The sequence below is a fragment of the Malania oleifera genome, chromosome 9, assembly GCF_029873635.1.
Source record: "Malania oleifera isolate guangnan ecotype guangnan chromosome 9, ASM2987363v1, whole genome shotgun sequence".
Taxonomy (NCBI): domain Eukaryota; kingdom Viridiplantae; phylum Streptophyta; class Magnoliopsida; order Santalales; family Ximeniaceae; genus Malania; species Malania oleifera.
The window spans coordinates 12,896,913-12,969,001 of record NC_080425.1 but is presented as its reverse complement, the minus strand read 5'-3'; the positions used below and the strand labels follow the sequence as shown (position 1 = coordinate 12,969,001).

Sequence of the window (72,089 nt, the reverse complement as noted above, 5' to 3'; positions counted from 1 at the left end):
CGAGGGTACAAGAGAGTCTCGTCGACAAGGACATGTTTCGTCGACGAGAAGATACCGAGAGACTGTATTTCAAGTTCTGAATTTCGTCGACGAGAAGATGTTGTTCGTTGATGAACCTCCTTCGTGACCTCGTCGACAAGATGACGTGGCTCGTCAACGAAGTCCACAGTATAAATAGCCTTAAACTCAAATTTTAAGTAGAATTTTCAGCAAAAACCTTACTGTCTCTCTCCTCTTCGGTTTCTCTTCCTTCTCTCTTCGATTTCGGCCTCGTCGTTCGCCGAATCGACGACTTGCGGCTACCACGACGCTCCCGGGAAAGTTCTCCCTAAGTCTGCCAGAGCGGATCGTCGGTGGGACGAAGTTGGATTTCATCCCAGATTCAAGGTAAGATATTTTTGTCAAAATTTGGCTTTCCAACAGTTGTAGGAAATGTAGTAGGTGAAAAAATAGTAATATTCTGTTCTAAAAAATATTGTTTTCAGGGTACTGAGTGGGGAACCCTGCGGGTGTAAGGCTTATTACAGTAGGGGATTTTGGTAGAATCAGGTAAGGGAAATATGTTATGTTAGGTAACTTTAGTATAATTTCAGTATAAATTATATGATTTTTACCAGGTTATTATTCAGAGCAAGAATTTTTACATTTTATCAATTATGTTTAAGATGTTTTAAATTATCGTGTGGCATGAGAATATGGATACAGTATAGAATCATGTTTTACAGTATTTTCAGGATTATGTTTTACAGAATATATAGACAGGAAATATGTTTTACAGTATACCATGATTATACAGTTTTATAGTATCATGACATACAGATTTACAGTTAATTTCAGAAACATAGTTAATATAGATATAGTTTATTACAGCGTCATGGTTAATACAGTTATTACAGAATCATGGTAAAACAGATAGTTATATATAGAAACGTATTATATAGTATCAGACCCTAATGGACCATTACAGATACAGTTTACAGAGCACAATACTGTAGCTATATACAGTTTAGAGTGCAACCACATATTCAAATAATACGTGGTAGTCATCGTGCCTATGTTGTGGATAGGCTCCCCATTAGATATGGATTGAGGAGGGCTAATCTGACTGACGGAGTATAGTGGTTTATCCTGATAGGATAGGCCAACTAGTGATAAATCCCGTCTACGAGCCGCACAACCCTGTTATGAGGGGTTAAATCATGACATACAATTATCAATAAGGAAGTTTTTCATTATTTATATGTATATACAGTTTACAGAAATAGAGGATGTACTTATGTATATTAGAAGTATTATGAATAGAAAACTTTTAAAGGCAGTTATGTTAAGTAACGTGAATAAGGTAGTATTATATATTATTTGTAATTGTATTCTCAGATTTTGTTATTGATAATTGTATAGAATCAGATTTTTATAGAAATGTAATTCACTTGCCACATACTAGCAATAGCATATTTTGTCTTACTGAACGTCGTCTCATCCCATTAAATTAATATTTTTCAAGTGATCCAGTTAGGTGAGTAGATCAGGCTCACAGGTATAAAGACTACAGTACCGCCCTATCAAAAGGGTGAGTCTTGTGGGGTAGAAAATATTTTTGTATAGCCTTATTCAGTTATATACGTGTAACTTGAGGATAATCTAGCTATCTAGTATTGTAAGATATTTGTGTATGGTTGTGGATATATGACTACAGCTTCTCGCTGCATAGGTTGATGGTTAGTTGTAGTGGATGGTATCGTGGCAGTAGAATTTCATAGTCTTTATTATTATTAAATATAATTGAATATATAGAATTTTAACAGGTCGTTACAGTTTGGTATCAGAGTTTAGGTTGTCAGGTTCTGTAGACTTTAAAGTGCAGCAGAAGCAATACCAGAGTATAGGAAATGATTTGAGGTTGTTCTATAGTCTGGGTACAGGACTTTCCGTGGTGGTTTCTGTGTTTTTCCTGGGGCTGACGATTTCAGAAAAATCATAGTAAACTATTGTCGGGTCGTGTGTCTGAGTTACAGGACCTGATTTTGAATTTAGAATAGGGAAGATAGTAAAGTGTGAATATGGGATTTTAGTTGAATGGAATAGATAAGGATTGTATAGGCGATAAGGTTTTAAAGTATGGTCTTTGTTTTTAGGATGGACCTAGGAAGCAGTGGTATGAATGCTGGGGAGAATAGGCCAGGACCTTCCAGCATAGGTGGAAAAGATACAGATGTTGTACTGTGTAGCGTCACTCAGCAGGTGATGGCTGAGATGGCCAGGAGCTCTAGGGAGCGTAGCTGCACGATCGAGTAGTTTATGCGGATGAAGCCCCTATCTTTTTCTAAAGGAGATGATCCGATTGTAGCTGAAAATTGGGTCCAGGATATTGAAGTGACATTGGTTGTGCTTCTATGTACAGATGAATAGAAGGTAGTATTTGCAACATTTAAACTGATAGGAGAAGCAAAGCGCTGATGGAGATCAGCGTGACTGATAGAGGAGCAAAGGCCGGTTCTGATGCTAGTGACTTAGGACCGATTCAAAGAGCTGTTCTTCAACAATCTTTTCCCTCGGTTGTTTGGAGTGCGAAGGTAGCAGAGTTTATGCACCTAATACAAGGGTAGATGACCATATCTTAGTACGCGACTCAGTTTATCGAGTTGTCGCGTTTTGCTCCACATCTAGCACCTGATGAAGATAAAAAGGTAAGGAAATTTGAAGAGAGACTGAGACAGAACTTGTTTGAGCAGGTGATTGGTTTCAGGGCTCAGACATTTACGAAGGTTGTAGACAGGGCTGCGATCATTGAGAGTGGTATATAGAGGGGTATAGCGGCTTAGAGTGAGAGGAAAAGGCTTGTACCTCAGGGTTTTCAGGCTCGCTCTAGTAGGGGTTCATGGAGAGGAGGTCATGATAAAGGAGATCAGCGGCAGGCGACAGGACCTCACGAGAATCAAGGTACGTCGACTTTCCCGGTATGTCATACATATGGGAGACGGCATTTGGGGGAGTGCCGGGTTGGGAGAGATGTTTTCTATCATTGTGGGAGACCTGACCACATGGCACGTGCATGCCCAAGACCGCCAGATTAGGTTCCAGCTCCTAGGCCCTATCGGGGAGGATATCAGGCGCCTCGAGAAGGCCAGCAGAGGAATGTAGCCCCGACGAGGGTTTACGCATTGATGTTGGGTGATGCTGAGACTGTTACGGATGTGGTGACAGGTACATATACTGTTTTATCACATCCCGTTATTTTTTTATTTGATTCAGGTGCTACTCATTCCTTTGTATCTGTATCATATGTTAAATTATCTGGAAATGAGACTCAGTTATTAGATAGAGAACTGTCAGTAGCTACACCGTCTGGGTCAGTGATGAGGTGTAAAAGGGTACTCAGAGGCTATCCTATAGAAATTTAGGGGAAAGTGCTATCAGTTGACCTGATCATGTTAGAGATGTGCAGGTTTGATGTAATGCTGGGTATGAATTGGCTGGCAGTTAATTATGCCAGTATTGATTGTCATAAAAAAGAAGTAGTTTTCAGACCCCCTGGTGAGAAAAAATTTAGGTTTACTGGTTCACGTGTACGTGCGCCTTCGTAGTTGGTATCCGCTGTGCAGGCAAGCAGATTGCTCCTGGATGGAAGTCAAGGGTTTGTAGCTTTTGTAAAAGAAGTGATAGAAAATGAATCGAAGTTTGGCAGTACACCAGTCGTATGAGAATTTCCTGACGTATTTCCAGATGAGCTACCAGGGTTGTCTCCAGAACGCAAGGTGGATTTTTCTATAGATTTTCTTCTAAGGATAGCACTGATCCCTAAGGTTCCCTACTATATGGCTTTAGCTGAATTGGGAGAATTAAAGGATCAGTTGCAAGATTTGCTGGATAAGGGATTTATATGACCCAGTGAATCGCCATGGGGAGCTCCAGTGTTGTTCGTAAAGAAGAAGGATGGGACTATAAGGATGTGTATTGATTACAGGGAGATAAACAAGATTACTACTAAGAACAAGTATCCTCTACCCCATATAGACGATCTGTTTGATTTCCGGGATACTCAGGTATATTCCAAGATTGACCTCAGATCAGGGTATCATCAAGTGAGAGTAAAAGCAGAGGATGTCGCAAAGACGGCCTTCAGGACCAGGTATGGGTACTATGAATTTCTCGTTATGCCGTTTGGTCTGACGAATGCCCTAACTATGTTCATGGATTTGAAGAATAGAATTTTTCACCAGTATTTAAATCAATTTGTAGTAGTTTTTTATTGATGATATACTGGTGTACTCGAAGAGGTTTGAGGATTATGAGGTGCATTTGAGACAGGTTTTACAGACACTCAGGGAAAAGAAACTCTATGCCAAATTCAACAAGCACAAGTTCTGTCTTGAGAAAGTTGCATATTTAGGCCACATGATCTCAGGAGATGATATTTCAATGGATCCTAGTAAGATTGATGCAATGGTGAATTGGGCCAAGTCGAAGAATGTGCAAGAATTCAGAAGTTTCTTGGGACTAGTAGGTTATTACCGTCGATTTGTTGAGGAGTTTTTAGCTTTTTCAAGGCCTCTCACATGGTTGACTAGGAAAAATGCCAGATTTGTATGAGATGAAAAATGTGAGTAGAGTTTTCAGGAATTAAAGCAGTGGCTCGTCACTGCACTAGTATTGACGATTCCATCAGGAGGTGATGGTTATATGCTTTACAGTGACGCGTCTTTGAAAGGACTCGGTTGTGTACTGATGCAGCGTGGTAAGGTGGTAGCGTATGCTTCCAGACAGTTGAAAGAATATGAAAAGAACTACCCTACTCACGATCTGGAATTGACTGCGGTTGTACACGCACCGAAAATCTGGAGACATTACTTATATGGTGAGAGATGTGAAATATTTTTCGATCATAAAAGCCTGAAGTATTTCTTTACACAGAAAGAATTGAATATGTGGCAAAGGAGGTGGTTAGAATTCATCAAGGATTACGACTATACCATCAGTTAGCACCTAGGTAAAGAAAATATGGTGGATGATGCTTTTGAGTCGTAAATCAAAAGATGCAATACAGCTATCAGTAGTAGTTTAGCACCAAATTCAGATAGACTTGGAAATGCTCGATGTGGAATTAGTGGAGGATAATCCTCAGGCGCTTATTGCCAGTATGGTTGTACAGCCTACACTATATGAAAGAATTAAATCTGCTTAGGGGGATGATCCAAAATTAGCAGAAGTAATAGCCAGAATATAAGATAGTCAGAGAGAGGAATTCAGCATTTCTGACGATTGGGCTTTGAGATTTCGTACCAGATTGTGTGTGCCTATGGATGACAGCATCAGGAGGATGATTCTAGAAGAAGCACACAGATCTTTGTACATTGTTCATCTTGGTAGTACGAAAATGTATAGGAATCTGCGGTAGTATTTCTAGTGGAGTGGCATGAAGAGGGAAATTACACTGTTCATCTTGGAAGTACGAAAATGTATAGGAATCTGCGGTAGTATTTCTAGTGGAGTAGCATGAAGAGGGAAATAGCAGAATTTGTGCAACAGTGCTTGACATGCTAGCAGGTTAAGGTTGAGCACCAGATGCTGATTGGTTAGTTGCAGCCACTTTTCATTCCTGAGTGGCAGTAGGACCACGTATCCATGGATTTTTTTACTGGGTTATCGCCGGTGCCACATGGTCAGAATGCCATCTGGGTAATTGTTGATAGGCTGACAAAGACAGCTCATTTCCTGCCCATTAGAGTTAGCTACCCTATGACAGGTTAGCAGAGATTTACATACAGGAGATTGTTTGACTCCATGGAATGTCGGTATCCATAGTCTCGGACCGTGATCCACGCTTTACATCGCGGTTCTAGAGGAGCTTGCAGGAGGCATTCAGAACTCAGCTAGCATTGAGCACCGCTTTCCATCCTCAGATCGACGGTCAGACAAAGAGAACGATTCAGGTTCTTGAGGATATGTTGCAAGCATGTGTATTGGATTTTGGGGGTAACTGGGCTCAGTATATGTCATTAGTGGAATTTGCCTACAATAACAGCTACCAAGCTAGCATTGGCATGGCTCCTTATGAAGCACTCTATGGTAGGAGGTATCTATGGTAGGAGGTATCGTTCCCCTTTATATTGGAGTGAGCTGGGTGAGAGATGAGTTCTGGGGCTAGAAATAGTACAACAAGCGTATGATAAAGTTTGACTCATTCGAGATAGAATCAGTGAAGCACAGATTCAGCATAAAAGTTACGCAAATACTCATCGTCGGAAACTGGAATTGAAGTGGGAGACCATGTATTTTTGAAAATAGCTCCGTTAAAATGGGTTATGAGGTTTGGAAAGAAGGGTAAGTTAATCCCTAGGTTTATTGGCCCATTTGAGATACTCGAGAAGATTGGGTCAATTGCTTATCAGTTGGCTTTACCGTCATCTCTATTCAGGGTTCATGACGTATTTCATGTTTTTATGTTAAGAAAATACATTCCAGATCCTTCCTATATCATTAGTTATGCTGAATTGGAGCTCAGTGATGTTCTATCATACGAAGAAGCTCCAGTACAGATTTTGGATAGAAAAGAACAGGAATTGTTCAGTAAGAAGATACCATTAGTAAAAGTCCTATGGAGGAATCATACGATAGAAAAGCTTCTTGGGAGCTTGAAGATAAGATTAGACAGAAATACCCCCACCTGTTTAGTGGGTTATAGCGGTGATGTATAAATTTAGTAGTGATAATTTTGTTTTGCACAATGTAATTGTGATGTAGAGTATAGGATAGGTAATATTTTGGTTTTAAGAGAGTTTTCTTTTATAGTTGTAATCTCCCGAAACTACCCATATAACCACAGTATTCCTTCGCCATAAGTGAGAGTAGGTAATAAAATAAGTAGACCGTTTATTTTAAAGGATGAGAAATCATATGGATAAATAAATTTCGAGGATGAAATTTTTATAAGGAGGGGAGAATGTAATAACTCAAGAAAAATATCAGGTCCTCGTCGACGAACTCAGGGCATTCGTCAACGAGGGTAAAAGAGAGTCTCGTCGACAAGGACATGTTTTGTCGACAAGAAGATACCGAGAGACTGTGTTTCAAGTTCTGAATTTCATCGATGAGAAGATGTTTTTTGTCTATGAACCTCCTTCGTGACCTCGTCAATGAGATGACGTGGCTCGTCGACGAAGTCCAAAGTATAAATAGCCTTAAACTCGGATTTTAAGTAGTTCAGCAAAAACCTTACTTTCTCTCTCCTCTTTGGTTTCTCTTCCTTCTCTCTTCGATTTTGGCCCCGTCATTTGCTAGATCAACGATTTGAGACCACCACGACGCTCCTGGGAAAGTTCTCCCAATGTCTTCCGGAGGAGATCGTTGGTGAGACGAAGTTGGATTTCATCCCAAATTCAAGGTAAGGTCTTTTTGTCAAAATTTGGCTTTCCAGTAGTTGTAAGAAATGTAGTGGGCGAAGAAATAGTAATATTCTGTTTTGACAAATATTGTTTTCAAGGCACTGACTGGGGATCCCTACAGGTGTAAGGCCTGTTACAGTAGGGGATTTTAACAGGAATCAATATGCTATGCTAGGTAACTTTAGTATGATTTCAGTATAAATTATATGTTTTTACTAGGTTATTAATCTGAGTAGGAATTTTTACATTTTATCAGTTATGTTTAAGATGTTTTAAATTACCATATGGTATAAGAATATGGATACAATACAGAATCATATTTTACAGTATTTATACAGAAACATGTTTTACAGTATTTTCAAGATTATGTTTTACAGAATATACAGACAGGGAATATGCTTTATAGTATACCATGATTATACAGTTTTACAGTACCATGACATACAGATTTACAGTTAATTTCAGAAACACAGTTAATATAGATACAGTTTATTACAGCGTCATGGTTAATACAGTTATTATAGAATCATAGTAAAACAAATAGTTGTATATAGAAACGTATTATATAGTATCAAACCCTGATAGACCATTACAGATACAGTTTACAGAGTACGGTACCGTAGCTATATACAATTCAGAGTGCAACCACATATTCAAATAATACGTGGTAGATAAGTCGATCGTGCCTATGTTGTGGATAGGCTCCCCATCAAATATGGGTTGAGGAGGGTCGATCTGACTAAAGGAGTATAGTGGTTTATCCTGGTAAGCCAATCAGTGATAAATCTCGCCTACGGGCCGCACAACCCTGTCATGAGGGGTTAAATCATGACATACAGTTTTCCACAGGGAAGTTTTTCAGTATTTATATGTATATACAGTTTACAAAAACAGGGGATGTACTTATGTATATTAGAAGTATTATGAATAGAAAACTTATAAAGGCAGTTATGTTAAGCAACGTGAATAAGGTAGTATTATATATTATTTGTAACTGTATTCCCAGATTCAGTTATTTATGATTGTATAAAATCAGATTTTTATAGAAATGTAATCCACTTGCCACATACTAGCAATAGCATATTTCGTCTTACTAAACGTCATCTCATCCCATTAAATTAATATTTTTCAAGTGATCCAACTAGGCGAGTAGATCAGGCTCGCAGGTAGAGGGACTACAGTACCGCCCTGTCAGAAGGGTGAGTCTTGTGGGGTAGAAAACATTTTTGTATAGCCCTATTCAGTTATATATGTGTAACTTGAGGATAATCTAACTCTCTAGTATTGTAAGATATTTGTGTGTGGTTGTGGATATATGACTATAGCTTCTCGTTGCATAGGTTGATGGTTAGTTGTAGTGGATGGTATTGTGGCAGTGGTTCATAGTCTTTATTATTATTACAAATAATTGAATATACAGAATTTTAGCAGGTTGTTACTCTAGTTGTATAAGCCATCATTTTAAATCCTTTAAACCAACCAAACTGATAATTTATCAACTATATTCTTATCCATATGGTCGTCCCTATAGGCCACAAATGCATCGGAGAATATATGATAAGGCATTGCAATAGTGCTCATAACCTAGAACAATCTATATCTAATTATAGACCTTTAAGAACTGGATATGATATTCATTGTTTTTCAGAAAAGCCTCAGCATTCAAAAAGCGAAATGATGCATGTGAGTTCTTTACGTTCTTTCTCTAAGAATGGGGCTTATGCTCCCTTGAATATTCTTAGGCATGCATTTTCAACAAAATATGAAGATTAGATTTTCGTTTTACATTCACTCATACTTTCAAAAAATATTTTAGCTTGCTTTTTATCACAATCGTTTAAGCACATGGTTTTTAAATTTTGATAATTTTGGGAAAATTTCTAACAAAATTTCGGCAGCATGCCATCTGTAAATTGAACATTTTCCCATTTTACCATGTAACTGAACCTGGTTGTTTTCATCAAATATTTCATTTCTAAGCATGCAACAACTTAAAATTCACTACCAACATGCAATTCACATCATTGCATCCATCATGCAGGAGGCATTCAATATAAGCATGCATTTCAGTAGACAATCAACTCAGGATATTCAGTATAGCTCAATTGACTGTTCATGCAAAAAAATAAATAAATAAGATATACACTATCCATCGGAGATATTTAATCATATAGTACATTATGGATAGTAATTGGCAATACTGAAGGCATATAATCATAATAGAAATAAAATCATGAGAGCATTTAATTTAAAGAACTATAAATTTGATGTTTCCCCTAAGTTATGCACTTATCTCAATACCAGCTTATGCCTTTTTCATTCTTCAAATTCTTTATCCAAGTGTTTCAAGATTTTCACTGATTTAAGCTTGGCTTTGAATGCCTAGGTTTAGAGGACCAAAAAGTCACAAGCAATGCTTCCTCAGGTCATACGCCTATTTTGCCTCTTTTCTTATGAATTTCAATACATGTAAGGGGCACAAGATCAAATGGCTTTCGATCTTGATTGCTCGTGCATAGGTTTCTCAATCAGTTGCAATCTCATATATATATATATGGAAACCTATTGCAATTCTCCTTAGCCATTTGTTGCCAATCTAAAGAAATGAAACTCTAAATGATTTGATTTTTATTTGAGAGCTTGCAAGAGGAATTTTGAATAAATACTCTTAAAGATTAAATTTCTATTAAATTCAAAAGAGTGTTCAGAAGGGGTCACAAATGAACGATATTCAAAATATTTTCGTGCTAGCAAAAATGTCCACACCTTTTAGGCAAAGAGTAGTTAGGAGTATATGAATGTTTTGGAACAATGCTCTTTGGTTATCTAAGATCTAGCATAGATGGAGGGTATCTGTTAGATATGATCACAAAGTATACCATGAATATGAACCAAGGGATGGATAAAACTTTACCAAATGTAATCGTGACTGGTAAAGAATTTGTATGGAGGAGAAGGTGAATCAAAATTAGAGAGTTTTTACATTTAAAGCTCAAAGGGAATATTTTGATTTAACAATAAAACTTGAATCCCTTAGTGGATGCCTCTAATTTTGATTATGAGGAAGATGCCTTTTAATTAGCACTAGTAGAATAGGCATTTATGTTCCTTAGTGCTTAAGCCTAGAGTGATGACTGAATTTCGATTAAGGCTTTTATGTTCGAATAACGAGTTTTTAGGGGAAAATGGTATATAGTATGAGATGTATCCCTAAAGCTCAATTGAGTGAAATGGACAAATGATGCTTAACTTGATATATTCATATTCAAGCATGAGTTAAGCCTTAAAAATTATTTACCTTGCAAAAATACCTTAACCATTTCGAAGTGTATTTTCTAGAGCGTACTTTAGCCAATATTTTCAATTTTATTCAGTCATTATATTTATATATATATATATATATATGTATATATATATATATATATATATATATGTATATGTATTGAGCTCAGATTGGACATGATACTTAAATTTTCATATTTGCCTTGATTATCTTATATTCTTAGTATAAAAAATAGTAAAAGTATAATGAATGCATATACTAAGATTTTAAATTTAGGCACACGCCACTTCCCAAGCCTGTAGTCATCACTTCCCCTAAATCCATGAACAAATGAAGAATTAAACATTTATGTAATTCCTACTAGAATTCGTTCTTCCTTAGGCCATAAGGGGTTTGCCCTCATGATTACCCACATCATTTCTTTGTCTATTCCTCTTGCACCTTTAAATGAAAAGATATATCTAATGTGCCCTTTTCTTTTACAGAATAAGCAAGATTTATAAGCACGTGAAAGATTATGTTTATTTACTCTAGATGAGGCATGCAGACAATTGGGTTTTAAAAGATGAACCCTTTTTGAAAGATTTATTTTTAATTTCTAAGAGTCTATTTAAATTATTCTTTTTACTTTTGGCTTTGGATGTCATTCTAGAATGATCGTCTATATTTCTCTCCAAGCAAATAATTTTCAAAAATTTCTCAATCTTTTTCTTCTCTAGGATGGCATGATCTAATTGCTTTGTCATCCTGTTATTCTCATTTTTCAGAAAAGTTTTAAGCTTAGACATCTTGACTAGAAACTTATGTACTTTATATGAAGCTTTTTCTAGTTTTCTATACAAGGGCATGCTTTCATCGTAAAACTCATTGCATGATTTATCACAAAATTTAATACAAGAATTATTACATGAATCATTGCATGCATTATCATCAGAATAATACAAGATTCAACTGATGATTCAACACACAATATATCACAGAGTTCAACACAAGAATCATCACATGAGGTAGAGTGAAAATCATATACCTCGTCTTCTATTACCGCTATTTGCCCATTAGTTGCCACTACCTGATCATTTGAGCTTGGAGCTTTTGGAGTGACGGTCTCTTTCTCCTGGGTCTTTCCATATTTCTTATCTAACTCCTCCCAAATTTCCTTTGCACTAGTGTAAGCCATGATCTCATGAAAAACATTAGACTCTAAAGCACAGTATAACATATCCATGGCATTATGATTAATCAGATTAAAATTATTTTCATCAATTTGTGCATAGCTTCCTTTAGCAATCACTTTCCAAGCCCTCCAGTCCTTTGATTTTAAAAAATGTTGATTCTAATTTTCCAGTGAGTGTAATTGACACCATAAAATATAGGAGGCCTAGTAAGTGACTGTCCCCCACCGAATGGGGATACACTAGTTTGAGTCATCACGATCTTTTGCAAAAACGTTAGTCTAGTGCGATGAGGCTTTGATACCAATTGATGTAATTGGTGTAATCCTAAGAGGGCGTGAATTGGAGATTTTAAAATTTCTTCCTAGGTTAAATCAGATAACAACAGTATTGCACAATCTAGGGTTTTTCTAATCAAACACAATTCCTACAATTATTTAAAATATGTATTTAAAGCAATTGATACAAAAATAATTAAACATACATGAGTTGAATTTAAAGTGTAGAAAATAAAATGCGCAAAGAAGAGAAAGACACAAGATATGATATCGGGGTTCAGCCAATACTGCCTACGTCCCCGCCTTAAGCTCATAAGCAAGAGGATTCCATTAGATGCTCACTTAATGGGTGGAGCAACATCGATTACACCCTCTCCTTACGAGGTGAGGAATACCCAAACTCAAATTACAGGGCTGAGGCCAACCAATGACAACACCTTACAGGATGGCGCTCCTAGTTCATTTAACTGGGTCTGAATCAGTCTGGTGCACACTTTACAGGGCGGTGCAAAACCAGGCTTTCCTAACCGGGTCTAAACAAATCTAAGATTTTCTTAACCAAGTCTAAGTCTATCTAGTGCACGTTACAGGCTAGTACAATCCTCTTCCAACCACACGTCGGGAATAAAACAATAATAAAGAATTTGTGTACAAATATAACGCTTCTACAATAAGTTGATGTGTATACAATATAGCTTAATGCACTCACATATGATATGAAATAAAGCTCAAGTATGTGTATTTTTCTCAATATAATCTTTGAGTAAAGTATATATGATGAGTGTTCAAAGATTTAAACTCAAATAATATTTTCTCCAAAAGTATATTTCAATAAAAAGTGAAGGAAAACCTAGGGTTTGCTTTCGAGCGATTTTGCAAAAAAGATATTATCTAGGACAACACAAATTGTGTTGACCTTATAGGTCACGCCCGATTTTGATTATGACAAGTACTCATAATATGTAATGAGTATATGAGATTATGTGCAGGAACCTCAATCGTCAAGATCAAGATGCACGTAAAGTAAATGAAGTTTGAAGACCAATTTATATTTATGATTGTAATATATGTTTTTTCTGCGTAATTAGTCTGTAATAGTAAATTAGGGTCTTTGGCTTGTAATAATCACACACCTCACATGCATGGTTAAATATGTAAGCTCATAATGCAAATGACCTTAGAAAGACCTTAGGGTTTACACTTTGCTCAACCTTCGGTCGACCCACACCGAATTTTTTTGGTGTCTTCAAAAGGACCCAAAAATGATCTTAGGACACTCACTTTTGCACTCATAAATGTTATGCACTTGAATATGGTGAAAATCCCAACTTTCTGGTCGATTGAATCGCCCAATTCAAAATAGCCTGGTCGACCAAACCTTGAAAAAATAGAAAAATTGCCTCGAACATATACGTCCGGTCGACTAAGTCCCCAATTCAAAAATGTCCCGATCGACCGAGTCATATGAACTTCATTCGATCGAAAGGTTTCTAGTCAACCGGGTCTCTCAAGTTGCCCTGCATTTTTACCATGGTTAACTTATTTTTATCAGGGTTAAAATATTTAACACATCATTAATCTTTTCTAAAAATCTTGGCTATGTCCCCAACGGTTATATTTCATGGGGTGTCTATATATACCCCCTTATTTGGGATTATTAGCAGAAGATTAGCAGATTTGATTAGGGAAAATTCTTTGAAAATCCAAAAACCTATAATACTCATTTTCATACTAAAACCACTCTTACTTACCTTCTCTTATTGCCAAAATTCTTTTGTAAGTTGATTGAGTGATTATTCTCAAAGGTTTGCTCTCCTTATTTATTTGATTGAAAAGATTTTCTTGAGAGCTAAATCTAAGTGTTCTTAAGGGGCTTTATTCATAAGCCTATCCTAAGAAGACTTGCTTAAACTTTTGAGTATTGCATTTGTATTGCAATATCTTAGGAAACTTGTATTTGTCTTTGGGTTGCAAAATCATTTTCAAAACATATTCAAATATCTTATGTGATTTATATTGATATATCTTTGAGAAGATATTTGTGTTTGTAATATAGATCTTTGTTGCAATATCTATTTGCATATCATTTTCTGAAGACAAAGACTATACATCATTTGCAAACTAAGCACATACGTCATCTACTATTTACATGATTGATATATCCCTCAGACTGATACATTTGAAACTTACTTGACATCTTTGTGTGAATCTGTTGATTGAATATCTTGTGATACAAAGATTGCTTGTTGATACTCTCACGCACTTATTACAATGATAGAAATACATTTGAAAGTTGAAATAACTAGACCACACTGAGCTTACATATTGAATCATCTTTTGGTGTATGCGACTGAGCGCATCCAGGTACATATCTGCTTTGCACGAAAGCACAATCACTGTATCGATATTGTTTGATTGCAAATACTATTGTATGTCCAAGCACAGGCCTAAAGAGGGAGACTAGCCCTGTGAAATAGTCCTGAATTGGCTTAGACCCGGTTGGGAAAGTTAGGAACATCATCCTGTTAAGGTGTAAGTTGAGGTCAGCCCCACTAATTGACCTGATTGTAAAGGTTGAGGTCAGCCCTGTGCTAATTGATTTGGTTGTAATAGGTGCTGCACCACCCTTAAGTGAGCCTTTAGTGGAATCCTCGGGCTTGCGAGCTAAAGGCGGGGACGTAGGCACAATTGGCCAAACACCGATAACATATCGTGTGTCTGTTTACATTTCCGCACTTTGAATTTACTGCATGTATAAGTTATGGTATGAATGATGTGCAGGATTTAAATTCCACATATTTTATTCATCGGCACATTCGGAATTGTGTAGAAAGATCCTAGGTTACCAAATCATATTGACTTCTAACTTAACCTAGGAGAAAAGTTTAAATTTCCAATTCCACCCCCCCCCCCCCCTCCCTCTTCTCTTGAGAATACACCAATTCTAACAAATTGCAAAAATACTTCTCAAGCACAAGATATATTAGTTAAAATATGTTCTTAAGTCTTCTTAAAAAATAACCTAATAAACTTTCTCAAAAATGATATATGAAAGTATGGTTCATTTGAAGCTTAAGATTCAAGCTCAAAATGATTTTTGCAAATAAAGAATATAAGCATATGAATCTTACAATGAATGTGCAAAGATTCAAAACTTAGAATATGGTTTCTCCCAAAAATATTTATCAAGAAAATATATGGGAGAACCTATAAGCAAACTCTCAAATATGATTTTCAAAAATAAAGATGATGTGAGAGTATATGCCTTGGATGAAAGATGAATGCCCAAACAATAAAATGCTCTCTTTCAAAATGATCTTTCAAAGAAATGATAAAAAGAGTATAATTTTCTTGCTTGAAAATGAGAATAAAAATTTTGAGAGAATTTCCTAAGCTAATCTCATTGCTAATTATGTTTGTGAAGGAGGTATTTATAGAGTCTGGGAAAAATATGACCGTCGGGGACACGCTTGTCATTTTAGAAAATATTAAGTGAAAAAATAATGATGATTAGCGTTTAAAAAATAAGCCAACCCGAGAGCCTCGATCGACTAACCTAAGAGTCGGTCGGCTGACCTCTCATAAGGAATTTTAATTTCAAAATGGTTCGATTGGCCGAGCAAGGAGCCGGTCGGCTAACTCAGGGCGATTTTCCCTTTCTTCGTAGATTCGGTCGGCTGGCCAAATGACCGGTCAGCCGAGCCATCAAGGCCGGTCGGCTGAGGTTATTTTGAACTATAGTGGTTGGTCGGCCGAGGAATGCTAAAAGGCAAAGTTCTGGGTTCGGTCTACCGTGGAAGCTGAGTTCAACAGTTGGTCGGTCGACTAAGCTAAGTCAAACCTTGACTTCTAACCTACTGTGTTTGGTCGATTGAGGTTAAAATAACTTGAATTGGTCGGTCGACCAAGGTCAGTAAATTTCGTAGTTTTTGTATTAATTTTGACCCTAAAGCTATTTCAAAAATCCTTGTTTGATTTAAGCTTTTATGAAAAGGAATTTTGGTGCAAGTGTTGGGTCCCCTAAGGTCAGTCTATGATCATTCTGAACTTAGCAATCATATCATGCATGTCGTGCATTATTACAAACCAAAACTAAAATGCAGTTACAACAAATAAATGTCTTCTTCTTCTTCTTCTTCTTCTTTACTCTTTTGTCTTCAGTGGAATACGTCAGATGATGTAGGCTTTAAGATTTTCAAGCTTCCAATATCCCTTTGTCTAATGTGCATGCCAAAATACAAACCTGTTCAAGCACTTAAAAACACATAAGATCATTGTGCTTTGTCAGCATCAAAATAGGGATTAGACTAAAAAATTCAACACATCTCTTATGGAAACTAGATACATAACCTCTTCAGGAGGTCTATCTCTTCAAAAGATTAAATATATGGACGTAAAATTTAAATATATACCCTCTTCAGAAGGTCTATGTTATCATCTCTTTTGGAGATTGGTATAGTTTAAACTTTAAAAGAAATATTCTCTTCTAGAGAATATTATACTCTTGTGGAGTAAAACTTATAAGAAATAAATTAAATAAGATTTAAAAAAATATCTCAGATAGTCAGAGTCTCGTGCTAATAACGGGTTACTAAAGATGCAGGAAAATAAATAGAGATGAGACATAAATTATACATGGTTTGGCTATGCCTACTCCACCTGCGGATGGGATCAAAAACTTCAATATCTCAAGAAGAATTACAGGATGATTCAGAACCGGTCTGGTACAAAAATTTCTCTTCTCTTTATCTCTCCTCTTCTCTCATCCTTTCTATATGCCTACTCTCTTCAAGTTTTTTTATATGTACATCACAAAATAAGAGAGAGAGAGAGAGAGAGAGAGAGAGAGAGAGAGAGAGAGAGAGAGAGAGAGAGAGAGAGAGAACCCTTTATAGGGCAATATATGTTGGTGGAAGATAAAGGGTCGAAGATGAAGGAGTGGAAGATGAAGGGGTGACAACCATTATATTTTTCATAACACTCCCCCTTAGATGCCACCCATATATTAACTCCTTTTATTAAGATCTTTAAGATGTCTCATTCCAATGAGATGAACCAATTTCTTAAATGTTGTACTAGGCAAAGTTTTGGTGAACAAATTTGTTAGATTATCACTTGATCGGATTTGCTGAACATATATGTCACTATTCTTCTAGAGTTCATGTGTACAGAAGAATTTTGGAGATATATACTTTGCTCTATCACCCTTTATATATCCTCCTCTCAGTTGAGCTATACATGTAGTGTTGTGTTCATATAAAACTGTTGGAATATCCTTGATTGATTAAAAACCACAATTTTCTTGGATATGAAAAATCATTTAGCTGAGTCATACACATTCTCTACTAATTTCATGGATAGCTAGTATTTCAAAATGATTAGAGGATGTTGATATAATCGTATGCTTTACTGATTTCCAAGATATAGTAGTTTTTTCATAAAGAAATACATATCCAGTTTAAGATTTAGCATTATGAGGATCATATAGATATCTAGTATCTGCATATCCTACTAGTTGAGATTTGGAATCAAATGAGTAGAATAGACCCAAATCAAATAGTTAATTAGAGTCTCGTGTTGATAACGTGTTATTAAAGATGTAAGAAAATAATTAGAGATGAGACTGAAATTTTATGTTATTCGACTATGACTACTCCACGTGTGGATGAGATAAAAAATTTCACTATCACGAGAGAAACAAGATGATTTGGAACTAGCCTTACAAAAAATATCTCCTTTCTCTTTATCTCTCATCTTCTTTCATCTTTTCTATTTGTCTACTCTCTTCAAGTATTTTTTTTTATGTATATCACAAAATGAGAGAGAGAGAGAGAGAGAGAGAGAGAGAGAGAGAGAGAGAGAGAGATGACCCTTTTATAGGGCAATACTTGGTGGTGAAAGATGAAGGAGTGGAAGATGAAGGGGAGACAACCATTATATTTTTCATAACAATTTAACTATAATGTCACACTTTCCACTTATATTTTTTATTATTTTATATACACAAAAATATTGCTTTTAAAGTTGTATTACATTGAATGATTGATATTGATGTAATGTAAATAGGATATAAACTACTAGAAGGTATAGGAAAATAGTTGTCCATGATAATTGGGAAATCATATGCAAATTATGTTCATATTAGCTATGATTCAATTCATCGCAAACAAATAACTTATTGTCACAATATAAGAGAAAATTTAGGAAAAAGTAATTTTTTTCAGCAACTAATATCCATCACACAGCAACAAAATTATGTCATCACCAAATGTAAAATAAATTCCACAGCAACAAAAATAGCTTTTATTTGCGACAGCTTCATAATTAATCAAAGACAACTCACTGAAAATAACATAGCGATGCAAACAACAACGAATTTATCGGCAGTTTTAGCAACGAATTTTGCGACAACATTGGTCATTGCCAAGATGTTTGAGATAATACTATCGCCTATTTCTTCATGACAGTGTTTTATATGACAAAATAAGCAATGACAAGTTTTCTATGCAAAAAAGCATTTAGCGACGAAAAATAACCTTTGGTGACGGAATCCTACCATCGCTAAAGGTCAATTTTCTTGTAGTGAATCATACATTCAATATATGTTGCTTAAAGAAGAAAAAATAACACTTTAACTGAAAAAATTAAAAAAAAAAAAAATGAGTCAAAAGATATTTATAAGGTTGCCAATACAGTTAGTATCCAAAAAAATAAAAACACTATAAAAAGTAATTATTGATTATAACAGTAATGGGTGGAGAACAAATAATACATAAGAGTAAGGAAGCTTAAGAGACACCTAGATATTAAAATATTTAACTTAAAAACTAATAAGTAGGGGAAGTAAAGTAGGTAACCCCTAATTAAAGGAGGGCTAATAAAGAGGCATAATCCTTTATTATCATGTAACTCCTTGAAAATTAAAAAGACACATGTTATTGAATATCGAGAGAGGTCTTGTTTATAAACCTGCATTTGGTTTGCGAAATGAAATTGAAATAGGAAAGGAATTGAGGGAGGAATGGAATCAAGGTAAGAATGAAATTGCTTCTGAAATGTAATTATTGCGTTTGATTAATAGCGTAGAACGACTATATGAATTAAGTTTTAAATTTCTTTCCAACATTTGACATTTTTCAATAGTTTCTATAATGAAATGAAAAATAAATCATTTTTTATTAAAAATTCCTAATACTTAATTATTCAATTTTTATGATTATTTTTATTTTTATAATAGTGATTTTATTAGTTTTAATATTATTTTTTTATTGTTGTTATTATTATTTTTTATTTTTATACTAATTATTATCTTTAAAATAATTATTATTATTATTATTCCTATTTATTATTGTTATTTTTGCTATTATTATTTTACAGTAATAATTACTATTGTCATTGTAATTATTATTTATTGCTATTATTATTTTATTTAATAAGTATTATCCTTAAAATAGTAGTAATTATTATTTTTGCACTTTTTATTATTATTTTCCTCGTTGTTAATACTATATTATATTGTTTTTATAATAATAATAATAATAATAATAATAATAATAATAATAATAATAATAATAATAACAATTAGTATTATTATTGTTGTTGTTTTTATTTGATTATTATTTCGTACTATTTTATAATAGTGATTATTATTAGTGTAATTATTATTTTTTTAATTTATTTATTACTATTTCTTATTATTTTTATAAAAATTATTATAATTAAAATAACTATTATTATTTTTTCCTTTAATTTTATTATTGTTCTTGTTGTTATTATTCTGCGATAATAAATATTATTTTTATTATAGTTATTATTAGTTATTATTTTTATTATAATTGTTATCCTTAAAATAATAATTATTTTTATTTTTCCATTTTTTTATTTATAATGTTCTTGTTGTTATTATTATTTTAATTATTGTTTTAATAGTAATTTTAGTTGTTATTATTGTTACTATGATTATTATTAGTTGTTATTGTTTTTATAATAATAATAATAATAATAATAACAATTAATATTATTATTGTTATTTATTGTTTTGATTATTATTTTTTACTATTTCCATAATAGTGGTTATTATTAGTGTAATTATTATTTTTGCCTTTTTTATTGCTATTGCTCTTGTTATTATTGTTTTACAATAATAAACATTATTTTTACTGTAGTTATTATTAGTTGTTATTATTTTTTATTATTTTTATAATTATTATCCTTAAAATAATTATTATTGTTTTGGTGTTTTTATTATTAATATTGTTCTTATTGTTACTATTATTTTATAAAAATAAATACTATTTAATGTTTTGCAATTATCATTAGTTATTATTATTTTTACTATAATAGTAATATAAAAAATATTATTAGCATTTGTTGTTGTTTTGAGAATTTTATTTATTATAAAATGAATCTGATTCTATGGAATGAAGATCAATTTTGACTTGGATTGGAATCATGATTCCCTGATTCTTAGGAATAGTATTCTAATGGAAATATAATTATATTTTTAATTTCGCAAACTACACGCAAGAAAAAGGTGCATTTTTCCTAATGTTTTCAGCCACAATTTTTAATTTTTGGTTATCTTTTTTCATTTTCTAGAATTCCAACTAAAATTTTACTCGGAGAAAGTGACCTCGAAATTTAAGCTTGGTATATGTACTTCTATTTTATGCTCTCCAATTTAATAGTTTGGAAATCTCAATTGGGTTTTCAATGGAACATTCTTTAACCTCGTATCAAGTTCTTGTCCAATATTTGGGACAGTGAATAGCAAGCATTAATTTGCTCATATGAAAGCAATAGTTGCTCCAAAATAATCCACTAAAGGGGGGAGAACCGGAGGAGGAGTTTAGTTCATATCAAAGTCTTTTTCATTGCAATAAAGACATGCACATAAATAAATAATTGATTAATTCTTAAATAAAATATTAATCACCATGCCCTTATAATTGATACTCGTATAAGATATTACACCTGAAATACTTTTGTCATTATGATTTATGTTCATTTTTTTTTTTAACAAAGTTCGAGACTCTTTTGGACACTCGATTAATCCATCAGAGTAATGGACCTACTCCTTTAACTTTTTTATATCGCGTATATATGTATATTGTTTGTGATGAGAGAGTTCATCTCCAACGAATCCAAGGAGGGCATGCGTGTGCAAAATCATGGTAATACATAATTACAAGGACTCCGAAAATACTAAGTAAAGTAAAATATAAAAGAATCTACATTTTCATGTTGGGTTATTAAGAAAAGTGAAAAAATAAAAAATAAAATATATATCAAATTTATGTAGAAAATTCTGATTCTACTCCTCATTAATATCTAACTTTTTCATATTTTCAATCATAGTAAGATAAACCTTCATTTTCAATAGTATTTAAAATAGAAAAAAAAAAAACACACACACAATGAAAAATGAGTTTCTTACTCTTTCCTTTCCTTTCCCCAAATTAAACCTTGATCCAAACGACCCTAAAGCAAAGAAGAGAGAGAGAGAGAGAGAGAGAGAGAGAGAGAGAGAGAGAGAGAGAGAGAGAGAGAGAGAGTGCTTAGTAGCATTGTGCCACTAGGTAGCCTAATGGTTTGGTTCAAAAGCTCAGCAGCACGACCAACCTTGTTGACGAATGAGGCGGCTTAGCTAGCTTTTGGACGAATGAGTGCCTTGTTGGAATGGAGAAATTTCATAATGGTGGAGGAGTGAGGACCAATGAAGCCTAAACTAGCATCCTCATAGATATCTTTTCCCAAGCTAACAGCTATACATAAACCCTCTTGTAAGAATCAGGTAACATAAAGTGAATGAATCAAAGTGAGAAATTCTAATGAGCTTAGGAATGTTCCCGGTAGTCATCAAATCACACGCAATAACTCTTACATTCCTTCCTCCTCCTGCCAACTCTCGTGACTCGACCATTACAACATATATCGAAACAATATGAGAGAGTGAGGGGAGTTTGACACTCCATCTCAACATATTCATGATACATTGATATAGGCGTACACCCATTTTCACAATTAGTTTAAGAACAAATCTAACTTCATAAGTTGTTTATTGACCCCCCCTAATTTTGAATAGCTCATGAGATGCACAAACACAACTTAACTAAAAATTCCACCCACATGCTAAAATACATCTTTACAATGGCCCTCATGTAGGTTGTTCCACAAAAGGCAGATCATTAAAATAATCTTTCAATATAAATATGTTCCTAGAGTATCACATTTTACAACATGTGCAGACATCACCATCTCCCAATCCAAGAACCAGAATGGCCCAACTGTTGTGGATTTATCATCGTGCCACCTTGAGTGCGTGTGCACACAAGACATCAATAATCTCAAAAACCAACCTTGCATGCTCAAATATTCGGACCAACACACAAACAAAAAGTGTTCAAGGCAGGAGTTTGTGACCTTAATTAATTTTTGTTTTCAGAAAATAATGCAATATGAAAAGGTATTAAATTTCATTCACACAAATCCAAGCATTTGATTTCAGCCAAAGAAATTGTCATGAGAAAACAAAAAATCCAGTACGCTAACCAAAAACAGAGTGAAGGTTTATTACCAAAATCAGCACTCGAAACACATTGGAGAAATGAATTATTCTCTAGGAATACTGCATATGCGTGCCCTGCACAGGCTTGTTTGAAACTCCTTTGAAACAAATAACTCGTAGATAACTATATATATAAAATCAATACCAAAACAGATGTTCTTCTCTTATGCTGTGAATGTACATATTAATGACTGATAAAATGGAATGGACTGGGAGATTGCTACCTTTCATTGTGCAGCCTGGGACTAGTGTGAGCCTTTAATGGACAAAAAAAATTATCAGATCAGTTTCAAATCAAAAGCACATGATCAACCAAGACCCACTATAGGAAAGCTGACAGCAATTTCGACATGATCTCAGAATTTTTTACATTCAATTTGATATTAAGATGAAGATACTACAAAATTCTGCCAAGTGATTTTTTTGACTGACTTTGCGTAGGACTCACCGGATTTAAACTGCAATGACACCGGCTAAAACCGTGATTCACACTAGTACTTACGAGTTACGATAGCCTACTAACAGATGTCCTGAAAGCTACTCTCATTTCAAAACTTAAGGATTCATTCAATTGACAACATAAAGGAAATGCACTTAAAGTAAACAAAAGCTGGAGTATAGACCTGCATCACGCCTTCTTCTTTTTGGATTTGAGCATCACGGACCCAATAAAGACGCACAAAAAGCCGAGAAGTGCCACCCCAGCAAATACAGGTATGAGTATGGCGTATTCTTGGGGCAGGAAGTACTTATGGATAAAATGGTCACTGTCCACAAATGGCTGGAAAACCATCATCATATGAGTAAACAACACATACAAGCAAGTTAGAAGTACAGAAATAAAAAGGGGGAGGGGGGTGTTGTAAACTAACCAGGATAATGACCCAAAAAGTATAATAAGTAAATATGGATAAGCTGATTAACGATAACAAAAACCCAACTGCCCTGTCAGCTAATTCCATTATAATGTCTGTGATCTTTGCAGCCTGTAAATCCAAATTCTGCAGAATAGAATTAAAAAACAATTTCAAGAAAGCTAAAAATGTCACATCCAGAAAACAAGCCCCACCTTTTCTTTTAACGAGAAAACCACATCCCCCGAAGAAAGCTCAGCCCCGGAGAAAAAACTACTAAGGAATTACATTACTATATGAACTGTATGCATATTAAACATTCAAAAACATAACCAAAAAAAAAAAACTAAACTAAAAATTTAAAAACAAAAACAAACCACCACAAATAAATGTCATTTGGTAAAACATTTTTTATGGTAAGGCGAGTAAGACTAGGAAGAAAGAGCTAAGAATCCTGTTAAGTCTTCAGCCAACATACCCACGGCCACCACAAAAAAAGGTAAAAGCAGTGTCAAAAGCGGGGTCATAAAGACTAACCCATTTCACACTCATGGACACAGTGTAAATTGCCTTATTAAGCATAGCTAACTTACTAAGATCAACCACTGCCAGCTGCAACCACAAACCATCACCTGAAGGTGCCTCTATGGCACCTTCCACATTTTTAACAAATTTATGGCATAGGTCTGCAGATTGATACTTCTATATTTGAGGATTGAAATTCTTAAAGGCAAATCAGCCTTATTTATTTTTTTAGCCCTAAATCATCAGCAATTTCAAATTTTATGGGCAATCAACCAATTAACCATCTGAATCATTAATAGAGCACTCTCATTCATGATATCAAACCTTATCCCAAGAAGAAAAATTAATGGAGGAATCTGAGATTAGATTATGGTGAAAAGACAAGGAGAGGGAGAGGTAAAAAAAGAAAAGAAAAAAGAGGGGGGCAAAATGTTACTGATCAAGAACTTATAATGATTACAACAGCAATTCTGGTTATCATCGAGTCCTATTTCTTACCCTAGCAGCCTGGCCAGCTATAATTGCTCCTTGAATTCCCCCCTCTTTCTGTGTTGAACCGAAGGAAAGCTCGTGTTTAAGATTGTTGTTCACAATTAAAATCCCTATATTTTAGTATGTCTAATAATGACCTCAATATCCTCCATTATTATATGATTTACATTTCTTACATAAATAACATACCTAGAAGACGTGAATTTGCACTTAGTAATAACAAGGATTTTCATAGAACTATTCCCCCCCTAATTTTAACCCTTCTGCCTTGAAGCAAAACTTAGGCACATCAAATATTTCATTTGTACTCAAAAGATTAAATATATGAGTGCATGTGCCCTCTGAAGGTGCTCCCACTAGTTTTTTGAGATGTCACTTTGATGCCCTCGCTATCTCTCTACAACATCTAGTCAACAACCAACATTCAACCTCTCGGCTGAAATCAAGCTACCAAATTCGAAGACATGAATTTACAAATGCATGAAATAAATGGGGTCCTGATCCTACAACACTTTCAATTTACACACACAATTCAATTCTTCAAGGTTCAATACATGCAACACCTTTTATCAGTAAACTGGAGTACATTTTTTAAAAAAATTTGATCTTTTGAAACAGTACTTCCAGTAAAGTTCAACACCCATATACTTGACTTGACAATAAGACACTGAATCAGTCAATCAGCCTCATCAGATTATGTAAGAAATCAAATATTTTTAAACAATGTAGAAATTGATCTGATGCTACACCTCAGCTAAAAACTTCAGCTAATCACTGAATGGGCAATTCCACATTGCACTCAGTCGTGTAGTTTCCAACACTTCTCTTCCAATGACTATATAGGACTCCATAGCATGTTTGAGACACTCGACACCCTCTTGCTTTCGCAAAAATAGCACAACCAAATACTCCAATATCATGTCTCTTGTCATGTCAAACTCTTTGCTCAACAAAAAAAATAGCACATAATTTCTTCCACTTTCCTAAAATCATGCCTCTATCTTAGTCCAACTGTGAGCATGTCTCTTTGTGCGTGCAGGCACACGTGTGTGTGTGTGTGTGTGTGTTTAAAGCAATTTCTGCCCTTTTGGGGGGAGAGGGGTGGGTTGTGGGCAGCTGCTAGTTGTGCCTTGCTTTTTCCTTAGTTCATATATAACAACAACAACAAAACCAAGTTTTAAGTCCCACTAGGTGGGGTCAGCTATATGAATCCTTTTCTGCCAATTTATGCGATCATGGACCATTTCTTTTAACATATTCAGGACTATTAAATTTTTACTCACTATCCCATTCCAAGTTATTTTACATCTACCCCTACTCCTTTTACTACCCCTCACATAAACTAACTCACTCTTCCTCACTGGCGCACTATGTGGCCTACGTTGCAAGTATTCATACCATCTGAGTCGTCCCTCCCTTATTTTATCTTCTACAGGAGCTACACCTAATTTACCACGAATATATTCATTCCTTAATTTATCTTTTAGTGTTATACCACTCATTCATCTAAGCATTCTCATCTCGACAACTTTTACATATTGGATATTTTGTTTCTTCGTCATCCAGCATTCTGATCCATATAGCATAATTGGTCTTTATAGCCGTCCTATAAAACTTCCTTTTTAATTTTAAGGGTATTTTACAATCACAAAGTACACTTGAAGCATTTCTCCATTTTACCCAACCTGCTTTAACTCTATGCATTACATCATCTTCAATTTCTCCTTCAACTTGCATAATAAATTCAAGATATTGAAATCGACAAGTATTATTTATTTCTTCATCATCAAGTTTAACTTTATCTCCAATATTCCTCCTACCATTACTAAAATTACATTTCATAAATTTTTTCTTATTTCTACTGATCCTAAAGTCTCTAGATTCCAAAGCTTCTCTCCATAATTCTAACTCAGCCTCTACTCCGCCCCTAGTTTCATCAATCAATACAATATCATCTGAAAACAATATACACCATGGAACCTCATTTTAAATACTCTTAATTTGTTGATCTATCACTAAAGTAAAAAGATAAGGGCTCAAAGTAGATCCTTGATGCACACCTATGGTGATTGAAAATTCTCTAGTTTCTCCATCTATAGTCCTTACACTAGTCATTACTCCATCGTACATATCCTTAATAACATCAGTATACTTACTACATACACCCTTTTTTTTCTAAATCCCACCATAGAACTTCTCTAGGTACCCTATTATATGCTTTCTCTAGGTCAATAAATACCATATGCAAGTCCCTCTTTTTTTTTCCTTAAACTTTTCCATTAATCTTCTTAAATGATATATAGCTTCTATGGTAGATCTCCCAGGCATAAAACCAAATTGATTTTCTAAGACCTTCGTTTCTGGCCTTAATCTTTGTTCAACTACCCTTTCCCATTGTTTCATCATATGACTCATAAGTTTAATTCCACCATAGTTATTACAATTTTGAATATCTCATTTATTTTTATATATAGACATTAAAGTATTTTTCCTTCATTCATCTGGCATTTTCTTTATTTTTATAATTGTATTAAATAAATTAGTTAATCATATAATTCCGTTATCACCTAAGCATTTCCAAACTTTAATTGGGATGTTATCCGGTCCTATAGCTTTCCCATTTTTCATTTTTTTTAATGCAAACTTAACTTTATTAACTCTAATTTTGCAAATAAATCTCATATTTTTAGTTTTTCCGCATTTGTCAAATCTAAGTTTAAGCTTTCTATTTGGTTTTCATTAAACAACTTACTAAAGTAAATTCGCCATCTTTCTTTTATGTCTTCGTCCTTAACCAAGATAATATCATCCTTACTTTTTATACATTTTACATTTCCTAAGTCCTTACTTTTCTTTTCTCTAACTTCAACAAGTTTAAATATATCTCTTTCCTCTTATTTTATATCTAATCTATCATACAAACTATTAAATGATCTGTATTTAGCTACACTAACGGCCCTTTTTGCATCTTTTCTCGCCTCTTTATACCTTTCAAAGTTATCTATGTTTCTACATTTTTGTCACATTTTATACCAATTGTTTTTTCTTAGCGGCTTTTTGGGCATCTTTATCCCACCACCAACTTTCTTTGCTATTCGAGAATCTTTCTCTTGATTCACCTAAAATCTCTTTTGCTATCTTTTTAATAGAACTAGCTAATCTACTCCAAAGAGTATTTGTATCTATCCCATCCTCTATAGTCCAATCCGCATCTTTGATTTTTTAATCTTTAAATTTTAATATATTTTCTCCCTTCAGGTTCCACCACCCAGTTCTCTTACACTGATTTATTTTATCATTTTTCTTCCATTTTTTAATACATATATCTAACACTAAGACTCTATGTTGTGTGGTTAGGCTTTCACCTATAATAGCTTCACAATCCTTGCATGATAAACAATCTACCCTCCTAGTTAAAAAGAAATCTATTAGATTTATATTTTGTCCACTTTTAAAGGTTATTAAGTATTCTTCTCTCTTCTTAAAGCAAGTATTTATTATACTAAAATCATATGACATAGCGATGTCTAAGATCATCTCCTTAGACTCATTTTTGTCTCCATATACATATCCTCTATGTATCATTTCATAACTTTTATTATTCCTTCCAATGTGTCCATTCATATCTCCTTCTATAAATTTGTTCTTAGTCCCTAGTATGCCTTGTATAATACTATTCATATCTTCCCAAAATTGTCTCTTAAAATTTTCTACTAAGCCTACTTGAGGAGCATAAGCACTAATGATATTTATTATCTCCTAGCCTAATACTATCTTGATTTTTATAATTCTATCGCTTACTCTGTTTACATCAGCAACTCTATCTTTTAAGTTTTTGTCTACAATAATTCCTACTTCATTCTTCTATTTTTCTTTTTCAGTGTACCAAAGTTTAAATCTTCATTTATCAACTTATCTAGCTTTCTCCCCCGCCCACTTAATTCCTTTAAGGCAAATTATATTAATTTTTCGTCTAATCATTGTGTCCACAATTTTCCATGCTTTTACCGGTAAGTGTTCCTATATTCCAAGTTGCTAATCTAATCCTAGTTTCCTGAACTAACTTTTTTACTTGCTCATGTCCAAAATAATGTAAAAACACTCGCATATTTGACATTGTGCCTAGGCGCCGACATGGCACGTTGCTTCGGGGCGACGACCTAGCCCACCATCACTCACTTTTTGCTACACTCCAATGGTACGAGTGCAACACGTCGCTCGTAGGGGACACCCCAACAAATATTCGGTAAGGATTCACATCATAGGGCTGTGTGTGAAAAAATTGGGACATTAAGTGCATCACAGGTGAAGTTCCTTAATTCATATATATATATTAAAAGACAAACTTTACTCTATGAACTTCTTGTTATGTACTTAAATTTTGAACCAGCTAATGTTGTAGAGAGAGAGAGCTTTCAGTGGATCATAGTAGTAATTTGAGATCCCCAGAAAGAAAGACATCATGAATCCCACTTCTCTCAACTCTCATTACTCATTAGAATAAACTAATATAGTATGATTAAATTCAAAATTATAGAAAATTCAAGAAATAATTTAAAGAAAATTGATCAATTAATTTAGGAGGGGAAAAAACTTACATGTATAAACATATGGTCTAACTCCATATTCTTGGGAGTTGTTTGTGAAAATCTTATGCCATGCATTCAATTGGAAAAGAGGATATGAACTTGTTATTTGGAATTTTGTAGCATTTCATATTTTTTTGGATGAGAGAAATATTTATCAACATAACAAAATGCAATTACAAGGCAATGAGGATGATATCACCTCCAAAAAACAACACGAAATTGCAAAAATCTACAAACAAACTAAGCTAGATCTGCCTTCTAATATCTTCGAAAGTCAAACAAATACAGCCCCTAACACAACCAAAAGAAAGAGCCCAAAGAGATGCCAAAAACACCCCTATATCCCATAATGAGGTAAGAGATCTAGAACTACCCTTGAAAGTTTAGCATTTTTCTCAAGCTAAAGAGTCCAAAGGATTGCAAAAACTAAACAGTGCCATAAAGCTATTCCATTCCTGCTCTTCGCAAACCCCAAAACCCCACAAGTAAAAGATCCCTTACGCTCTTGTGCCCCCACCAAACTTCACCAAAACAAGAAAAAAAAAATGTTACGAAGATAACTTGGCATCCAGAGTGAGGGAAAAAATGAGCATTGGTTTTGTTGGATTAGCAGCGCATACAACATATATCAGGATTGAGAGACTTACAGGATCTCCTGATTTGTAGTATATCATACGTTTTAACTGAGTCACTGTTCAGATGAAATCCTGAATCTTAAAGGGGACATTTGCCTACCAAATCATGTGACCACCTTTGCTAGGTTCCCCTTAATCAAGGAAAAAGGTTGAGGGAGAAAGTTTTCAAGAGGTGAAGGAAAAAGGGTTTGGATGATAAAAGACCTAAGGAATTATCCTCCCACAACATCCCCACTATCAGATGAACCAAAACGATCCAGAGTAGTAAGCAAGGTGGATAGCTCATCAACCTCTTTAATTGAGATTCGTAAAGAAGTGGAATCTCAAGAAAGAGACCGCATCTCCCCCCCCCCCCCCCCCCCCCCTCTTTTTCCAAAATGAAAGGGAAAAGAAACAAAAAAAGCTGATAGGTGCATTGCAAAGGGAAGGAAGCCTTAGACAAATGAGGCACCATCAACTCAAAAGGACTCTCACCTACTCAAGCATCCTCCCAAAACCAAACCCTGCTATCGATACCCACACGGATGCAAGTGAGAGGAAAGAAAGGACAAGCAACAAGGGAGATGAATTCCCAGGGACTTGCATGAGAAACAATGCCGCTTCCTCTAGTATCCTACCCAATCTAATGAAGCCCATACTTTTTATCTCATGGTTCCTGAAAGAGTTTAACTTCTAAGGAAAACTACCATCCATTTACCTATTAGAGATTTTATTGGAAACCAAATTGTCAAGCCTCTTGCCCCCTTCGGGTTTAACTACCTCCTAGCTAACAAGATGATCTCTCTTGTTCTCACCACAACCGAACCAAAGTAAGTCATGCATCAACCTCTCAAAAATCCTAGCAACACTCAAGGGCACTTGAAAAGGGGATAATAAATAAATTGGGATGTTAGAGAGGAGATCACTAAAGAGAGTGATGGGAACCCCCAGAAGAGATAACAGATAAGTACACTCTCTTTCGCCCCTTCAACCTCTAGCTCACCCTCTCAATCACCAAGTCCCAAGAAAGCCACAGACCTAGGCTTCCACCAAGGGAAGAGCAAGATACAAAAGCAGCCAATGTAAGGAAACACACCCTAACAAATCCTTAAAGCCCATTAATGCCTGCTACCACTCTAAACAAGATTTTTAAGCCTGAAATCTCTTCATAGATTTTCAACAAGATAATGGTCTTTCAGAAGATTGCGACATTATCCTTGAGGAAGGTACCACTAGCAAACTAGAGATGAGTCACCTCAACCTCCTCACAACACATTGATGCAGTAGGGACTTGATTGAAGTCCCATTGGGCCGAGCTCTACATAATGACTTGAAAGGCCCTTTGAAGCCAATGAAATTGAAAAAATTGTATTTGAGATGAGTAGATAAAAAGCTCTGAGGTCACGAAATGGATTTACAACAGCATTTTTCTCAAGAGAGTTGGGATGTTGGGAAGGGGATATCTTGAGTTCTTGCAGAGTTCCTAAATGGGGTGGCGGACACTGGGCAATAGTTTGAACTCTGAAGGAGAGATCTGGGAAGGTTAGGGATTTTAGGCCTATAAGTCTAGTGACAAGTCTTTGCAAGATCCTCCCTAGGTTTTATCAAAATGGTTGAGAAAGATTTTGGGTGAGACAGTCACCATTGCTCAATTTGCATTCATTAAAGATGGACAAATCTTAGATGAAGTACATGTAGCTAATGAGGCCCAAGGGGCTTATATTCAAGTTGGGTTTTGGCAAGGCCTTGTCAAAAAGGTTTGTTTCATCCACACAACAAAGACATTGGCATTGGTATTAGCATATAACTTGTCTAACATGATGACTTCAAAACATACAAACATAAAGAACTACACCAAAAATGTTGGTGTCTGAATGGCTGTTCAATACCACTGAGTCAACTTTAAGATGCCACAAGAAAAAATATATGGTAGCTCAAAAAAACTGACCTGCACACGCAAATGAAGGATAAACCAAAAATATATCCAAATTAACCTATGTAGCCTAGAAGTGAAATGAAGCCACTTTGCAGCCACAAACTCCACAGTTTTAAAGTTTCTTATTTGTAGATGGCAAGGATTAGAAGACCCCTTGTAGGGTGACACTATCATAACTTCTCTTCTGTTAGTGTCGTAGAGGATAAACCCTCCAATAGAAACTCCAATTAGTTCAATCATGCTATGAAAATTTAAGGTACTTTATTTATCTCAATCCCTTAAAAAATTATACTTGGGTTGCGCAAATAATCTTTTTGAAGTATTTTTAGAAGGGTTCTACTTTGTCCCCTTGGAAATAAATTCCTAGCTCTACCATCCAGAGGGATAATATTAAATGGGTAGAGTTTGTTGATTAGCGTTTCAGGGAGAGAGAGAGAGTACCTCACAGTTATCATATTCCATGTATTTGAAACTACAATTAGTTTTGGTATTTCAAGTAAGCTAAAACTACATTGAATCTACATGAGCCCAAACTCAAATCTACTCAATTCACCAATCATGATCTCACCTCCTAAAATTTAACTTTTTTTGCGCACGGGCAGGAGTGGGGGTGGTGGAAGGTATGTCTCTGTTGATGTTACTTGAAATACCAAAAAACATTATTATTAATAATTTTTTTAATAGCAACAGAGAATCTATTAATGACAAGAATAATTACAAAGAATGGAGGATAAGAAATCCTCCAACAAAACTGAAAACTAACAAAGAAGGACAGTTACATTAAAGCTGTCTTCCAATCTCTTTGGATATCAGACAGCGACAAACCCTTACAAATCCCAAAAGAATGAGCCCAAAAGAGGCGTTAAAAATGACTTTCTCCCAAAGTAGAGGAGTAGTTTCTTACGTCTGAAAATTCTGTCATTCCTTTCATTCCACGTCATCCACAGCACTGAAAAAACTGCAGACCAAAAAATTCCTCTCTGTTTTTTTCTTTCCAAAACCCCAAAACTTTACCATTAAAAAATCAAAAGTAGATTCGGAGCCACCCACTCTTCTCCGAAAAACGAAAACAGATTATTCCATATGTATCTCGCCACCTTACAATGAAGAAATAGATCGCTAGAACTCTCATTTGAACCACTGTACGGCATACAGATATCTGTACTAAGAGTTTTGTAGGGTCTCCTGATCTATAACACATCATTCATATTATTGTTAAGTAAGAGAGTCCAAACAAAAGCCTGCAGTTTAAATGGAACCTTTGCTTCCCAGACAACTTTATTTAACAAGAAAGGCCTATGATTTGTGGATTTAGTAAGATTTTCCAAAAAAGACTTTGAAGAAAGGACCCTGAAGTATCCCCAATCAAAAAGCCTTCTGTCCTCCCACAAATTAATCCGACACACTCAACAAACAAGTTAACTCGTCAACCTATCTCTCATTTAGACTTCTAAAAAAATGGAAATACCAAGAAAAAGAGCCCCTCACATTGAAATAAAAAACTGAAATTGGTGCCTTATCGACAGAGGAAAGTCTAAACAAGCATTTTGTCCCCATTCCTTACTTTGAATAAAAAAAAAAAAAGGAAAACAGAAGCTATCTGTGAAATAAACTTTCAAGAAGTTGCATGAGTAGCATAGCCACTTCCTTTTAAATCCCATCCATTCCTGTGCAACCCATATTTACTCTTTATTACCTTATGCCGTAAGGAAGTAGGTTCTAAAGGAAACCTCCATAACCATTTTCCAATTAAAGAAATGTTTTTAGAAACCTCATTATCAAGACCTAGGCCCCCATTCAGACTTAGGCTTCCAAACAGCATCCCAACTAACCAAGTGATCCCCCTTTTATTCTCTCCACTACCAGACCATAAAAAATCCCTCATAATTTTTCCAATTTCCTAGCCACCCTAGGAGGTAATTTAAAAAGATTAAGGAAATAATGAGAATGTTAGCAAGGAAAGCACTAATAAGCGTAATCCTACCTCCTAATGAAAGACAAGCCTTCTTCCAACCTTCCAATCTATTGCCCACTCTTTCTATCACAGGATCCCGAAAAGCATAAGACACAGGATTTCCCCCAAGGAAGACCAAGATAAGAAAACACACAAGAAAGGGATACACAGCCGGCTAAAGATCTAAGATTATCAAAATCCCTACTACACAGATTAATACCTGCTAAGCTAGGCCACTCTTAAACAAGTTGAATTTTAAGCCTGAAATTCTCTCAAAAATTCTAAGCAGCATAAGAATCCTACGAAATTTTGCTGCATCATTCTCAAGAAAAAAGATGGTATCATCTGCTAACTGAAGATGAGACACCTCCATTTCCTCTCTACCTACAGACAGACCACTAATAATTCCCAAATCCTGAGCATGGGAAACCAAGCTACTCAAGACATCCACGACCAAAGTGAACAAGAAAGGATATAATGGATCCCCTTGTCTCAATCCCCTCAAGATGTAGGAGCCAATCCCTAGGCTGACCATTAACAATCACAAACATATTAGCAGAATTGAGGCACCCTCCTATCCACTTACACCACAAACTCCCAAAACCTTTTCTCTTGAGCACATTCATTAGAAAACCCCAATTAACCATATCATAAGCTTTTTCAAAATCCAATTTAAAAATCAATCCTTTTTTGTCCCTCTTCTTCACATCCTCGACCACCTCATTGGCTACCAAAACAGCATCTAAAATCTGTCTGTCTTTAACAAAAGTAAATTGCACCAAAGACATCGTGTCCTCCAATACTTCTCTAATCCTTTTCAAAAACCTTTGCAATCAGCTTATAACTACTAGTCACCGAGCTGATTGGCCTAAAATCCTTTATTTTTCTGACCTATCTTAGGAATCAGGGCAATGAAAGTAGAATTCATGCTTTTGCACACCTCACCATTCCTATGAAACTCCATAAAAAATTTCAAGACATCCTCTGTGACCGCTTCCCAATTATCTTAAAAAAAGCCATAGTGAAACCATCTAGACCTGGTGCGCTCAAGTCAAATAGTCTCTCCAACCACTTGGCCACCTTTTCCCAACAGGTTTCCAATCCAACACCTCCACCATTAATCAACCTGCAACTCATCTCGGTTCAAACCTTAATAGAACATTGTACCCTCCTTCCAAATATAATTATGATCTGTCACCACCTCTCCTGAATCAACCTCCAACTCCTAAATGAAACTCTTCCTTCTCTCCCCCCCCCCCCCCTCCCCCCCAAAAAAAATAAAAATTAGCCACCCTATGAAATAGTCTAGTATTACAATCCCCTTCTCAAACCCAATCAATTCTAGACTCTTGTCACCAACTCCTTTCCTCCCTGATAAGTAGCACCTCGAGATTATTACTAAGAAGAACCCTTCTAGCTCTATCTTCCTCCCCTAATAAACCACACTCCTCCAGTCTATCAATACCACTAATCTCCATCAAAATATCATTTTTCTTTCCCATAATATCCCTAAAAACTTCTTTGTTCCAAACTTTCAATTTTTCTTAAATAAATTTCAACTTTCTCATCGACTTAAAGCCCTCCAAACCCTGAACATGGCACTCTCTCCACCAAACTTTAGTAGAATCTCAAAAAGAAGGGTGTGTAAGACAAATACTCTCAAAACTAAAAGGAATTGGGCCCACAACATAGATTGGACTCCAAAAGAATCAGGCAGTGCTCAGAAGTGGGGCTAACCAGAGTCTCTTGAACAATATTAGGGAAAAAATCCTCCCACGCATCAGAATACATCATTCTATCCATGTGAATCCAGACCACAAAAGCCACCCAAGTGAAATGGCCATTGTTCAAAGGAATATCCCTAAGACCACAATCCCTAATAAAAAAGTCAAAGAGTCTCATGCTACTAGTCACCCTAGAGCCCCTGAACTTCTCCATTAAGGTTCTGATAACAGCAAAGCCACCCCCGACCACAGATTGCAAAGCCCATATAGACTAGCCAACTCTATGATAAAATCATTCCACTGGGAGTGTTGAGTACGGCCATTAATGGAGGTAAACCACCATTCCCCTACACCCTTAATCTCAAGTAAGAAAGAGAGGAAAACGAGCCTAAAATATTATCTTTTCAAGTTGCTAACCTGGTGTCCCACGCCACTAATTGACCTCACGAGGTTCCTAAGGATGGGAGAAAAAAACCCACTCCTTGAATTTATTATCCCAAATACTTCTAAAGAAAAGGGAATCAATCTCACCAATTTTTTTCTTGAAGAAACAAATTATCAAGGTTCATTTTATTCATCAAATCCTTGACCCTCCTTTGATTAAATCCCCCAAAACCTCTAACATTACAAGACAAAATCTTCATTTGGAGACACTACCAGTCCCTGAAAACCTACTCCCTTTCTCATACTTCAGCGAGGAAGCTAATCTAACACGGTCCTTGCTCAATTTTTTAGCCTTTTTCCTCTCCCACAAATCATCTTTCTTAAGCCTAATCAAATCACCCGAAGGAGCTGTCAAGCTAAGATCCATACCGTCAAGTAGTTCCTAAGCCTATAGGTTTTCTCTCTCATCCCCTAAAAGGTCAACGTTGGTAAATTTCTTTCACCCCTTGATTCCTTATGGCAATTTAATAGTTCAGAAATAATACAAGAAAAGACATAATTAAATGGCATACCTTCGGAAATAGCATCTCTATCCAATTTTGTTTCCTTAGTTGTTTGCCAAATTGCTTGTCTTCTCTTCAGAATTGATTGCAGAGGGTAAGTGATTGGGCTCATCGAAGGATTGGGGACTTTGAAGTTGTTGTGGGAAGAGAAGTACCATCTAAAATCCTAACCTCATTTGTACTCTAATTACTCATACATAGACCAATACAATTCTATGTAGTTACGACATTCTTTTCTTCACCCTTCCTTAGATTTTCTATTAACAAATCCTCATCCTTGGACTCAAATGATGACAAGGACTCTTTGCTATCTTCTGTATATTCAAAATTATCTTCGTCCTGACTCCCAGATTCCACAACTTCTTTACCCTTCCTCTTATCCAGACGGCTTGCTTCTAAAATATTATTTTTTGTGCGTTGATAGACTTCATCAAATCTTTTCAACACTTGAGAGGAAGTTCTCTGCATTTCCATCGCAGCCCCTGCCTTTCCTTCTTGGAGGTCAATATTTTTTGTTTCATTAAAATTGTCTCCCCTTCAACTAAATGTAATTCCTCCAATTGCACTGTACATGTCCTTGTGTTCTCTTTCTTCCTATCCCAGAAAAAACATTCTCTAGAAGAGGAGGGCTCCTGCCCACTGTTTTGGGATAAAGCCCAGATGCCACCTATTCTAACTGTTCCTGAGCCATTTTGCAATTACAAATGGGCCTCCTCTATACCCAAATTCTTTAGCCCAGTCTTCAAAGCCTAGCTGTAAGTAGTTCTTCCATAAAAGGGCTTAGGAAACTCAATTTTAGGCCTAGAAAAATTAAACCCATATGATTTATACTTTATGGCCCAATTTTTCACTCTTGTCTTTTCTAGCCCAATGGAACTCCAGCTATTTTCTGATGTCCATTTGGATATTGTCTCCAGTATCCCTCCTCAATCCCCCCCCGCCCCTATTCAAAGGGGGAACAAACTTACCTTGTGTGGGTTCTTTTTCTTTATTTCCAACTCCTAAACACCTTCCTCTTTGCGGATCTTTGTCGGAATTCCTTCCTGCCCTATAGTCTAAAATATCTGCACAGCTCCAAACTGATTATGTTCTTGCTGAAATTCTTATCAATATACACTGCCCTTGCACATTTGTTGATCCATAGTCCAGACAGCACATTCTCGGCACCTCCCTGGAGTTGGAGCTTGTATTTTTCTTGTGTTCTTTAAAAACCTTAACAATATCAAAAAACCTAAACCGTCCCCCTGCCCCCTTCCCTTCTAGTATGCAAATCAGATGTTTTACACCTTTGTTTGTAATATTTTCCAAAGATAAGAATCAACCAAAGTTGTTGGCTCTCCACCAAAGCATGATAAAGTAGTTTGATGTTCCAAAAGACTTAATCCAGGGATCCTCCGTCATTTTAGATAGGAAAATTTGTAACTGCTTAAGTGGCCAACTCCTATCCTCCCTTGTGGAAGAGTGAGAACACAAGCTTCAATTGCTTCACGGATAGAGTGACAATCGACTTCAATATGCTTCATGCGCTCATGATAGACAAGATTGGCCGTGATCTGGATAGCACTCATATTATCGGTATGTAGAGGTGTAGGATCGGTCACAGAAAAATCTAGCTCAGCAAGCAAGCGTTGAAGCCAAATATTTTCATAACAAGCAAGAGACATCGCCTGGTATTCAGATTCCGTCGATGACTTAGAAACTCTGTATTGCTTCTTACTCTTCCAAGAGATCAATGCATCAACTAAGAACACACACCAACCAGTGATGAAGCGACGTGTATCCGCACAACAATCAGCATCGCTATAAGCAGCAAGGCGAGTAGAATTGCATGCAGGAAGAATAAACCACGGGCAGAAATGCCCTGAACATAGCATATGATCCGACAGACAGTAGCCAAATGAAGATGACAAGGAGTCTGAAGAAATTGGCTAACTTGTTATATAGCAAAAGAAATGTCTGGTCTAGTAATAGTGAGATAGACAAGACTACCCACCAACTTCCAGTATAAACTGGGATCAGCAAGTAAGTCACCCTCCTCTTTGCAAAGCTTGACATTTAATTCGATGCGAGTATCAACAGAAGTACCCTTCTGAAGGCCAACTATGGCCACCAAATCACCAACATACTTATGTTGATTGAGTGAAATACCTGAGAGACTATGATTCACCTCAAGACCAAGAAACTATGTGAGAGACCCAAGATCTTTCATATGAAAGGACTTTGAGAGATGAGTCTTGAGATGAGCAAGTAAAGCAGAATCGGAACCAGTAATCACAATATCATCAACATAAACCAAAAAAACAACAATACCCATGTCTGATTTCCGAAGAAACAGTGAAGTGTCATACTCGTTCTGTTTGAATGAAAATTGTAATAAAGTGGTGCGGAATTTATCAAACTAGGCCCTCGGAGCTTGTTTGAGACCATAAAGAGAACGACGAAGCTTACACACATGTGAAGTCGAAGAGGGAAATAAGCCCAGGGGTGGCTTCATATAAATACACTCTTTAAGATCCCCGTGAAGAAAAGCATTCTTGACATCCATCTGATGTAGTGGCCACTCACTAGAAGCAGCAATAGCCAGAATCGTACAAACAGTAGTCATCTTAGCCACAAGGTCTCTTCATAATTGACACCATATTCCTAATTATTCCCAACTGCAACTAGGCGAGCTTTGTAGCGATCTAGACTTCCATCAAATCGGACCTTGACTGAGTAAACCCATTTACAACCCAGAGGAACAATGGTGGGAGGACAATGCTCAATGTCCCAGGTGTGATTGGCCTCTGGAGCAGCAATTTCTTCCTGCATATCTTGTCGCCAACAATCATGCTTGGCAGCATGTGAGAAGGAAGTGGAAATATCTAAATTGGACAATGCAGCAATAAGAGCTCAAACAGAGTTACCAGAACTTGAAGAGGGAAACCCATACCTGTCCGGGGGTATAGACACTCGAAAAGAGCGACGTACCAAAGGCTTTGGAGGTGCTGGAACTAAATGAATCTAGAGCATGGTAGGATCAGATATCGGATGAGCTACCGAAAGAGACTGTAGGCGAGGGTGCCGCGTATACACAATATTTGGTTTAACATGAGACCTTACTGGATGAGGATCTGAGAGCTGCTCCTCAAAGGAGGGGAGAATCACAGTAGGAGAGGAGGGTACAGAGGACATAGGAAAGAAACGTTGATTTTCAAAGAAAATAACATTCCTAGAAATGCTGTACGATGTAATGTTGGATCATAGCAAACAAATCCCTTTTGACATACATTGTATCCCAAGAATGCACATCGAACAAATTGAGCAGATAATTTATGTCGCTTATGAGGAGCTAAATGAACAAAACATATACAACCAAAGGAACAGAGGTTATCATAACTAGGTTGCTTAACAAATAAACAAAAATAGGGAGACTCCATGAGTAGGACTTGAGAAGGTAAACAATTAATCAAGTAGCAATTTTCAGAACCTCAACCCACAACAAGGATGGAACAGAGGATTCCATCAAGAGAGTACAAACCACATGTAGGAGATGACGATTTTTCCGTTCGGCTACTCCATTCTGTTGGGGAGTAGGAGGACATGAACGTTGATAAATAATGCCTTTAGAAGCCAAAAAATGCTTGAAACTCAGTAGACACATATTCACCACCAGAATCTATGCATAATGTCTTAATAGAAGCAGAAAATTGATTGTTAACATATGCTAAAAACTCAATGAAAGTACGAAAAACCTTAGATTTAGAGCGAAGAAAGTAAACCCAAGTAAATCTGCAATGATCATCAATGAAAGTCATATCGTATTTAAATTTTTCATGTGAACTAACCAAGGAAGGTCCCCAAACATCACTATGGATAAGCTCAAAACACTGAGAAGCTCTACTAGCATGCAAAGGGAAGGGAAGAGTTTTGCTTTTACCAAGTTTGCAAGAGGCACACTCAGGAGATAAAGAAGAACGTTCTTTATTACTAAGTAAACCAAAGTTCAATACATGAGATAAGATCTAAGTATTGGGATGGCCTAAACGACGATGTCACACCATACTACGATCTGAAACATTATTACAAGCAAAAGACTTAATAGAAGAAATTGGAGAACGTGCTGGAACAGGAAAAAGTAGTAGAAACAAGCGCCTCACTTTAGGTCCCTTCGCGATTAACTCCCCCATTACTTGGTCTTGCACAACACAACTATTACCAGAAAAATTAACAGCACAATTGTTATCAACTAATTGACTAACAGAAATAAGATTCGTGGAAAGCTGAGGAGCAAGAAACACATTAGTGAACTTAGAAGAGGCATCTCCAACAGCAGCTATTGGCAAAGAACTGTCATTGGCAGTCTGAATAGTAGATTGACTAGCGTAGGGCCGAACATGACACAAGGTAGTGGGATTATTAGTCATGTGACTAGAGGCACCAGAGTTCACATACCAGATATTAGTAGAATTGTTACCTTGGAGCCCCATTGCTGATAATGTCGAAATTAGCATCTGTTGCACCATTTCGGGTGTGCAGTAAATCACAGAAGCCACCTGAAGAAGAGCCAGGGACTGCAAGAGCCATTGTGGGGGTACACTAAACAAAAGTCTGCAATGCCTAGGCCTGACGATTCTGCAAGCAAATACGACATTCTTTGATAATGTAACCCTTTTTCTTGCAATAAGAGCAGAATTTCTTAGAACAATTAGCAGCGATATGTCCAATTTCATTGCAGCAAAAACACAGCAAAGTGCTAGAATGCGCAAGCGGCCCTCGACATTGAGCAACATAAGCCACAAGGACAAACCCGGAATTACCATGAGATTGTGCCAAAGTAACTTGAGTACTAAGTCGTTGTTCTTCACAAAGTAACTCACCAAAACAAACATCCAGAGAAGGAACAGGAGAGCGATTTAGCAGAGACGAGCGAACAGATTCATACTCGAGGGAGAATTTCATAAGAAACTGATCACGAGGACTAGTCTCGTTAAGACGTTGAATAATGGGAAGAAAAGCCACAGGAACATCCACAGTAACCATATCAGAATATTCATTCCAAAGAGTCAAAATCCCCAAATAATAGTCTTGGATGGAACGATTGTCATGTTGAAACATGGGAATCGTATGCTCTAACTAAAAACGACGGGCACCGTTATCTTGATGATATACTGTTTTTAAATAAGTCCACATGGATTGAGCAATGTGATAAGATTGCAAGTTGGGGACAATATGTGGCTCAACCGAGCCAAGAAGCCAAGACATAATCCGAGCATCAAACATAGCCCATGAAGGACAAGTTGGGGACTCCTTGGATTTATTAGGATGGGGTGCACAATCCGTGCCATCAATATGACCCCAAAGATCTTTCTCCTTCAGGAAAAGTTTAAACTAAAAAGCCCATGTAGAATAATTGTTGCCCATAAACTTGGCGCACACAAGTGCGGAGTCCATGCTGAATAATGGAGAAAATCGAGAAGCCCCAAAAAAACAGATTGTGCCAAAAGAAACAGACCACCAGAAAATCTAGAAGCCCAAAATAAACAACGCAGGTACAAAGAAGAACCAAGAACAACTTCCGTGCACTAAAAAATTAAATATTGAACCAAAAAACTGCACTAAAAATTAAATCTTGAACCAAAAACCTGTTCTACCAAGAAGATAAGTGCCAAAAACAGCAACAGAAAGCTGTTGCCTGCTTGCCGAGAGCCACAAACAGTAACAGAAACTGGAGAAATAAGTGGCAAACCAGAAACCTGCTGTGCCTGCTTGCCGAAAGTCACAAGCCTGCTTGCTGAGAGTCACAAACAGCAATAGAAACTGGAGAAATAAGTGGCAAACCAGAAACCTGTTGTGCCTACTTGCCGAAAGTCACAAACAGCAGAAGAAAACTATTTCCTGCTTGCCGAGAATTACAAGGACATAAACTGGAGGAATAAATGGCAACCCAAAAGCCTGCTGTGCCGACAGCCACGCAGCCACATAAGTACCGAAAGAACAGAGAAAATTTCCAGAAGAGAAAACAAAACCACAACAGCCACGAAACCGAGAAGACAAAAAATCAAAAAAAAAAAAAAAACCTAGCAGTCAGCTAGCTCTAATACCATGTCAAATATTTTGTGAATGGCAGAATGAATTGGCCTTGAGTTCTGTATATTATATATAGACTTTACAAGGATGCTATACATGGAAAGTACATAAGGTCTAGCATGATTCTAGCCCTATACAAGTAAACTATAATCTGTCAAGCCCTATACATGTTAACTAAATATATGCTAACTTTACAAAATAATGAATTGAAATATAAGGAAATTAATGGGGGCAGTAAGGAAAGAAATCTTTTGCTTTGTTGTTTGTTGTTCCGTTGACAGGTATTCTGGTGCTCAAAGAGGATTTTTGGTGGATAGGGAAAAAACAGTGTTTGGTTGCTAAGAATAGGAGAGAAATAGAGTTCGGTTTCAGGCTTAGGGCTTTGATGGATTAGAGTTTCAGGTGATGAGGTTTAGGGGAAGGTGAGAGGAAAGGTGCACCATGCTTGCCATCTTGAAGATGGAAGACGTAGGGAGGAAGACATCACAACTTCATCATTCGAGTTTAGAAGGGCTCCATGTCATGTACGACGATGTTCTCCCTTGTCAGTCGTGTGTGTTCAAACTGAAAAAGCAAGGACCTTCATCAGACCAATTGATGACTCCATCGGTTGTTGCTTCGACAAAGCAGAAGAATCCTAAAAACCTAACATTATTATCAATATGAAATGAAAACATTTATCTAAAAAACTATAATTAGAGAAGGATGCCAGTAAAACTTCCATTTGTTAGTCTTGGAGGACGGTCCTTATAGAAACTACAGTTAGTTCAATCATGCTATCAAAAGCATGCCACAGCTTCTTCATAGCCCTACACATCAATTATGTGAGAAAAAATACCAGCACAATTTGCTAAAGAACAATATAGGCTCCCTTCTGCATTATTCAACCATGAGCCACAACAGCAAAGAACATGTATTGTTTGTATGTATCAAAGCCTGGGAGGCAGTGGCAGAGAAGACAATTGATCCCCCTGACTTAAAAATATCATATTTAGTCCTCTCAAATTTTTGGCTATTTATGATATAAAATTATAACACATTCCCCATTCCTTCAAAAAAAAAATGGGGCATTTTACCATGTACCTTTAAAAATTTGTACTCATGTTGTTTTTCTTCTTCTTTTTTTTTTTGAATTTTTTTGTAATGGCGCTACTTTGTCCCCTCAAAGATAAATTCCTAGCCCCACACAGGTATGGATAATGTTTTAAAAAATAGAATTTGTTGAGGTATTTTACTTTGCCCATTTAAAAATTGCATTTGTGTTTTTCTTTTTCTTTAGTATTTTTTTGTAAAAGCTCTGCTTTGTCCCCTCAGATAAATCCCTTGCTCCACCACAGGTCTGGATAATGTTAAACAAAGTTAGCATTTATTGGGAGAAAAGATTAAAGACAAATATTAATATCTTCAACTTATCAAACACAGTAGTATGGAAGTGTACTTGAAACTCATACAGCAATCAAAAGATATGAATAGGGTATCATACAAATTAAACATGGCATCAAACAAAGAATTTTCAGAATCAAAAATTTTATGAAAAAAACAACAGTGAGAATAACAACAAAACCTTCAAGTTTCACTCATTATGGCCGGGTGACAGCTAGATGTATCATGTTTTCCCATTTTTGCAGTTTAGGCACATCCTATGAAATTTGGAATGCCATTAAATCCCTTTCTGACTACCTCCATCCAAGCTATTCAAGGTCTAATCTCTAGTGCCAATTTTCTCAACAGTCTATATTGCAAGTGCCAAAAGCATTTGATCACCCTTCTTATGCACTGATTTTCATTGGAATGGAGTTGAGGTCGAAATTCAATTACTATGTTTGGATAAACATGTGAAATTCTAGAATGGAATAAAAAAATAAATTATTTTCTAGAAAATGCCCATAAATAAAGAACTTCAATTAACCCCCATTTTTTGTACAGTTTAAACATGTTTAAAATAAAATTTAGTCAGAGAGAGAAAGAGAGAGAGAGAAGAACATACTTGGTTCATGATCGCTGATCGATCGTGATCAGCAATCATGAACACCAAGGATCCCATGGTTGTCAGCAATGAACACGGTTGAATTCTTCTTTAAAAGAGCTAGCCGATCCCCTATCAGAGATAACAATGAGAAAGCGTCTACGAGAAATTGCAACAAAAGAGAAAAAGGAGGCTAGCAGCCATCACCAAGATTCGCTCATATGGTCGTCATCAATTGAGAAGAAGAAAATGTCATCTAGGCCACCATCATAATCATCAATTGAGATTGTTAGAAATGAGAGAGGTTCATCATCCATTGCTAGCAAAGAAGAGGGAGCGTCAAAGATCGAGAGAGGAGAGTTGCAATCACACGTTGACAGAATGATGGAGGAAAAGGTTAGGCCTGGTTGTAAATATGAAGTAGAAGGGAGATGTGTGCCTGCAGGTTATCATGGCTGCCAACTCCCAACGACCCTATGCTCACAAGGCATGGCAAGGGAGGGGTCTGAAGGAGATTAGACCAATGTGAAGTGAGTTAGAAACAATGGGACTGGAAATGAAGGGGAAATTCATAAGTTTGTTATTGTGATTTAACATATTTAAGGAAATTTTAGGGGAAAAAAAAAAAGATTTAAGGAACAATTGCAAAGGAATGAATAGCAATTCCAGCCCATCTGGCTGGAATTGCAATTCCATCACTGGCAAGAGTCATTATTCCATTTGGAATTCCATTCCATATTATTTGTTGAAACCAAACAGAGGAATGGCACCGGGGCATGAACTTAGATTACATTTTGGCTCTAATTCTGCAAATCAAATGCAACAATAGTTCATCTTTTACAAGTGCTAGTCCTAACCCAGTATGGATATGTTCTTCTATTATCCCTTAAGTTATAAACCACTCATCCATTTAAAGATCTTCATTTCAATCAAACTCTACAATATAAAAAATAAATGAAAAAAATGAAAGAAAAGAAAAACAGCCTAAATCCAAGCTGCAGTCACAGCAATTAATAGAAGTAGATCATCGACGGTGAATTTATCTTTCAGATAGCAAGAAGAACGGAACCAACAGACTAACATGCAATCCACCAAAAATAGACATCAGGTGATTAATTGATTAAACAGTTCAAGGAGTTGGACGCTTTTTTTTTTCTTTTTTTGGAGTGCAGAGGATACTCCATAATCAGATTGAAATACAGAACACAAACATTGCAAACACTCACACATACACACACACACACACACACACACATATATATATATATTAAAATTAACCACATTTTCCTTAGAAAATCCAAATGATAGAAAGAATAAAGAGGATGAATTAGACAGAAATTGGACACAGGTAAAGTAACAGAAAGAGGAGTAGAAGGCATACCTTGCCAGTGAGTACTCACTCTGAACAACGACTCAAACAAGAGATAGAACAAAGGAGTGAATGTGTCAAAAGAGAAAGCCCTCTATGAAACTCCCTGTTAGAGTAGTAGTTTTAAGTTGAGATAAACTACTAAGAAAGTATTGCACTTAAATATGACCAAAAATAGCATCTAATATTTTTAATGAATGTTTAAAAATTTAGTTTTCATTTACCAAAATTAATTACGTCGGTGTTCGCATTTGCATAAATCCACCCACACTTTCTCGGATTGAACTACTCCTAAAAGACTAAAGACAAAATGGGCGCTTGACAAAATTAAGCATTAAACATTGATTGCTGAATCCAGTTCTGAATCTGAGACTCAGAATTAGAACTAAAGTGAACCCCTGAATACTGAATAGTTTAAGGGGGCTTTCGATAAAATTTAGCATTTAGCGCTAAATGCTGAATACAATTCTAAATCTGTAAGTCAGGTTCCGAATATAACTGGAACTAGTCTTTGAATCTAAATGTTGAATTATTTCAGCCATTTGGTAACTACTAACTAACCTCTGAATAATTATCTTTTTTCAGTTTTAACCCTCTGAACTATCAAAAACAGAGCTGTTTGTTAAAATAATAGGCATTTCCAAAAATAAAATAAAAAAATTTATTATAGCAAAAATAATCATGTGCCCACTTTAATAGATTATTATCAAGAAAAATATATTATGAAGTTTCAAAGAAGAAAATATTAAAGGGAACTTTGACCAACAACTGCTTGTGGAGAATGCAATGTCAAAAATGAATAGACCCATTTGGAATAATCTTATAATATTGAATGGGTTTGAAGATCTTTGGGTGGTACAGATTCAAATGTTCCCGGAAAATGGGAATGCTTGAATTGAATTAATTCAAATACAATGCAAAAGAATACATTTATTGTTGAACATATGGCCTCAATATTTTCCAAAACTATGATATGCCATATGAATACATGGTTTGCATACCAATATGATATGAATCTGTTTGGAGTTAGAAACTGTAGTTATTTTGTAGGTGGTCTTGACTCTTGGCAAATAGCAGTGTGATCAAGCTGGGTAACATGATATGTTGATTTGGCCCTTTATGTATTTCACTGTGCTTTTCAATATAATTATAATACTTCAAAAATGATCGGTCCTTGCCTTCATTGCGTAATGAACTAATAATAATAATAATAATAATAATAAAAGAAATCTGGAATTTTTCCCCTTCCAAAATGGAGAGAATGGCAGGGAGAGGCAAGGAAGCATTTGTTTCCCGAGTGAAGGGTTGAGATTAAACCTAAAAAGACTACAGCGCATGTTTGTCAATGGAAATGTTGTCATTCATTGATTCCCATTCTTTAATCAAATTTCGGCAAAATACAATCACCTTTGGGCAAAATTACAACATTTACATTCAGAAATTTTTCCATTGTCTCAAAAGTTCACAGAACCTTAAAGGGACATGGCATTCTATTATTTGGGAATCAAAAGAACCAATACCTAAACTAAAAAATAGACCAAATTAACAAATGAAAACAAAAAAAAAAAAATTACCAAATCAATATGCACATCAAAATTGAAATCGATTTTACAATACGAGAGGACACGATCAGGCAGCACAAGCCAAGGATTTTTTTTTTTTTTTTAAATTCCTGGAAAGACAACGCAGACCACTTAGAGAAGAAGAAGAAGAAGTAGCACTAGCTTACCGCAGAAGAGGGGAGAGGAGAGGAGAGGCGGCTGCGCGTGGGACTGGCTCTGGGCTGTGCGTGGAGGTTGGCACAGCTGTGCGCAGAGTCGTGGAGAAGACAGAGGGAGGGGTTGCGTTTGAGGAATTAGTGTGTAATTTGGTTTGCTTTACGAGGACAAATGTTTGTCTCCACAATTTATTTTTTCATATTGATATACTTACTAAAGAAGAGTTTGTGTTGATCATAAATGAAAAAATTGGTTATGGAGAAAATTTAGGATAAATTTGTACTACATAAAAATTACTTTGGAACAAAAATAATATTCTATTCTTTTTTTAAAAAGGAGACGCAAGTCCATTAAAGTAAACTCAAAAGCTCGTTAAGAGGTTAACTAGGCAATATTCTCATGCATAACAATTATATATGAACAAGACCAATCTTTGACTTTCTCTGAAAGAACTCAAAAGCTCATTAAGAGGTTAACTAAATAATACTAGTTCACTAAATATTGAACCATTTAGAATTCAATCTCTATTTAGAGAATATTAAGTGTAAACAAACACCCTCAAGTCGTTTAGTAAAGATTTGAATATGAATATTGATGGTGCATGAAACATCTATCTGGAATGTAACTTAAGGTACACGATTAAGAACTTATAATCTCTAAGGAAAGGAGAAGAGTTAAGGGGTGTATTTCCTATAACTCCATAGACATTAAGAACCCTTGGTGTTGAATATCAAAAAGGGTTCATACTATGGCGCTTCAAGAGAGAGGTAAGGCAACACATAGCACCGCAATTTTTTTACTATTGTCCTTCTTTTCCTTACTCCTTCTATTCCTGACTTAACTATTGGAGATATTCCCCGAATTACACCCCGAGTCCTCCAAGTTCTTACTCTCTTTTTAGGAAATCTATGTCGTGATCAAGCTCAAAAAACTTTAATGGCGACAGTTTGGTGTTGTCTATGAGAAAGGAGTATTGTTGACATAGTATCATGACAACTTCACATAACTCTGGCTCTAGCCATCTAGATGGGATTCATTCTCCTTTCTTAGTTTAGTCACTACAACCTACTAGTGCATCACAAGAAGTAATGGTTCCCATGGAGTAGTTTTTGTTTTTTTTAGAAAAGAATGGAGGAAATTCTTAGTGAAATTTTGCAACAAAATAAGGATCATTTTTATACAAAAACAAGCAACACCTCCGTTGGATATGCCACCAAAGGAAAAAGATGTTGAAGCTTGAATCAACAAGAACTAACCCCAAAAACTTCAATGTTGGCGACAAAAGCATTAGGTCTAAGGACGCTGATAGTGTAGATATTGATGAGCACCACTCATTAGTGTTTAAGGAAAAGTTTAACATGATTGATCAATTAAAGAAATTAATGAAGGAGGTTTGTAAGAAGTCTATACTAAGAGAGCAATCTATTAAGCTCTCAGATCCTCCTTTTACCCAAGAGGTGATGGAGGTTCCATAACTCGTAAAATTCAAAATGTCAAGTTTTGACGAATACGATAGTGCTTTGGACCTAGTAGATCATTTGGGATACTTCTAGAATGTTGATGCAGCTTCAAGTGCACCATATGTTATTATGTGTCGAGTATTTGCTACAACATTGAAAGGGCATGCAAGATCTTGGTATTGATCATTAAACCACAATCGATTAGAGCTTTTTCATATATGGGGCAGCTCTCCATTAGACATTTCATCAACAGTTGAAAGATTGCCAAGGCATTTGCTCATCTAATGAATTTCGTTCAAGGCTAAAAAGAGTCACGGAAGGAGTTTATGCATTGATTTACTAACGTAACCCTAGAGGTAAGGATTTTAGATTATGGAGTAACTATAGCAACCTTAACAACAACACTTCATCTTGAAGAATTCCTAATACCACTAAGGAAGAAGCCTACAATTGACATGGGAGAATTAACGGCTTAAGCACAGAAGTATATCAACTTGGATGAGATGATGACTAGGTTTTTGGTGGTTGATCATATATTATTGTATAATGTGATCATTGGATGCCCTACCTTGAATGCAATGTGGTAGTTATATCAACGTTTCATCTAAAAGTCAAGTTCTTGACTTCAAATGGGGTAGAAAGAGATATGAGGGAGATCGTATGGTGATAGGAAGCTATTATGTGATGGCACTCAAGGGAAAATCCATGATACAGGAGGCTTTGATGGTGAAAGACCTTGATTCAAGATATGACGATAGTTTATAGACTAAGATTTCCTATTGGCAAATTGGTTCATTAATAAAAATAATGTGTGATTCAAAATAATCTTTAATATGTATTATTACATGCAAGATATTACCACAACCATTATAGTATATGTCAGGTACCATTACAACCAAGGTAAATACTCCCTAGTTACTGTTTCCTGATTCAATAGAGAAATAGAGCTTCTATTAGCAAATAAGTAATGCCTATAAAATTAATAGATAAGTAGAGCTCATATTGACAGATAAGGGATGCCCATAGGACAGATGAATATAGCTCATATTGATAGATGGGCAATGCTCATTGGATAGATGAGTGGAACTCATATTGACATATAGGCAATGCTCATAGGCTTGACAGATGAGCAGTGCTCATATTGATAGATGGGCAATGCCCATATCCTCAAGGAGAAAAACAAGTTCAACTCGGCTCAAGGCTTGGCCTAACACAAAGAAAACAAGGAAGTCTAGTTAGCTCAAATTTGTGAGCAAGCTCAACCAATTTTAACAAATTAGCTTTATTTATGAGAAAAATATTGCTTCAACATAATCCCTTTAAGGGGGGGTCCATGGTATAGTATTTTCCAATAAAATAAAGAAATGAATTAGAAAAAATAATCAATAATTTTTAAACAAAAAATAATTATTACCTGTAATATTTTTATCTAAGCTTTGCATTCACATTTGTTTCATATCATTATTATTGGCATAAAAATATGAATTAAGTATGCTCACAATTAACTTTGAATAGTTTGTGTACACTTTGCCTTTGAAAAGAGGACAGTCCTATAGATAGAGTCAAAACTCTTGTTACATGGACAAAATCATGGAATGCAATGCATGTCATGCACGTGGGCTAGAACTAAAGTGAAAGGAGGACGCTGGAGGCTTGGCTTCATGATCAAATATTTGAAAGTTGTGTGGTTCTTCATACAATGCATGCATGGTAGCCTCTACCTTTGTGACTAGAAATTTTATTATACATTCCTGATGAAGAATAAATATGCATGATTTGCTCAAATTTTCTGGTTAGCTCTAGCAAAAGTGGAGCAATGGGTTGGTTTGCTTAGATTCTCTCATCAACTTAGCAAGGGGGAAAAATTCCAGCTCAGATTTTAAAAAAAGAAAAAATAAAAGGGAAGAAAGTGTTGCTCAACTATGAGGAAGAAAAAGAGAAAAGCAAACAACTCGGCCGCTTAGGCACATGATTTGGCAGGTCGTTAGCTCTTCGACTCGAACATGTGACTCAGTGGCTCTGATACATGGCTCATCAACTCAATGGCCTAGACAAAGGGTTTGATGGCTTGGCAAATGTGACTCGGATTGATCAATACGTCTTAACTCAATCAATGCGGCTTAACTCGATCAGTACAACTCAGCTTAGTCAATGCAGCTTGGCTCAATTAATACGGCTTGTAACTCCTGTAATTCCTTGCACACGAAGAACACATAATATTGAATGTCAAAAAGGGGTTCCTGCTATAAAAGGGTGCTTCAAGAAAGAGTTAAGGCAACACACAACAATGCAACTTTTCTACTAATGTCAATCTTCTTCTTACTCCTATTTTTGACTTAAACATCAGAGATTTCCCCTAGAGTAAACCATGGGTCCTTCAAGATCTTGCTCCCAGTTTAAGAAATCAAGGTTGTGATCAAGCTTAACAAATTTTAACAGCAACAAATATCTTTTTTACTATTTTAACCCTTAAATATTTTCATGAGAACTTAAAAAATAAAAATCTTAAAAATAAAAAATTATTTAATTATAAAAAAAACAAGGCATATAACTTTTCATATATAAATAAACAAAATAAATACATATTAAATATTTTATACAAAGAAACAAAATTGAAACATTAAAAAGTTGCTTATCACTTCTTCTTCATTTTCTTCTTCTCCTCCTCACGATCATATTCTAGACATAGAAAAAAATGTATAGTGTTGAAGAAGAAGAAAAAAGGTCTTAAAGAGAGACAAGAAAGATGTTTGTTTCCCGTAAAAATTAACTTTGCTTACCTAACCCAAATGGGTGGAGGGAAGAAGAAGAAGTTATGTGTTCATGAAATTTGTAATTCCACATATATCCCCAAAGCCAAAACTAAATGCACCCGCTCGCATCTCTTCCTACCATCCATACAATTTCAGATTGTTCAACTTCCCACATTGATTCTCACAGTCAATTGTGTAAGCTAAATGGATAATGCTATTTTTTGTCTCATTGTTTGACTTTGGTTGATTTTATTTGTATCTTATACCTATAAATTGACATCTTTGTTGAGAACTCGATAAATAGAGCAGTAAACTGAAAGAATTTGATGAACAAGAAGAAAGAAAACTAGAAAATAGAGAAGGAAATTGGAAAATTTACTTATCTGTGTAATCTGAATAGAACAAGGATCAATCTCTTCAAGTACAAATACAAGATGAGCTTTAGATATATATACTACATGGAAACAATAACATAAATAACAGTATATAACAGAAAATGATGGCTAAGTCTTCTCTGGTTTCTTCTCTTTCTTTTGCTTTTCTACCTTAGACTTCAATTTCATGCTGTCAATTTGAGATGCTATGCTCCAACAACCCCCCCCCCCCCCTCAAGATGAGCATGTATATTTTTAATGTTCATTTTGTGTAAATTGTGATGGAAAGGTAGTGATCCAAGAGGTTTGGTAAAGATATCAGCTATTTGTAATCTTGATAGAATATAAAAAAGCTTTATAACATTCAGCTGGAGTTTTTCCCTAACAAGATAACAATCGATTTGAATGTGTTTAGTCCTCTCATGTTAAACTGGATTGGTTGTAATGGACAAAGTTGATTTGCTGTCAGTGTAGATCATTGTTGGATGAGAATGATCAACACTGAGATCTTGAAGAGCATAAAGTAACCACTACACCTCGCATGTTGTGGCTGCAAGAGCCCTATATTTAGCTTCTACAGATGAGCGGCTAACTATTGTTTGTTTCTTTGATTTCCATGAGATTAATGAGTCTTTTAGGAAAATTGCATAACCTGTAACACTTCTCCTAGTATCTAAGCAACCTGCCCAATCACTATTAGAAAAAACTTTCAACTTTATATCTAAAGATGAAAAGAAGAATAAATAGTGGTCTGGTGTTACTTTTAAGTATCTAAGCACACGAATAGCAGCTTGATAATGAGACACTGCTGGTTTAGCAAGAAATTGGCTAAGAACCTGAATAGAATAAACTAGGTTAGGCCTTGTAATTGTCAAATATAGTAGTCTACCAATTAATCTTTTGTAACTCGAGACATCCTCATAAAAATTAGGATCACTTGCACTAAGTTTAAGAGTAGATTCCATTGGAAATGCGGCTGGCTTGGAACCTATGAAACCTGTATCATGAAGTATGTCCAAAGCATATTTTCTTTGGCAAAGAGAAATTTTGGAATTTGATCTAGCTACTTCCAAAACCAGGAAGTACTTTAGCTACCCCAAAGTTCGTGATTGTGAATTTATCATGGAGAAATATCTTAAGTTACTGAATCTCAATTAAACTACCACCAACGAGGAGAACATCGTCTATATATACGAGTAGTGCTATAAAAGAAGTATCAGTTTTCTTAATGAAAATTGAACAATCAGAAGTTCCTTGAATAAAGCCATAATCAAGAAGATCTTGAGAGAGTTTTGCAAACCATTTTCGAGAGGCCTGCTTCAGGCTATAGATACTCTTTAACAATTTACAAACTACATTAGGCTTATTTACAACCAAACCAGGGGGTACTTCCTTGTAAACCTCTTCATGTAATTCACCATGTAAAAAAGCATTATTGACATTTAATTGGTGAATATGCCAACCCCTAATAGCAACAACAACAACTAACAATAATCGAATTGAAGTAATTTTTTCCAATGGAGAAAAAAGTAACAAAGAAGTATAATCCTTCTTGTTGAGTATAGTCTTTGGCTACTAGCCTTCCTTTATGTCTTTCTATAGCTCCATCAGCCTAGTATTTCACTCAAATACCCATTTACAACCTATGGTCTGTTTATTTTTTAGGGAGAGTAACAAGTTCTCAAGTTTCGTTTAACTCTAAAGCATGGAGTTCATTTCTCATAGCAACTTGCCATCCATGTAACTTTGCAGCTTGTTTGTATGTTTTTGGTTCATTGGTAACAGAAATAGAAGTTAAAAAGGCTTTTATGGGGTGCCAAAAGTCTACTGATAGAAATTAAAGATGATATAGGATAGAGATTACTTGTGTTAGAGGAGCAACCAATAGAAGCAAATGAGTTGTTTGCATAAGGAAACAATAAGACACTACCACAATAATAATCCTGCAAATATTTTGGTGGGTTTTTAATTCTGGATGATTTTGTGATAAGTGAACCAGAAGAAATAGAATCTGCTAAGTCAGTGTGCTAGTTGTTGTCAAGAAAAATGAAATCTGCTAAGTTGTGTTGGTTGTTGTCAGGAGAAATGGAATCTTCTAATTCAGTGTGCTAGTTGCTGTCAATTTGAGAGGAATTCTGATTTACTAGAATTCATTGAGGAATTATTTTGATCATAAGGAATAAGAATATTTATATGAGAGGAATCATGTTAGAATTTTGAAAAAGGAAACAAAAAAGTAGGTATGTGTTGGTTTTTTGAGTCCAATCCCAGTTTTGATTCTGACAAACTACAGTATCTCATGATTGTGCTTAGTGAATGAACAAGTGGAACCTTCGATAGCACAGGTGATAATGAAGTATGGAAACCAAGACAGAGTATAAAAGATCACATTTCATTAGGTATCCCATGGACTTACAGCGAGCAAAAACTAAAGACTTTACCATGCTTTTGAACTATAATAGTATTCAATTGATTGATCTGTAATAACTGCATTCATGCATGATAGGAATCAAAACTCAAAATGACCGTAGACGGACCGTAGGGAAATCAAAAGACCATAGAAAATACTTCGGTCAACCAACATTGGATTTTTAGGCTTAATTAAAACCCTTAGCTGACCAACCACATCTATACTAATTATTTCAGTCGACCGACCTTGCCACGTAAGGCATGCTTTGTGAGGCCTCAGTCGACCGACCAAAAATGAACTTACCTTCCTCAGTCGCCCGAACATTGAATTAGGGACTTTTCACTGCCCACGATCGACCGACCAAATGAACTAAAACTATCTCGGTCGACCGAACCTATGAAGGTTTGAAAATTGCCCTTGGGTCAACCAATCGGCGTTGTGCTCAACAACCCAAACCTTAAATGTTGTTTAAATGTTTGTGAGAGCTTAGCCGACAGACGTTTTTGCTCGGTCAACCAAACCCATATAATCGGTCCACCGTCCCTTAATTCGATCGACCAAAACTCTCTATTTGGCTAAATTATTAAGCATTAAAAAGTAATTAATTTCATCATTAATTTTTTTCAAAATACCGATCGTGTCCCTAACGGTTAAATTTTTGGGGAACTCTATATATACCCCATCATTTGTCCTAATTAGCAACCTGATTAGCAAACATTTTTCTCTCAAATTTTTATGCTAATCTTGGAAGTATTTACTCACATTCAAAACTTAAATTTCTTACTCCCTTTACCATACACATTTGATCATACTTTTTAGAAAGAGAGCATATTTCCTCACCTTCTTCACTTACATATTGATTGCATTTCGAAGCTAGGTTGAATGTTATTTTTGTGAGAATATTTCATACTACTCAGAAGCTTAAACTCTCGCCCATACTTGCATTTGTTGTATACTGATTTTTAAGAGTTAGCTTAAATGTTTTTCCCATAGTATTTTACTTATAAATATTTGATTAGGAAAAACTTTTCATAGCTTGAGATCTTGCATCCTTGTTGCAAGATTCATAAGCTTGCTTAGTGATTTTGACAAAATATTTTTAGCAAGCTTAAACCCTAAATATCTATTGTGATTGATATTTGAAAATTCTTATTGAGATATTTGCTTAGGGTTGTAGAGTATCTTTGAGTATTTAAATTGTGATTATACCATCTTGAATCAAAGTTCTCACTCACTCACACATATACATAGTGAAACACATACTATTGTGAGTTGATATATAGTATTAATGAAATCTCACTTGAGCTTAATCTCCTATCATCTGTGAGTGTATTGTGTTTATTAGTGTACTTATCTGCTTAGTTGAGAAGCATCTGTATTGTACACAAACTTTGATATTATTGTTGTATTCTAGGCGTGACTTGAAAAGGGTATTCTCCGCCCTGTGAATGAGGGTTTGTAATAGGTTGGGGTCAGCCCTATGAATATGACTTGAGGTAATTCCTTTCTCAGTAAGGAGAGGAGGTTTGTATTTGGTGCCACTTCACCTGTAAGTGGGTAAGATTTATTAGTGGAAATCCTCTAAGCAGGTTGTACTTGAGGCGAGGACGTAGGCATTGTTGCCGAACCTAGATAACATATTGTGTGTTGCTTTCTCTTCCCTTTATCTCTTTACTTTCAGTATATGCATGCTTGCACTTAAATTATTGTGAATGTTATATGCTTTGAATTGATGCATACATATCTACTAGGGAAATACTGAGTTTGCTATAACTGTTATATTTTCTACTTAGTTTTAAATTGTTGGGTGATTGGTATTTGCATAGATAGACCCTAGGTTGCGAAAGACTGTTGATTTCTATTTAACCTAGGAGCGAATTTTTTAAATACCCAATTCACCCCCCCCCCTTTTGGGAATACATCAATTCCAATAGTATGTCAGAATTAGGTGGGAGAATTTTGAATGGAAAGACGGTTTCATGAAACACAACATTTCTAGAAATAAAGATTTTGTTTGTGTTTAAGTCCATGAGTTTATAACCTTTGACATTAGAAGGATATCCTAAAAATAGACATTTGGTTGCTCTTTGATCGAACTAATGTCTGTGATTAGTAATTGTAGATGCAAAGCATAAGCATCCAAAAACCTTTAAATGAGAAAGATTTGGTGATTTGTGAAATAGCATTTCAAATTTATTTTGGAGAAGAGGAGTTGGAATTCGATTAATGATATGTGCTGCAGTCAAAACACAATCACTCCAAAAAATTAAAGGTAAGTTTGCTTGAAACATTAAAGTTCTAGTTGTGTTTAATAAGTGTTGATGTTTCCTTTCAACAACTCCATTTTGTTGTAAGGATTCTACACAGCTTCTTTGATGTAAAATTCCAATTTCATTACAAAATTTTGTAAGGATAAATTCTGAACCATTGTTTGTTCTTATGGTTTTGACAAAAGAGTTAAACTGAGTTTGGACCATTTTACAGAAATCTAGCAACAAAGATGAAACCTTATATTTATGTTTAAGCAAATACACCCAAGTACATCTTGTAAAATCATCTACTATAGTTAGAAAAAATTGAAAACCAGAATATGGTATAGTAGCAAATGGACCCCAAATATCACAATAAATCAAATCAAACTCTTTACTAGAAATATTATGTGATACAAAAAATGAAATATTTTTCTACTTTGCTAGTGGACATATTTTACAGACATTTGTACAATCAAATGTTATTGAATTGTCTATTTTTCTAAGAAAAGGCATTCTAGAATTCGAAATATGGCCTAATCTATAGTGCCAAAGATTTGACTGGTTATGAGTGGTAGCTGATGCAAAAATTGGTGTAGAATTAAACTGAAAATGTTGACAGGGATTTGCTTGCAAGGAAGCTTGAGGAAAGTGATAAAGTCTTTGTTTCTCAAAGGCAATCCCAATCATCTTCTTCTTTGATTGGTCCTATAAAAGGCAATAAGGACCAAAGAAGGATAGAAAAATATTAGATTCTTTGGTTAGTTTAGAAATAGATAATAGAGTGACTGAAAAACTAGGAACACACAAGACATTATTTAAAAGTAATGCGCCAGAAAGATTTACAGTTCCAGTATATAATGCTAGAACAGTTTGTCCATTAGGAAGAGTAATGGAAGTTGTGACTAGTTTAGGAGTAGAAGAACATAATAGAGGTGAACAAATCACATGATCAGTAGCACCAGTATCTACGATCGAAGAAAATTCAGAAGTTAACTTGGTAGAGGCAGAATTACATTAAATAAAAGGGTTACCAGAAAACTAAGGAATGGTGGCTAGATTTACTACTGCTATTGATGTAGCAGTGTTTTGAGTTGATGAATTTGAATTGGCAAGTGCTAGGAGATTATTAAATTCTTCAGCAGTTAAACTAATCCTTTGGTTCTCATTACTAGTTTGATTGGAGACCTCTTTAGTTGAAATGGCAGCATGTGGAAAGGGAGGGTTTCTTTTTCCCTTAGGTCCAGTTCATCTAGGAGGATAACCATGCGATTGAAAGCATTTATCAATCGTATGACCATTGTAGCCACAATGAGTACAATGTAATGAGGATTTCTTCGACTTGTCTTTGGAGAACTTGTACTTAGTAGTCTGATTAGGCTGAGTGTATTGCTTGGCTAACAAAGTATGTGTTTTAGTGCTTGAAAAATTAGTCAATTGTCTTTTATTTTCTTCTTGAAGCAACAAAGAGAATACCTTAGCCATGTTGGGCAATGGAATAGCAAGTAACAACTGACTTCTTATTGAAGCATAAGAATCGTTCAGGCCTACAAGAAACTTCAATACGTAATCTGATTGCTGTTGAAGAATCAAGAAGTTGAACAAATCGTAGGTACAAGAAGCCATCTTGCCACATGTACAAGTTGGGAATGGCCTATAACTGATATACTCATCCCAAAGAGTCTTAACTAAAATACTTAGTAATCGAAGATGAGCCCTGGTTTATACCGTTTAAATATTTTTCGAGATGGAAAACTCTTGGGCCATCACTTCTCAAATATCTTGTTTTCAGCTCATGCCAAAGATCTACAACAGATGTAACATAAAGTAGACTATTTATAATATCTTTAGAAATAGAATTTATGAACAAAGAAAGTACCAAATTATTGGCATGGAGCCAAGCAGTATGAACAACATGTTGATTAGTAGGAGGAGCAGTAATTAAGTCATCATTGAATGCTACCTTGTTCTTGACAATTAGAGTGATTGTAATTGAACGACTCCAGGCAAAGTAGTTGTCACCTACAAAAATTTCTGAGACCAATAGAGAACCTGGATTATCACTGGGATGAAGATAATATGAGCTAGAAGAATCATTTGAAGGATTTATAGGTGAATCAACTGATAAACGAGAAGAATATGAACAATTGGGAAGATTTAATTCTACCATTTTTCAAGAAAATGCAAGAAACGTAAGATTCTTGTTGAGTAGAATGCAAGAATCAGAAAATTCTTGAATTCCAAAATTCAAGAGTAGAATTGCAAAGCAAACACAAATTCCAAAAAATTCAAATTGGGAAAATTCAGATCATAATGTATGCAAGAAATGTAAAAGCAGAATTGAAGAAAATTCGAGAGCAAAATTCTAGAGTAGGATATGCAGCATTGCAGAGTAGAAAATTCTATAGGAGAAAATTCCAGATTAGAATATAGAAAAAAAAATGTATGCGGAAGCAAGAATCAGAAAATTTGCTCTGATACCATGTTGAAAACTTGATGAACAAAGTAGTAAACTGAAAGAATTTGATGAACAAGAAGAAGAAAACAGAAAATAGAGAAGGAAATTGGAGAATTTACTTATCTGTGTAATCTGAATAGAACAAGGATCAATCTCTTCAAGTACAAATACAAGAGGAGCTTTAAATATATATACTACATGGAAATAATAACAGAAATAACAGTATAACAGAAAATGATAGCTAAGTCTTCTTCGGTTTCTTCTCTTTCTTTTGCTTTTCTTCCTTAGACTTCAATTCCATGCTGTCAATTTGAGATGTTATGCTCCAACAATCGTCAAATTAATAATGCATACTTAGCTTGAGCTACCTATCCATATTAATTGTTTTGTGCTTTTTGGAGAGATCAACAAACTACAAAGTGTGAGGAAAAGATATAATCATCTACAAATTCATTAGATGTTTCTTGATTTAAGGATTATTAAAATTTCCACTTAAGTATCTTATTTATTTTCGTGGACAATTGAACAAAAAAAATACAGATTCATTGGTAATTTAGGCTTAACATTTTGACAAGCTGATCGCTTTTCTTTTAGTAGTATACATTTTTTCTTTCTTGGTCATCAATATACCAATCACTATGGTTTTTTTTTTAAAAGGAAATCTTTCCAATGAAACAAGAAGTTCCAGTTTAAAAAATATGCTTCTTCTTTACAGTGAGATAATTGTGGATAATTATTGCTTTTTTGTTTGTATTCTAGCATGACCTTAGTTTGCAGCAATAGCAGCTATTGCATTTGCACAATCCAAATTTGTAGTGAAGTACCCCAGGTTAGCAATGTACCTTCACCAAGTAGTTCCTCGACAATAGCAACAATTACGACTACAACGATGAGTTTCAGCTACCCAAACATACTTGTAAATAAAACCCAATACTTGGAAACATTACAAAACAATATGTACCCCTGCATACTCCCTTTGATTCCTACCCATGTGAGTTTTGATGCAAAACTTTAGTTAGTGTTGCCTTCTTTAACTATCTCAGGTTCGATTTAAAAAAATTTTATGATTTGTTTTAGAAATTATTATTATTATTATTATTATTATTATTATTATTATTATTATTATTATTATTATATTTTTGCAGTGTCGGGATTTATGTATTGTCCATTTTCTCGTATATTTAAACATACAAGGGTGTCACGAGCTAAGCTTGTTCAGGGCATTATGCTTGCCTGTGACCACTTACCTCGTGTGTTTGGGATGAGTTTCCATCATGTAAATACTAGTGTAGGGTTATTTTCCAGTATTTATTTCATTGTAAGCCAAATAAGGTAGTATGACTCCTCAGACACTTTGATGTTTCCTAGTACCAGAGTGTGAATAGCCCAGAAAGCTCTTTAGGGGAGGGTGAGTGTTCATCAGTCATTGTAAAACTCACTAGCTATTGTCAACATGTTTAGCCTACTTGCCTCCCTCGCTAAGCACACACTGTCAACGGAGGTGTTGTTAATGAATTACATTTGCTTCAATGTTTACTGCTTACTTGCCACGACTTTCATGAATTGATTACTGTTTCCGCTGCTATTTGAATGAATGTTAATGAAAGTGGCTTCGTGGATGAATGTTGGTAAAAGATAGGCTAGCTAGTTAAGCAAGAGTGTTTTAGCTAGAGCCACCCGGCCCTTCACAAGAGTGTGAAAATAGTCGGACCGTGACACTTGGTATCAGAGCCAAGGCTCAGTTGCTACGAGAATTCAGTTACCTTCATTGTGGGATTTGGAAAGCTTTGGTAAGTGACCATGACACAAAACAATGCTGAAAGAATCAGTGTACTAAAAACACAGGTTGAAGAAACAACCAACAATATGGCCAACGAGATGGCCCAACTGAGGGGACTTGTTGATGAAGTGATGGGATCACACCAGCATCAAGCAAGTTTGACAAGTGAAATGTCAGAGGACTTTCACCACACTGTGGAAACTTTGTAGGCACAGATGGTTGATCTGGATGCAAAGGTGAATCTGATGGTTCTTGCTATGGGGAACTCCAACACTCCAGGAGTTAGTAAGACTAAGGTACCAGAACCCAGGACATATGAGGGTGCTCGTGATGCTAAGGAGTTAGAGAACTTCTTGTTTAATATGGAACTGTATTTCTGCACTGTGAGGATGGCCTCAGAATAGGTGAAAGTGGATACTGCAACCACGTACTTGATTGGTGACGCCAAACTGTGGTGTCGTGCTAAGTATAATGTGTAAAGACCCAAAAAATTAAAATGATTAAAATAATTAGGGAAAAATTATAAATAAAATAATAAATAAAATTAATTAGTTAATTAAAATTACTAATCAATTAATTAGTTAAATATTATTAATTTGATGAATTAAATTAATAAATAAAGAGAAATAGTAGGAAGAAAAAAAAAGAAAAAAAATTAATTGAAATAAGATATATATATATAGGTAAGTTATAATATATATATAATTTCTATAAGTTAAAGTTATATATATATATATATATATATATATATATATATATAAAGTAACTGAAGAAGAAGAAAAAGAAGTTAATTTTTTTTAAGAACAGAAGGTTCACCCCCCCCCCTCTCTACTCTCCTGCTGTGCTCGTTGCGCCTTTCTATCTCCGTCTCTCTCTCTCTCTCTCTCTCTCTCTCTCTCTCTCTCTCTCTCTCTCTCTCTCTCTCTCTCTCTCAATTTCTCGACTGATTTGCGACGGATCGGGAAACGGAAGGTGCTATTGGATTCCTGGTTCCGTTGCCGACATTTCTATTAGAGCAGATTTGTCATGGGAACGACTTAGGCACTGCTCCTAGGGAAAGATAATTTTTCTCCATTTTTTTAATTTCTCTTTAAATATACTGTTAAATCGACGATCGAATACCACCACGTGGTCCTAGTAGCGATTGTCGTCATTTTGACGTAGGTAAACTTCCAATTGGGGTTTTCTAGACCCCACTCCAAAGCGAGAGTGAGATTTGGGAAAATTGGCAAATTGATTATATTTGCGGGTATAACTGTTAATTTGAAAATTATGACCCTAAAAAATATTTAAATAGTATTTTATTTAGGGTTAACTTAATAGAACTAGGAATTTAATTTCAGGGTCCGGGTGAGCGCCGCAGGCATCTTTTTGGGGTCCCTGTTGACGTAGTGTAAGAAATCAGGTAAGGGGAAAAATATATATTAAATTAAAATTTTTATAAATTTAATAAAAAAGAAATTGTATTATATGTACGTGTATATGTTTCGGTATAAGTTTAAAATATCAACTGTTTAAATTATGTTTTTTCAAGTTTAGGGCTGTTTATTAGATACATATATGTGAAAATGAACTGATGAAAGTTGAAAAATATTTTCAGGATAATTATGTAAGAAATGAAAGGTATATTTTCAGAATATAAATGTTAAATGTAGATTGGCTTATTTTATAAGAAATATATGTGCATGAATTTTACTACTAAATTGTGTGGCATGAGTAAAATAGAATTTTGTGTGGAATTATGTTATATATACGAGATTCAAGAGATACAGAAAATGAAATGAGTATGAAAATGATATATGAAATATGCTGCATGTGAGTGTTAATACAATCATGGAAACAACCACAGCTGAAAAGATGCCGACCATGGCTGAAAGGATGCCGAAGCTAACCAATCACAACTGAAAAGATGTCGACCACGGCTGAAAGGATGTCGAAGCTAACCAATCATGGTTGAAAAGATGCCGACCACGATTGAAAGAATGCCGAAGCTAATCAATCAAGGCTGAAAGGATGCCGAAGCTAACCAACCACGACTGAAAAGATGTCGAGTATTTATGAATTAAAATAAAAATGAGTATGAAACGAAAATGAAATGGAAAATGAACGAAATGGAAATGAAATGTGATGTGTGAACAATGCAAAATGGGAAAAAGTCATATAAAGTGAGACGCTATGAAATGTTAAAGTTGAGAACATGAACAGATGTATATGAATGAATAATGACAGAAAGAATAATGTATTATGGTATTAAAAGTTTCTATGTATATAGAACACGTTACGTTTGGGCGAGGCAAACTCTTCGCTTGAGGGCTTGCTAAGAAAGGCGAGTGCACTAGTGGCTTTAGATGTGGCAGTAGCTGCATAACATACTAGGGCAGAGAGAACCTACTTGTATGGGCGGGTGAATTTTCCTATCCTTAGGGCCTTTGCTGGTAAGCTATTGTTTGAACTGTGTGAGTATGAGATCAATTTATCTTGAGGGCTTACTGAGTAAGGTGAGTGCCCTGGTATGCTTTAGCTGTGACCTTTGGATTGCCTAGATATCAGAGCAGAGGGGTGCTACTTGTATGGGTGGGTAATTACTCCTATCCTTAGGTAATCTCGTGGGTGAAATATCTTGCGTGTGTTTGAATAGGATTAGAAAAATGATTTCAAAAATTATGTCAACGATTTTCAAATGTTAAATATTATGTGTTGTATAATCTCATGTTGGCCACACACTGTTTTAATATATTGTTTCTTCCCTTACTGAGATGTGTCTCACCCGAATATGAACTAATCTTTTTCAGGACCTCCACGAGATCGAGCTTAGAGAGCTCGAGTTGTTATAGCACATTTGAGGAAAAGGGTATAATTTTGATGTTTTTGGGAATGTAAATATTTTATGTATTATGTTTAAGTCTTCTGAGTGATAGATGGTTGTGAAACATACTAAAATTTGGGGATTATGTTTTGGAGATATGTATTTATGTATGATGTATGTTAGAACGTAGATGGATGTAGAAAACTCTGGTGTTGTATTTGTTGAAAGATTTTAGTTATGTTTTCTATTGCATAAATGATATTAGAATGTGTATTATTAGGTAAATGAATTGATTAGTAGCACTCCGGATCCACTTAGGGGGTCGGGGCATTACAGATGGTATCAAAGCAATGTCCAGTCGGAAGTGTGATTAATTTCACATCGTTTGGATATGGAAATGTTAGAGTATTAGATTAAAGATGATTTATACTAGAGTATAGGAATAAGTTAGGATAAGAATAAGAGATTAGTAGGTTAGGTGTTGAGAGGTAGGTATGGTGTAGGGAAATATAGGATTTTGTCTTATAGCTAGGAGACAGAAATCCATTGGCAGACTTTTGTGATTTTCTGATTCAGTCGACGGTTTCAAAAAACCACGACAAATCCATCGACGGTGATGTTTCCTAGCTATGAGATTGGTCCTTATATGGAGATTTTGAATTTTTATTGGATTTAATTTAATTAGTACGTTGTTTGAAGTTATGATTCTTATCTTTTCTCTGCCCTATTTTCAGGATGGATTCTGGAGATGAGAATGTAGAGGCTGAAGGAAGAGAGGATTCAGTGACTTCTAGTGAAGAAGAGGACATTGATACCTCCAAGGTGTTGCAGGGTATAGTTCGCTAGGTTAGGGCAGAGAAGAAAAAAGAACCTAAAGAACATAATTGTCCACCTGTAGATAAGGGCGGAAGCATCAAGGAATTTATGAGGTTGAACCCTCCTACTTTTGAGGGGGGACCTTATTCGGTGATTGCAGAGAACTGAGTTCAACAGATAGAAGAGATATTAGAGGTACTTGACTGCACGGACGAACAAAAGGTCCGATATGCCGCTTTCAAGATGACTGGAGAGGCGAAGTGCTGGTGGCTTTCTGCAAAGCTGTTAGAGGATCAGAGGGTGGTAAGGATAGCTCTTACCTGGGAGAGATTCAAGAAGCTATTCTTTGACAGGTATTTTCCTTTGTTTTTTAGAGAGGAAAAGATTAAGAATTTACTAATCTGACATAGGGGAATATGACAGTTGGCGAATATGTGGCCAAGTTTGTTGAATTGTCGCATTTTGCTCCGTTTCTGATCCTGAATGAAGTAAGGAAGGCCATAAAATTTGAAAAAGGCCTGAGGCGCAGAATTTATGAGCTAGTGGTGGGGTTTTAGGTTCAAGATTTTTTAGATTTAGTTGATAAGGTTTCGGTGCTGGAAAAGAGCATCCAAGGTAGTACAGAGCCTGCAGAGCAGAGGAAGAGGCCTGCACCACCTAGTTTCCATGTTGAGGTCAGTCAGGGGTCAGCAAAGAAAGGAAAAGATGCAGTGGGTCCCGGTTATCAGGGTAATTAGTCTTACCCTGTATGTCAGACATGTAATAAGAGGCATAAGGGAGAATGCTGGTTTCAACTGAAGAAGAAGAAGAAGAAGAAGAAGTTAATTTTTTTTAAGAATAGAAGGTTATGCCCCCCCCCCTCTCTGCTCTCTTACTGTGCGCGTCGTGCTTCTTTGTCTCCATCTCTCTTTCTCTCTCAATTTCTTGATGGATTTGCGACGGATTAGGAAACAAAAGGTGCCGTTGGATTCCTGGTTCCGCTGCCAACATTTCTACTGGAGCAGATTTGTCGTGTGAACGACTTAGACACTGCTCCTCAGGAAAGGTAATTTTTTTCCATTTTTCCAATTTCTCTTTAAATATGTTGTTAAATCGACAATTAGATACCACCACGTGATCCTAGTTGCAATTGTTGTCATTTTGACGTAGGTAAACTTCCAATTGGGATTTTCTAGGCCCCACTCCAAAGCGAGAGTGAGATTTGGAAAAATTGGCAAATTGATTATATTTGCGGGTATAACCGTTAATTTGAAAATTATGGTCCTAGAAAATGTTTAAATAGTATTTTATTTAGGGTTAATTTAATGGAACTAGGAATTTAATTTCAAGGTTCGGGTGAGTGCCACAGGCATCTTTTCAGGGTCCCTGTTGGCGTAGTGCAAGAAATCAGGTAAGAGGAAAAATATATATTAAATTAGAATTTTTATAAATTTAATGAAAAATAAATTGTGTTATATGTACGTATATATGTTTCGGTATGGATTTAAAATGCCAACTGTTTAAATTATGTTTTTTCAAGTTTAGGGCTGTTTATTAGATACGTATATGTGAAAATGAACTGATAAAAGTGGAAAAATATTTTCAGGATAATTATATAAGAAATGAAAGGTATATTTTTAGAATATAAATGTTAAATGTAGGTTGGCTTATTTTATAAGAAATATATGTGTATGAATTTTACTGCTAAATTGTGTGGCATGAGTAAAATAAAGTTTTGTGTGGAATTATGTTATATATACGAGATGCAAGAGATACAGAAAATGAAATGAGTATGAAAATGATATATGAAATATGCTGCATGTGAGTGTTAATACAATCATGGAAACAACCACTACTGAAAAGATGCTGACCACGACAGAAAGGATGCCGAAGCTAACCAATCACGGCTGAAAAGATGCCAACCACGGCTGAAAAGATGTCGAAGCTAACCAATCACGGCTGAAAGGATGCCAAAGCTAACCAACCACGGCTAAAAAGATGCCAACCACGACTGAAAGGATGCCGAAGCTAACCAACCACGATTGAAAGATGCCGACCACGGCTGAAAGGATGCCGAAGCTAACCAACCACGACTGAAAAATGTCGAGTATTTATGAATTAAAATAAAAATGAGTATGAAATGAAAATGAAATGGAAAATGAACGAAATGGAAATGAAATGTGATGTGTGAACAATGCAAAATGGGAAAAAGTCATATAAAGTGAGACGCTATGAAATGTCAAAGCTGAGAACATGAACAAATGGGTAATGTATTATGATATTAGAAGTATCTATGTATATAAAACACTTTACGTTTGGGCGAGGCAAACTCTTCGCCTGAGGGCTTGCTGAGAAAGGCGAGTACACTAGTGACTTTAGATGTGGTAGTAGTTGCATAACGTACTAGGGCAGAGGGAAACTACTTGTATGGGCGAGTGGATTTCCCTATCCTTAGGGACTTTGCCGGTAAGCTATTGTTTGAGTGTGTGAGTACAAGATCAATTTATCTTGAGGGCTTACTGAGTAAGGTGAGTGCCCTGGTATGCTTTAACTGTGACCTTTGGGTTGCCTAGATATCAGAGCAGAGGGGTGCTACTTGTATGGGCGGGTAATCACCCCTATCCTTAGGTAATCTCGTGGGTGAAATATCTTGCGTGTGTTTGAATAGGATTAGAAAAATGATTTCAAAAATTATGTCAAAGATTTTCAAATGTTAAATATTATGTGTTGTATAATCTCATGTTGGTCACACACTGTTTTAATATATTGTTTCTTCCCTTACTGAGATGTGTCTCACCCGAATATGAACTAATCTTTTTCAAGACCTCCACGAGATCAAGCTTAGAGAGCTCGAGCTGTTATAACACCTTTGAGAAAAAGGGTATAATTTTGATGTTTTTGTGAATGTAAATATTTTATGTATTATGTTTAAGTCTTTTGAGTGATAGATGGTTGTGAAACATACTGAAATTTGGGGATTATGTTTTGGAGATATGTATTTATGTGAATACAGGTGGATGTATGATGTATGTTAGAACGTAATGATGTAGAAAACTCTGGTGTGTAGTTTTGAAAGTTTATTATGTTTTCTGCTGCATAATGATATTAGAAGTGTATTATTAGGTAAATGAATTGATTAGTAACACACCGGGCCCACTTAGGGGTCGGGGCGTTCACAATGACATTGAAAATTGAGCTGTTAATTGATAGTTAGGCGACTTTATGAAGAGCTTCAAGTGCTCAATTCTTCCTGAAATGTTAGTAAATGTAAGGAAAAAGCTAAGAGACCTCCACTTCTTGGGTCATCATGGAATGCGTGAAACAATTTTCTACTTTGATGGTTGATATCAGGGATATGTCCTGGTAAGGACGAGTTTGTTTTTCTATTTTCTAGAGGGGATGAAACCGTGGGCAAGAACTGAACTTCGTCGACAAAGAGTTTCAATACTTGTTTACTACACAAGCTGGCTTCAGAACGCTGACGGACTATGGCTGGGGAGAATACGCTTCTCCAAAGGGTCTGGCATAGAGGGAAACAATGGAAAGTATACCGCTTCGTCAAAGGGGTCTGGTGGAGAGGGAAACAATTGAAAGTCTTTCATAAGGCAAACCCAAGAATGGGCTACTATAAAGCATCAACCTCAAGAAGCCTTTCGTCGTCTCGAGGGTTCACACACCAAAGGGAAAGGTTAAACTTGATACTTGTGTTGAGGTCCTCATAGAGTTTTGAGTGCCCGCACAAGCATCACTTAATGCGTTACAGCTTCCATTGCAGAACAGGCAGTTGGAAGCGATGGGGAAGAGATGATACCCCGAGGATGGGTGCAATGCGACGTAGCGCATTGGAAAGCAAGCTAAAGCCCCAAATGTTACACGACCAGATGGCTAATGTTTTGTTGGCTTGAGGATCAATGGGAGAGCACCCGCGCTATAGGATACCAGGACTACCCATAACTTTGTTTCATACTGTAAGCTTGGAGACTCAACTGTATCCTTAGAGAAGGATACAAACGCATTAAAGTAGTTCATTCTGTAGCCCAGCCTCTCTAGGAGTAGCCAAGCAAGTTTACTGTGAAGCTTGGGCATGGGAAGGTCATGTGAATTTCACATCCCCCCCGCGCCCCGTGGCATTGGATGACTTTCTAGTCATTTTTGCGACAAGGACTTCCCTCGTCTCCTTTCACCCATCAACTTAGAAAAGGGTTGAGAAAGGGAGATCATACATATTCTAGCCATGGGGTGGTAAATGAAGAAGTAGCCAAGAGCTGGTGTCTACGACCATCCAAGTGGTGTTGCATGAGTACAAGAGGTGATGCCGGCTAAGTTTGCCTCACGAATGCCTCCACTAAGGTTGTGGATCCTGAGATCGATCTGTTTCCAGGAGTGACACCACCTCAAAAGGGTCATTCTATGCGCCTCCAAATTTTAGGCATAATTGAGGAACAACTTGATGAGTTATTGAAAGTGGGATATGGTTCGCCCTTCCAAAGCCCATTTGGAGCACCGTGCTGTTTCAAAAGAAACATTATGGGAGCCTGCGGATGTGTGTAGACTACCGCCGCTCAACAAGGTGACAGTGCGCAACAAGAATGTTATTCCATTGATTGCTGATTTTTTGGATCATTTAGTCATTGCCAGGACTTCACTAAACTTTGACTTAAGGTCAGGCTACTATCAGGTGAGAATTGCTGATGGGATGAGCCGAAGACTACTTATGTGACACGGTATGGGGCATATGATTCTTTGGTGATGCCATTCCGGGTTGACGAATGTGCTGCAACATTCTGACCTTGATGAAACCGATTTTCGCGAGTACCTTGCCAGTTTGTTGTGGTGTACTTGTATGATAGTGTGTCTACGTTCCACTCGGAGGAACAATAAAGAGCATCTGCGAAGGTGTTCGACAAGTTGAAGTAACAGTTTATATATTAGAAAGAGAAGTGTCTTTGCTCAGCAGAGCATCAAATTCCTGTTATTTTATTGAACAAGGTCCATATCAGGATGGATTATAGAGAAGGTAAGGGCAATTCAGAATGGAAGATCCCCAACGACATGAGGGATTGCATTCCTTTCTTGGCCTTGCCAACTACTACAGGAAGTTCATAGAGGGGTATTCCTAGAGAACATCCTATGAATAGAACACTGAGAAGGGCATGGTGGAACTGGATAGAGGAAGTGCCAGGGAGCCTTTGATGACTTGAAGGATGCCATGATGAGAGGTCCGGTCTTGACTCTTCCGGATGTCCTGAAAACCCTTTGAGGTACAGATAGATGCATCATACTTCACCCTTGAGGCGTCTTTACAGGAGGGGCACCTTTTTGCATACGAATCCGTAAGCTTAGTGAAGCAAGCGGAAGTCACAGCTCAAGAGAAGGATATGCTAGCGGTGATCATTGTCTCTGTGTGTGGAGGCATACCTACTTTGGTTAAGGTTTGTGTGAAAATAATACTCAGGTGTTAGCCATTTCTTCACACCCAAAGCTGACACCCAGTAGGGCCGATGGGAGAATTCTTGGCAAAATTGAGTTTTTCCTTAGAGCACAAGGCGGGGCAACTGAACCAAGTCGCGATTTTGACACTGAGTAAAAAGGCCGAGCTGGTATCCTTACAAAATGTAACACATTTGAATTTGAGTCTGTTACCAAATGATCGGGAGGCCTCCAGGAGAACTTAGCAAAAATCTAGTGGCACAGAACTTAATGAAGCTTACCGAAGAAGGAAGCATGACGTTTAGGATGGAAGATGGATTTGCTGAGACCATGGTAACTGGCTCTTTGTGCCATGAGCTGGTGATCTAAGGAGACATATTGCAGGAATATCATATACCATGTGGGCCGGACATCCAAGATGTAGCGCACTTTGGCGTACTAAAGCGGGGGTACTATTTGCCACACATACGTTATGATGTGGTTGATTATACCCGACTTGTCTCACTTGCCAACAAACAGGTGGAACCGGGAAATTGCATGCTATTGAGCCCCTACCAGTACCGTCCGCAAACCGGGGAAGTGTCTCATTGGAATTCATCACAACCTACCTAGAGTGTGAGATGCAGGGTCTAAACTTGTTATTATGACGGTTTTCGGAAGTATGGTACATTCAATAGCTGCACCAAAGCTATTCCAGAGGAGACAACAAGTTGTTTTTCGAAGAAGATTATGAAATATTAGGGTGTTCCTACAAGACATTGTTAGTGACCAGACTCAGATTCACTGGCAACTTTTGGAAAGAATTTTTTAAAAATCCTTGGTTCACAACTTCAATCTTCTTCGGAGTTATCACCACAGACAAATGGACAAATGGAGATATTCAATGGGCTACTTGAAGAGGTACTGCGCTACTATATGCAACCCAACCAGAAGAATTGTGCGCAACTACTTGATGTGGCTCAATTCTGTTTCAATGTCCCAAAAGAGCTCAACAACCAACAAGAGTCCTTTTAAGCTTGTTATAGCCACAGCTGCTGTTACCTCCACATGGATGAAGCCGTACCAAGGAAAGAGTCCTAGGGCGTCATCTTTACCAAAGAATGGAGACAGAATGCTGAGATTTCCGTGAGCATGAAAGATAGAAAAGGTAGAGGCGAGAAAGGTGGGGGGGGGAAAGACAGTGAAAGTCGCGGAAAAGAAAGTAAGAACGCAAAAATATAGGGAGGGAAGGGAGGAAGGGCGTCAAGGAGGGAAGAACGAGGGGGGGGGAAGAAATGCAACCTGGGAGGAAGAGGAGGCAAAAAGGAGTGAGGACAGGGAATGGGAGGTGATGAGGAGAGAAGAAGGAGGGACGGAACAGAATAGGAGAGGCCTAGGAGAGATGAGGGGGAAGAAAAGGGAAAAGGGAGAAAAGAACAACGTAGGACGCACGATGTGAGAAGGGAGGCAAAGGGGCAATAGAGGACAGTAGAGATGAATGGGGACAGAGAGGAAAGGAGCGAGAGAGAGGAAGCATAAAAGGCGGGATAGCGGGGGGGGTGAGGACGGGGACAAACGGGGAGGAGAGCGGGCGAGGGAAGTGAAATGGGGTGAAAGAAAAGAGGAATAAGAGTAGGGGGGTAGGGAAAAAGGAAAAAGGAGAAGGTCAGAGGACAAAACGGGGAGCGGGAAGCGACCAGACCAATAAGAGAGGAGCATGAAGGAGGGGAAAGCTGAAGGAAGATGGAGAGGAAAAGAGGGACGAAGAAAGGTGTAAAAGTAAAAAAGCAAGGATAGAGGAAGCGGAGAAATGGGAGGGACGGAGGGGAGAGAAGGACAGGAGGAGGGGAGCCACGGTGAAAGGTAAGGAGATGAGAAAGCGTAGAAAGGGGGGAGGAGGAAGAAGGAGAACATAAAAAGAAACAGAGACAGGAAACGGGAAAAAAAGGAATAAGAAATAACAAGGGACGGAGATAGAGAGAAGACCGTGGTATGTGGAACAAAGGGAAAAAAGAAGGGGCGCGAGAGGGATGAACAACATGACAGAAGATTGCGGGGGAGGCCGAAAGGTATACAGGGAGACAAAGGGAAATATGTCGAAGGGAGTGCGGGCGGGGGAACAAAGGGGGGAGCAAGATAGAGGTAAAGAGAAAAAG

At 36.2% G+C, this 72,089-nt stretch overlaps 2 protein-coding genes across 6 annotated transcripts; both read right to left on the bottom strand.

Moving 5' to 3' along the window:
• Positions 1 to 22,662: 22,662 nt before the first annotated feature.
• LOC131164884 (dolichol-phosphate mannose synthase subunit 2) lies at positions 22,663 to 47,627 on the bottom strand. Of its 5 annotated transcripts, none has more exons than XM_058122411.1 (5): positions 47,451 to 47,620; positions 45,734 to 45,827; positions 23,555 to 23,683; positions 23,306 to 23,463; positions 22,663 to 22,938 (listed from the first exon to the last, which is right to left on the bottom strand). In XM_058122411.1, the coding sequence occupies exons 3-4, from the start codon at positions 23,642 to 23,644 to the stop codon at positions 23,311 to 23,313; spliced, it is 243 nt and encodes an 80-aa protein (XP_057978394.1). In that variant the 5' UTR covers positions 23,645 to 23,683; positions 45,734 to 45,827; positions 47,451 to 47,620; the 3' UTR covers positions 22,663 to 22,938; positions 23,306 to 23,310. The 5 variants fall into 5 exon arrangements, with proteins under 5 accessions (XP_057978394.1, XP_057978397.1, XP_057978395.1 ...); XM_058122412.1 differs by lacking the exon at positions 22,663 to 22,938 and adding an exon at positions 23,008 to 23,140; XM_058122414.1 differs by lacking the exon at positions 45,734 to 45,827 and having other exon boundaries at positions 47,451 to 47,627.
• On the bottom strand, positions 40,268 to 44,897 carry LOC131164883 (uncharacterized). The gene is made up of 2 exons (XM_058122409.1): positions 44,560 to 44,897; positions 40,268 to 44,484 (listed from the first exon to the last, which is right to left on the bottom strand). The coding sequence occupies exon 2, from the start codon at positions 41,186 to 41,188 to the stop codon at positions 40,352 to 40,354; it is 837 nt and encodes a 278-aa protein (XP_057978392.1). The 5' UTR covers positions 41,189 to 44,484; positions 44,560 to 44,897; the 3' UTR covers positions 40,268 to 40,351.
• Positions 47,628 to 72,089: the final 24,462 nt, after the last annotated feature.

Coding starts and splice junctions, on each gene's coding strand:
- LOC131164883 (XM_058122409.1), bottom strand. CDS start 41,188: ATGTTTGTTTTGGTGAGTTACTTTGTGAAGAACAACGACTTAGTACTC.
- LOC131164884 (XM_058122414.1), bottom strand. CDS start 23,644: ATGGAATTAGCTGACAGGGCAGTTGGGTTTTTGTTATCGTTAATCAGC. Junction 23,464..23,554: donor CTTTTTGGGTCATTATCCTG/GTTAGTTTACAA, acceptor ATGGTTTTCCAG/CCATTTGTGGACAGTGACCA.